Source organism: Oryza sativa, chromosome 10, assembly GCF_034140825.1.
Source record: "Oryza sativa Japonica Group chromosome 10, ASM3414082v1".
Classification (NCBI taxonomy): domain Eukaryota; kingdom Viridiplantae; phylum Streptophyta; class Magnoliopsida; order Poales; family Poaceae; genus Oryza; species Oryza sativa.
Genome location: NC_089044.1, coordinates 17,605,040 through 17,676,045, shown reverse-complemented (window position 1 = coordinate 17,676,045; position 71,006 = coordinate 17,605,040). Strand labels below are relative to the sequence as shown.

General features: G+C 42.8%; 5 protein-coding genes and 2 pseudogenes across 6 annotated transcripts in view; 4 read left to right on the top strand and 3 right to left on the bottom strand.

Annotated features, from left to right (window-relative positions):
• Positions 1–1,912, top strand: part of LOC4348819 (uncharacterized) — a 3,448-nt gene extending 1,536 nt beyond the window's left edge. The window contains exon 3 of the mRNA XM_015757477.3: positions 493–1,912. Coding sequence (XP_015612963.1) covers positions 493–1,561 — 1,069 coding nt within the window. The 3' untranslated portion in view covers positions 1,562–1,912. The remainder of the gene's footprint in view (positions 1–492) is intronic.
• Positions 1,913–14,469: 12,557 nt separating this feature from the next.
• LOC112936690 (uncharacterized) lies at positions 14,470–16,154 on the bottom strand (annotated as a pseudogene).
• A 1,994-nt stretch (positions 16,155–18,148) lies between these two features.
• LOC9268431 (psbP-like protein 1, chloroplastic) lies at positions 18,149–27,888 on the top strand. The gene is made up of 9 exons (XM_015758694.3): positions 18,149–18,466; positions 19,704–19,834; positions 25,811–25,905; positions 26,044–26,126; positions 26,213–26,335; positions 26,435–26,506; positions 27,216–27,312; positions 27,499–27,593; positions 27,668–27,888. Exons 1-9 carry the CDS (start codon positions 18,164–18,166, stop codon positions 27,719–27,721), a joined length of 1,053 nt encoding a protein of 350 aa, XP_015614180.1. The 5' UTR covers positions 18,149–18,163; the 3' UTR covers positions 27,722–27,888.
• Positions 27,889–32,672: 4,784 nt separating this feature from the next.
• Positions 32,673–47,719, top strand: LOC4348816 (uncharacterized). Of its 2 annotated transcripts, XM_015758689.2 has the most exons (13): positions 32,673–32,994; positions 33,677–33,807; positions 34,241–34,290; positions 35,042–35,313; positions 37,643–37,789; positions 39,525–39,655; positions 45,642–45,736; positions 45,875–45,957; positions 46,044–46,166; positions 46,266–46,337; positions 47,047–47,143; positions 47,330–47,424; positions 47,499–47,719. In XM_015758689.2, exons 1-13 carry the CDS (start codon positions 32,731–32,733, stop codon positions 47,550–47,552), a joined length of 1,614 nt encoding a protein of 537 aa, XP_015614175.1. In that variant the 5' UTR covers positions 32,673–32,730; the 3' UTR covers positions 47,553–47,719. The 2 variants fall into 2 exon arrangements, with proteins under 2 accessions (XP_015614175.1, XP_015614177.1); XM_015758691.3 differs by lacking the exon at positions 37,643–37,789.
• A 4,770-nt stretch (positions 47,720–52,489) lies between these two features.
• LOC136351096 (tetratricopeptide repeat domain-containing protein PYG7, chloroplastic) lies at positions 52,490–58,566 on the top strand. Its single transcript, XM_015758692.3, has 6 exons — positions 52,490–52,811; positions 53,494–53,624; positions 54,058–54,107; positions 54,859–55,130; positions 57,466–57,612; positions 57,995–58,566. Exons 1-6 carry the CDS (start codon positions 52,548–52,550, stop codon positions 58,274–58,276), a joined length of 1,146 nt encoding a protein of 381 aa, XP_015614178.1. The 5' UTR covers positions 52,490–52,547; the 3' UTR covers positions 58,277–58,566.
• Positions 58,567–61,777: 3,211 nt separating this feature from the next.
• Positions 61,778–64,541, bottom strand: LOC136353557 (uncharacterized; annotated as a pseudogene).
• A 1,506-nt stretch (positions 64,542–66,047) lies between these two features.
• The window catches only part of LOC4348813 (uncharacterized), a 5,089-nt gene continuing 130 nt past the window's right edge, over positions 66,048–71,006 (bottom strand). The window contains exons 1-7 of the mRNA XM_026020676.2: positions 71,004–71,006; positions 68,198–68,412; positions 67,727–68,106; positions 67,372–67,644; positions 66,909–67,240; positions 66,645–66,823; positions 66,048–66,503 (exon numbers count right to left, since the gene is read on the bottom strand). The exon at positions 71,004–71,006 is cut by the window's right edge and continues 130 nt beyond it. Coding sequence (XP_025876461.1) covers positions 67,180–67,240; positions 67,372–67,644; positions 67,727–68,106; positions 68,198–68,407 — 924 coding nt within the window. The 5' untranslated portion in view covers positions 68,408–68,412; positions 71,004–71,006 and the 3' untranslated portion in view covers positions 66,048–66,503; positions 66,645–66,823; positions 66,909–67,179. The remainder of the gene's footprint in view (positions 66,504–66,644; positions 66,824–66,908; positions 67,241–67,371; positions 67,645–67,726; positions 68,107–68,197; positions 68,413–71,003) is intronic.

Below are 71,006 nucleotides of genomic sequence, written 5' to 3'. Positions count from 1 at the left end.
AGGAACAGAGCAGTAGTGGAACCTTCCTGGGTTTGCTGCTGGCTCAACATGATGCAATTGAATAGGACTGAAATAGTGTGATAATGACTGATGACTGGCATTGTTGGGTAGACCCTCAACAACCATTTTATTCAACTTGTACCTATTGTGTGCCCTCAGCCACTAATTTTATTTGAATTTGCACTGCAAACGGTTTGTCCAAGCAGAAGCTACCTTTACTGGTTTCCTCCCATTTTGATGTTACTACATGTTACCACCAACTCTTGTGGTTTATCTTTCAAGTGTGTAATATTACTCTTCTTTTAATATGGTTATTTCTTTGCTATAGAACTATAGCTATGCTTTATGTAATTATATAGACTGTCATCCATCATGTAACTTTTTTTATGCTAAATGACAATCTGTGTACGTTATGGTATTACTGATCTGATAAATGATTTTTAGATAAGTAATGTTGGAAGTAATATTTTTGGTTCTAAATAATCTATACAGGATGTTCTTGGAAGATCAATGGAACGAAGATGATGTTGTACTTGAGAAATGTACAACGAAAACCAAGATGAATCTATTCTTCATATCTCAGTCCGGTTGTCAATCGCTAACATATCAAATCAGTATTTCAAATGGGAAGTTGGTATGCCGTGATAAAATGCTGGAGCCAACATGCTGTGCAGAAACATTTGTATCTGAGGATGCTCTATATGGTTCTTCTTCTTCTCCTACATGGCGCTATATATATATGGGAAGAAAGCGACTATATTGCATTCCATCATTACCAGAGAGTCAGATGCAAGTGATTTATCTGCGGGGGAAGTTTAATCGTCCCTTTAAGACAGATCGGCCTAAGGTGTGTTTTTCAGCAGTTTTTCCAGTTGGCAATCAGTTGGTTGGTTTAACTGATACCCTGCAGTCTGTGTATTTACTAAAACGCGGCAGTTCAGTATGGACTCATTGCAAGACAACTTCAAGAGATGCAGATCTGACTGAGAAAATTAATATATCTGGGTTTGTTGTGCTTAAGAGATGTTTTATGGTATCAGATGCTGGGAGTTTTGACTGCTTCTTGCTTGACTTGGATAGTTTGGAATGGACTATTGTGAAGTCATTCCAATCGTATCGTCGTGGCACGTTATTGGGAAGGTCTATATACATTGGTGGCTTCATATACACGCTATTTACAGGAGGTATTCTTGCTTTTGAATTGATCAAGAATAATGGTTCATACTACCTTGATGTTCCTGTTTTCTTGAGGACATGGAGTAAGCTTATCAGGGACAAGAACACGATTTGCTTTACTTCAGTTAGCGAGGGCAAGAGTTCTAGCGGCATTGTGTTCTGCCTTGCTCATGGATACCCCTGCTATGGCCTGCCTAAGATTAAGAATCTGCATAATGTGAAGATCACCATGATGCAAGTCACGACTCGTGAAACAGTGAGAGGAACTAGAGAACCTGTGAAGCCGCCTCGGTATGTGGATGTGTGCACTAACTCTTTTGTGCTACGAGGATGGATGCTTGCTATGTTTTTGCTGTATGAACAGTTTGGATGTGATCATTGTTGATCAGGGATGGATGCATACACACTCAGAATGTTTCTGCTACATGAGCCGTTGAGTCTGTTGGTGTTTGAAGGAAGTAGTAGCACTCCTAGTTGTTGGGGGCTTAACTCTTGGTGCATTTTTCTATGAACAATATGTTATATCTGGAGGATGGTAGGGGATCTTTACGGTTTTAGGCCATTCTGTATGGAAATTAATTATTTTAAAAGGTGTTGTGATAAGCTGGTGTTTAGGCTGCCCCTCTTAATTATTTCTGCTGTATGAAAATCCATATATATATACTGCTAGGGAGTATGTACTCCTGCTCTCATCCACCGTCAATCAAAACGAGCACCAATCGATCCATTCCCACTATCCAGCCCGTTCTGATTCTGTGGCTAGAAAAGAAATTCTCGTAATTATGAATCATCCCGTACTATTCGCAGCTGATCACAAAACTGAAGGATTCACGTAACTTACTTGCTCTAATCGTCGGTGGCTGGATCTGCTCAGCCAATGTTCCCAGTCGGCCGGCCACGGAGGCGGCCCGCGTATCCCACCAATCGGCATTCCGCTCGCTCAATGGCTGCTCCGACTCCAGGTTGTGATTCGGCGCTGCCGGCGCCTGCCGCTCTCCCGGATAGACATGTAACTCGACGGAGAAATCAAACTCATCGAACCAGTCAGACGAGTGCTGTCAAGAATTGCAGATCATAGATGATGATGCTGGCAAGTCCTTCTGCAGTGCCCTTTCAAGTTTCTTTGATTTTTCTTGCTGATCGAACATTCCCTTTTGTTTTCTATTAGATGATCGTCCAGGCGATCTCGCGGTCGTCCCGAGACGGAGTCGTCGGCAACCTCAGTTGTTCTCAGCCAGCGTCATCGTCAAACGGACGTTGGTAGGCCAGACTGGGCCGGGATGGTGTTGTTTCATCGTTGGGAAAAAGTACACCCAAGGTCCCTCAACTAGTCATTGAGTTACAAAATCATCCCCCAACCACAAAACTAGATACATGACATCCCTCAACTTATAAAACCGTTCACTTCACGTTCTTTGGTGTTTTTGACTCCGGTTTTTGTCCGATGTGGCGGCTGAATTTGGCGTAGGACACATGTGGGCCCCACATGTCAGGGTGTCCACGTCAGCAGTTCTCTCTTTCCCCACTTCTCTCCCTTCCTCCTCCTCTCTCTCTCTCTCTTTCCCTTCTGCTGCTGCTGCGGAGGCGGCGCTGCGGCCGTGGCCGGCCGGTGGTGACGTTGGAGAAGGAGGCGGCTCGCAGACCGGGGGCGGAGGCGACGGCGCAGGGCGGCCCAAGGGGCACCTCTTCAACCGGCCGCCGCCGCTGCAGGGGATCCGCTGGTGATGCACACGGCCTTGCGTGGATGCCCTCCGTGGCGGGCTGGCGGCGTCGCGCGAGACGGACGGGTGCGCCGCGAGGAGGGAGGGGACGAGGCCGATGAGGCGGCGGCGGAGGAGAAGCGGGCCCAGGAGCGCGATGAGGCCTACCAGCGGGCGCTGGACGGCGCCACGCCCGTGTCGCCGGAGTCGCTCGCCGCGATGCTCGACCAGGCGCTGCAGTCCGTGCGCCAGCCGCCGCCGCCGCCGCAGCAGCAGCAGAACTGCCAGAACACGCTGCGACACGGCGGCATGGTTCGCCGGATGCGCACGGGATTCTGACGCCGATCGATTCACCGTCGGGATGAGGCACGAGCGATGCTACGCCAACTAGTTTTGGTTTTGTATGTTACTGTCCCAAATTTTTTCGGTCTTTGGTAGGCTGTGTCAATCTATTGTATTGCGAGAGCTGATTTCATCAGATCTCCTATAGTTGAGTTGGTTGTATGAATTTCATTTGGTTGTAAGCAAATATGCAAGCATTGTTCAGGTTCAATAATTCAAATCTATGTCAAGCGCTTCCAAACCTTGTTCATTTCGAATATTGACCATGTTCAGGTTCAACAAAATGGCCATGTCGAGTGTTCGTCGTGAAAAAACTTTGAAACCAGGAAACTAGCAGTTTAAATACAGTAATCTAATACAAAGAACAACAGATACAATTCACACCAGCTCCTGTGAAACAACGCCGCATCCATATCTACGATAGCTCATCAACTAATCAATTTGGAAGGAACAATGATCCTTCAATTTTGTATCACTTGAGAAGAGACTCCATGGCTTCGAAGAAGAGAGCCACCATCTCCACCCTCAGCTCCCGTGGTTCCGCCGCCGGCCACGGCCGCAGCGCCGCCTCCGCGAGCACCATCCGCGGCGGGGCTAGGGGGCTCGTGCTCCTCTCTCTAGTGTCCCATGAACTCGAAGCGGCGGCGGAGGAGAAGCCGGAGGCGAGGCGGGGAGGAGTTCCGGCAACATCACCGACGCCACCGAGCGCACGCGAAGAGGGAGGAGGCGGGGAGGCCGACCGAAGAGCGTGTGGTACCTGCGCGCCGCTCCTCCCCCGCCGCCCGCGCGCCGCCCCTTCCCCGCCGCTCCTCCGCCGCCCGCGCGCCGCTCCTTCCTCCGCCGCCCGCGGGCCGCTCCTTCCTCGCACTGCTGAGAAGAGAGAGAGATGAGGAAGTGAGATAGAGGGGAAAAGAGAGAGAGAGAGGAGGTTGACCTGGCCACCTTGACATATAGGTCCCACGTGGGTCACACGCTGACTTAGCCGCTACGTTGGATAAAACCGGGATCAAAACCACCGAAGTAACTAAAGTGAACGGTTTTATTAGTTGAGAGACGTCTGGTATCTGATTTTGTGGTTGGGGGACGATTTTGTAACTCGATAATAAGTTGAGGGACCTTCGGTGTACTTATTCCTTCATCGTTGTTCCGTAGAATAAGTTCATCCGAGGTCCCTTAACTTGTCAACGAATCTGATTTTCGTCGCTCAACCGAAAAACCAGACATAACGAGTCCCTCAACTATTAAAACCGGTGCAGATTAGGTTCCTCGGCGGTTTTTAGAGCGGTTTTGGCTGACGTGGCGCCTACGTGGCTAATTTGACTCCGTCTTCATCTGACGTAGCATTGACGTGGCGCTTACGTGTCAATTCGATACGGAAAAAATAATAAACCCGTGGGACCCATATGTCAATCTCACACAAAAAAATAATAATAAATGGTGGGACCCACCTGAGCACCACATGTCAGTCCAACTCATCCCTCCTCTTCTTCCTCCTCTCTCCGACTCTCCCCATATCCCCTCTCTTCTCTCTCCTCTCCTCTCTCAAGGCGACGGAGAGACAGTGGCACGTGGCGGCCAAGAAAGGCAAGGAGGCGGCCACCCCGGCAGCGACCTCGAACGCCGTCAAGGGCGCAGCCACTCCGGCATCGACCTCGGCCGTCGGCAAGCAGGCGGCCACACCGGCGACCTCCGTGGCCGGCAAGAAAACGACCACACCGGTAACCTCCGTGGCCAGCAAGGCAGTTGCCAGTGCGTTGGCTGGGCACACGAGAGCCCAACCCACGGAGGAGCATCAGTGCATCACCAGCAATCCTGCTAGTTCTTGCCTATTCATGTTGCCTCCGGCCTCGGTGCTAGACGGTTGCATCGCCGCCGCCAAGCCGAACGTTGCAGTGGTGGTTTCGTGTGCTGTCGTTAAACTTTCAGAATCGCTTGCTGTATATAGATGAAACTGATTGATGACCATCTCAACAATCTCGAGACCTCGCAGGATGCCAGGATCCAAAACTGGAATGTTCATTATATTTTTTTAACACAGTAATATCATAAGCAAACACAATCAAATTTTTTTTGTCGTGATTCATGAAAAGAAATCAAGGCTCGGTTCTTCAATTTCTGAACTTGAAGCGATAGTGCTAGGTTACTAGGGGCTCAGCGACGGAACTCAAGTGCAACCGGAGTGTCGCATGGAGGACTTCGCTGCAGTGGCGTTCAGGTTCATGTGGTAAACTGCAGTGGTGCCGTTGCCCGGCATAGTGGCCGGACCACCGGATGGACAGAAAAGCGCCGCCATGAAGCACATCCACCAGAGCGCGGCGGCATCCATGCGGCCGCACATCCACCAGCGTGAACCCCGAACGTCGGCGGGCGAGGACTCCGCGACGGCCGCGGACAGTGCCGCCTCGACCTCGGCAAGGCGCGCGGGGTGCCGGGGACGGCGGCCTCGCGGGCATCGAGCGCCGCGAGGGATTCGGAGGTGGAGGCGTTAGCGACGACTAGGGCCACCTCTCTCGCCGTCCCTTCCTCTTCCGCCCACAGCCACCGGAGCCGTGCCTACGCCGCGGCGCGCCGCTCCCTCCTCTGTCCTCTCCCGCCGCCCGCCACGCGCCGCGGCCTCTCCATCGCGAGAGAGGAGAGGGGAGAGAGATGAACAGACGAAGAGAGGGGAGAGAGGAGGAAGAAGAGCAGGCTGAGAATGATATGTGGGGGCCATATGGGCCCCACAATTTTTTTTTATTAATTTGTGAGTGAAACTGACATGTGGGTCCCACGAGGTTTATTATTTTCACATATCAAATTGCCACGTAAGCGCCACATCAGATGGAGACAAAGTCAAATTAGCCACGTAGGCGCCACGTCAGTCAAAACCGCCATCCAAACCGCCAGAGGACCTCATCTGTACTGGTTTTGACAGGGACCAGTTCTATCTGGTTTTGCGGTTGAAGGACAAAAATCGGATTCGGGCCTTGCATTGTCCTCCCGTCTGCGTTGCTCCCGTCCCGGGGGCGACCCGGACGGCGAAAAACTCTCCTCCGCCGCCCCCTTCCCACCTCGCTGCCGCCCGAGCGGCTCGCTGGCAAAGCCGGTCGGCCGCAAGGACGGCAACGGCGGGGAGCTCTCTCCCCACAAGGAAACCCAGCGGCGGGGGCACCGGGGGTTGCTCGGCATTGACGGGGAGCGGGAGGCGTGTAGCGCCCGTTCCGTCGTGGCGCCTAGCGGGAAAACTATCTCTTAAAAACCCTAATTACGAAATCTGTTTCTTTGCTTGTTGTCTAGTGTCCGTGCCATCTCAGATCTCAAATCCCCGATCTATCGTCAAGTTCAATCCCGAATCCAAATCCTTCCCAAATCAAATCCCTCCGCAAAAGTCTATTTTGCCTCCCTCGGGTTCGATGGGCCGAATTCCTCTCGGCCTATCTCTCCCTCCCTCCCCATCTCTCTCTCTCTCCCCCGCTCTGCTCGTGCGCTGCGCGCGCGTGCGCGTGAGCCGCGCCGAGCCGAGCCGAGCGCCCTCCGCCCTCACTGCCGCTTCCCGCCGACGCCGCCCAAATCGCCGCGCCGCCCGTTGCTTCCCGCGCGCGCACGCCGTGGTGGCCGACCACCTGGTCGCCGCCGCCGTCAGCCTCTGCCGCGCCTGTCCGCGCCTGCCGTCCGTGTCGCCGCTCCGTTCCAAACCGCCCCGCCGTCATCGCCGTCGTCATCGACTCGGCCCCTCCTCTCCCCGCGCGTGCTTCCAAGGAAAGGAGGCAGGGCTCCTCCTCATCGCCCTCTCTCCCTCCTTCTTTTCCCAAAGAGGCAAGGGGCAAGCCCCCCCTTTCTCCCTTCCTTTTTCCTTTTCTCTTCCCCGCCAGCGTCATCCGCCTCTGTCGCCGTTTTGGCCGCGAGCGCCGAGCGCCAGCTCGCGCCTTGACCGCCCAAGGTCGGTTTCCAAACCGACATTGCCGCCCTATAAACCCAGGCGCCCTCCCTTTCTTTTTCCCTCCCAATCTTCCCCGTTTTTCGCCCGCGCCATTGCCGTCCCTCTGTCTCTCTCACCGACCGCCGCCGTCGCGTGTGCTGGAGGAGCCGGTGCGCGCTAGGACGCGGAAGGGGACTCCGAGCACTCGTCTTCTTTCTCTTCCCCGGCCCGAGGCCGGAGAGATCACTCCCGTGCCGTCGGCCCCTCGTCACTGCGCTCCATCACCCCGCACGGTAGTGCCTCCCTCCGTTCTCCCTCCTCATTCCATCTCCTCCCCTTAGACTCGGGTAGTAGCACGAGTAGCCTCCCCGTAGCTAGCTGGCGCCGCCCCGACCGTTGCAGCCTCTCGCTGTGTGCTCGCCGCCGTCGCCGCCCGTGCTCCGTAGCGTCCGCTCGTCGCTGGCCTCGCTCGGCGTAGCTCCGCCCAATCCGACGCTAGCAACGGATTCCCGGAGTCGCGTAGATGCTCTAGCTCGCCCGAATCGGTCTCCCGTCGCACCGTCGCCGTTTCCCCCTTCTCTCGCCGCCGGTTGCCGCCGCCGCAATCTGCCGCCGTCGAGCATCCCCCGGCGAATCCGAGCCATTGGCTCGTCTCCCCTCGTCCCGTGCAACCTCCCGGTGTGCTCGCTTTCGCCTGTATCGTCGTGGTTCGCTCTACCGCTCGCCGCCGCCGTCAGCCGTCCGTTCCGGCCGACGTCGTCGTCTACCTCCCGCCGGCCCGCGTGGCAGCCACGTAGGCGCCACGTCGGCACCACCTCGGCCGCGACCGGGTCAAGCTGACCCCGGTCCGCCGCTCCCTCCGGCCCTGCCCGAGCGCGCGGTCCACCGTGAGCCGTGAGGCTGCGCGTGGGCCCGCTGCATCCGCGTCCTCCGCGAACCGCGCGCATGCGCCGCGCCTCCCCTCCCCAAACCCTAGCACGCCCCGCGTGCACCTCGCTCACGGTGAGCCGAGCCGCCGACAATTGGGTCCCACCCGGGACCACGCAAGGTGGACCCGGCCCATCGGCTTCCTCTCTCCTCCCGCCCGCGCGCGTGCCTTAGGCCGCCTTCTCGGGCCGGCCGGCCCGTTAGGTTCGGCCGAGCCGCCCCTTTCTCTCGGGCCGCGCCCTAGCCGCCCGAGGAAAGTCTAATTTCCCTCCCTCCTTCTTTTCTTTTCTTTTCTATTTCAAAAAGGATTTAAATAAATCCTTTTCCTTTAGACCAAAAATCCAATAATCTTAGAAATTCAATATCTTCCCAACCGTAAGTCCGTTTGACTCCGTTCAACTTCCAAAACTCCTCAAATCTCGAGATCTATCTAATGGCATGCCTAGAGGTCAATAATAGGGCTTTATTTTCGCCGTTTGTTGAGTTGTCCCGTTTCGCGTGTAGTTTTGGAGCCCGAAGACCCGCAGTGCAAGGATTTCGAGGATCAAGCTCAAGATCTCGAGCAAGGCAAGTCACCTTTGATCATCTTGCACCTATAATTTAAATCTAAGTATTTCTTTTCCGCAAATATTGCATGAATAGGATTTACACAAGTAATTCGGCCGCGGCTTGCGAGATAGCCTGCCGGCCCCCAATCCTAATTGCTGCAATTACCCTCCTTGAATTATTGAACACTTAAACCTCCTTTGTTAACTGTTGTGTTTCGATGTACGGGCCTTCGGGTACGCGCATCAGGAACACCCCCCCTAAAAATATAAAATATCCAACCATGGGTAAAACTTGGGTTTTACAAAAGACTTGGAAAACCCGACACCTGGGTCGGTACTTGCGAACTAAATGAATTTCCAAAATCGAGGACCGGGGAACGTACCAGGTGTACAGTCTCCCGCTCTTGCACTTAAGGATCGTTTCCTTGGAATTACATCCGAACATAAGACAAGTGCGGCCACATGGGTGGAATGGGACACCCCTGGCTGAGTAACTAGCTAATCGGGGGAGCCATGATGCCAAGAGACATGTGGATTCAACAGGGTGGTGTCGGGGAGAACCCCCGGGTTTCCTGGCACAGTATGGTCTGGGACCTAATCTGGTGTTGGTCTGGGACCCCTCTCGTTGGCATATGGTGAACCTGTGTCGGCTTTGGAAATGCCTTGTCGTGAAAGCCTTAAGGTCTCTAGTCGTGGCCGTTCTGCACGGGCTGGATGATCCGGGTTAGTAATGTCGTGTGGGTAAAGTGTACCCCCTCTGCAGAGGTTATTAAACTGTTCGAACAGCCGTGCCCATGGTCATGGGCGGATGTGAGGTGATTCCTAGCGTAGTTTTGTTTGACTACTGCTTTGTGAAATTTGCTGACGTGGTTTGGGTTCGATGTTTGGAAAATCTGCGGCTGATGGGATCAGCCAGGCCCGGGTGGCTGTTTGAAAGCTGTTGGCCGGGTGCCAACCTTGAACAATTCAAAAGACTGATACCTTGCACATACTCCGACCGGACGAGACGCACTGTCCCATCCGTGTTGTTTGAGAAGCACTCACTTAGTTGTTTCAGAAAAGAGTTTAAATAAAACCTATTGCAAAAAAAACAACAGCCTTCCCGTTGAAGCCTGCATTAAACATTTATTTCTCATGGCTTGCTGAGTACTCCTGTACTCACCCTTGCTCTATATAAATAATCCTCCCCAGTTGCTGAAGAAGATGAAGTGGATCCCGCTGACGAGGAGTTCTTCCAGGAGCAAGTCGGCTACGATGAGTTTTAGGGTTTCGGCCTAGTTCCCAAGTCGCGCCTGTGATGTTTGGTCTAAGTCTTGGCTTCCGCTTCCCTTTTGTAATGCAGTTGTGAGCTCGGGATCTGTCCGCAGCCCAACATGACTGTACTCCTACTCTATAATAAAGAGACCTCTGTTGCTGTGATATTCTGTCTTCCTGTGATACCAGCACTGTTTCCTGGGACTGGTATCGATTAACAGGTTAATTTGGAGCGTCACGGGCTAGTCCCGCTCGGGGCTAGTTCGGGGCGTGACAAGGCGGCGGTCGGCTAGTCGGCGCGGCGGATCCGGCGGTCGGCGCGGTCGATCCACCCCCCAGACGGCGGTTCTGGCCTCCCCGACGGCGGTGGCGGTGACTACGGTCGGTGGAGGCACGGGCGGCGCGACGACCCATCGAGGCGGCGGCGGCGCACCCCGGCGAGGGCGGCCAAAGATCCGGCCCCCACATGGCGGGATCCGGCCTCCTCGGGCCGGATCTGGCCAAGACGCTACCGAGCCGGCGGCAATGGGTGCGGAGTGGCGGCCGGCAGCAGTGGGGGACGGTCAGCGACGGTGGGAGGCCGTGCAGCACGGCGAGGTACGGCCAGCGATGGCGACGGCGGGCGGACGGCGATGTCCAGAGTGGAGAGGCGCGCCCGGCGGCCGGCGCGCTGCTGAGGCGCGACTGGCATCGGCAGTGCAGTGGATCCACACCCCAGGCGGCAGATCTAGCCTCCCCGACTGCGGCGGCGGCGATGGCGGTTGGTGGAGGCGCGGGCGGTCGGTGGAAGGCGGCGGCGCGTGCCCTGGTGAGGGCAGCAGAGGCGGGACTGGCTGCTTCGGCACGGTCTGTGGCAACAGGGGGCCCTATGGTGAGGCGGCGGCGACGGTGAAGCCGTGAGGTGGGTGTTGCAGACCTGCGACGGGCTCCGTTCTAGACATTTGTCCTCTTGCGGTGGTTGGCTGGCCACCACAAGATGGCCACGTTGGGCGGGCTTGTGCGCGGGGGGGGGGGGGGGCGGGGGGGAGAGGGGACTTCTCTCTCACCCTCTCCCTCGCCAACCCAACTGCGTGGATAGAATGGAAGCTTGCTGGATGTCGAGCGCTTGCTTGATGGTCGGCCGGCGACGAGGTGCTGGCGCGGTGGCCATGCATCGAAGGTGTGCGGTTTGGTGGTGGCCACGGTTTTGCAAGCAATCTCGATGCGGGAAAAGTTTGCGGGCGAAAGGCCAGCCCTCTGGGCCAACAACGGCGACGCTTATGGGCGCCGCTCTCCCCTTGAGGCGTTGTTTGAGTAAACTTTCCTGCCGATGGAGGTCTTCAGGTGAAAACCACGTCCTGGCTCCCCAGGACGGGCGGCGGCGGCACTCGGTGTCGTACTCTTCTTGAAGGCGTCGTTTAGAAGTACCTCTCTTTCGGATCGTGTTCTGATTGTTTGTTCCTCAATGGAGGGTTCGGTCGTAGATGCGTGGTGTGGCTGTTGTTTTTTTCTTTTCCTGGCTATAGCCTCCAGGGCTATGGACTTGTAATTTTTTTTCTACTCTATCAATACGAAACGTCGCACTGCCTTGTGCGTGTTGTTTAAAAAAAATCGGATTCGTTGACAAGTTAAGGGACCTCATATGAACTTATTCCTTATCCTTGTTCCGTTGGCTCGATTCCAGCAGTCGGTGATGAATGTTGCATGCCATGCCGTTCCTCATTCTTTTCTGCTAGATCGAGTTCCCATTTCTGCTACTAAATGGCAGTATATATATGGCACATGATTATTCATCTTCGTGCTGCCAAACCGATGATACCTTGATCGAGTACTCAGTATGATTACATACTGCTTGTTCTTCTACAGTATGCACTGCTCTTTTTTTGGGTTATATACTGCCAATTTTTATCTATGATATGTAAAGTCAGTTGCATATACTAAGTACAAGACTATGGGCCTGTTCACTTTGATGCCATTTTCAATCTTACCAAATTTTGGTAAAGTTGCCAAAGAAGTGGCTACATTTAGTTTGCTACCAAATTTTGGTAACTATATAAGAAATCTTGCAAAAAATTTGGCAAGTTACCAAAATTTTGGCAACTATGCTGCAAGGTTTTTTACCAAAAAATTTGGCAAGTTACCAAAATTTTATCAAAATCCTGTAAGATTTTTTTGGCATTAAAGTGAACAGGCCCCATATATACTGCCTCTTTTGGAGAAAAATATATGTATTAAAAGTACTTAAAAATAGTACTCCTATATACTGCTGCATTGAGAAATGTAGTATATACGACTAAAAATGACTATGAACATGGATTAATTTGTAGTATGTACCGATAGAAAAGTATGAACCTAGATTTGTGGTATGTAATGGCAAAAAGAAAAGTTGTACCCTTACATTCTAAGTCGAAATCAGTATATCTTACTTCCTCCGTTTAATAATGTAAGTCATTATAGTACTATCCACATTCATATAGATGTTAATGAATCTAAACATATGTCTATGTTTAGATTCATTAACATCTATATGCATATAGATAATGTTAAAATAAATTACATTATGGAATGGATGGAGTAGTTCATCAATCAGTACATACTGATTACTCGAAGAAATCAGTATAGCTCAGCTCTTGAAGAAATATCAGTATATATCCACTCAGACAAAAATCAGTATATACTCATTCCAAGATAAGTTAGTATACACTCGTTTTAAAAAATATCAGTATATACTAATTCTAAGATAAGTCAGTATATACTCATTTGGTAGTTCCAACAGTATATTGCGTCAGAGGGATGTCCGTCAGCGCTCATCCGTTCGTTCACATCCGACGGAGCCAAGCGCACACAGCGGACAGGCTCGGCCCACCACAAAAAAAATTCGGCCCACATCTTCCCATCGACGCCACTACGGAGCCGCAGCCGGCCGTGCCGCCGGGTGGCGAGACAAGTGGGGCAGGGGAGACCTTTGCTGCCGTCGCCGCCACACGGCCACAGCTCACGCCTCCCCGACGAAGCCCCTTCCATCGCCGTCCTCTTCCTTGTCCCCGACCCCGCCTCAGCGTCCTCCCTCGTGCGGGAGCCTCCGCTGCGCTCCGGCGTGGAGGTCACGGTCCGCATCGACGAAAATGACTCCCATGACTCCTTCGAGGTCAACTTGTCATGGAAGAATTAAACCTAGACACCTAGGTGCTGTCATACAAGATGCAACAGGAAATAAGCAATTTGACCAGAGAAAACAGTGCATTATTGTGAGATTTTTTTTGAGAGCATCCTTGTTGACAGCAAGAGAGCATTTTTGTAGAATTGAGATGATAAGTTGATGTGAATTGGGATTGAGTCAATATTGAATGAGATCTTCAAATGTAATTTTGATTCTGTGATCATTGCCTTGTCTTTAACTATTCCTAGTTAGTGTTAGAAAACGGTAGGCAAACAAACGATAAAAGAACAATATATCAATCACAGAAGACACAAGATTTAATGTGAAAAACTCTCTCAAAGCAGGAGAGAAAAAATCACGGGCGGCAGCCAGCAAAATATCTTGAATGCAAATGAATTTGGATCACAACTCAACAAACTCTACCTTGCGACGAATTCCTTCTTATAGCATGAATCAATCATTCACCCTGAACACAACAAAGACAAAAAACACTTTCGATCCAAATAGCCTCTTGGGCTATACCCCTGTACTAACTAAGCTTGAGCAATGCTCAATCTTAGCAACAGGAACAGGCTTTGTCATCATATCAGCAGGATTATCACGAGTACTTATCTTGCATACCTTTAGCTTACCTTACGCGACTATATCGTGAATATAATAATACTTGATATCAATGTGTTTTGTCCTCTCTTGAAACATCTGATCTTTAGTAAGGTATATGGCACTTTTGCTTCAGCGATGTCAACCGGCGATGACTTCATCAAAGGTGCGCCCTCCAGGAAAGGATTTCTTAACACTGGCCTCAGCTATGGCAACAGGCGCCGGCACATGATGCCATGTCTAAGGTAGTGTTTGGTTTGGGGACAAAGTGGGATGGGTTAGGTCCATCCCTGTTTTTTTGGAATGGGATGATCCTGTTTTTTGTTTGGTTACAGGGATGGAACGAACCCTGTTTTTTGTTTGGTTTGAGGGATATAATGGGATGGAATAATCCTATACATTGTTTGGATGGAGGGATGAAGGTGGGATACTTGATAGGGTTACCTATTGATATTAATTAGTGAGGTTACCCCAAGAACACCATACAGTGCAAAATAATACTTGTCATGAACACCACACTATTTGAAAATGACCACTGTGAATTCCGTTTGTTCACAAACAATATAGCTCCATAAGTAATTAAATTTTTTTTATAAAACTTCATGTATGTCCATACTAATTGCTGCAGTAGCAGAAGGTTCATAGTGCACATATAATACAAGCCACACATAATAAGGTTCATATTTTAGTCTTACATATATTAGCAACTGAAGGTCTTACACATAATAGCACATTTAATTCTTGCACATGATAGCAATTTGAAGTCTTACTCGTACTAGTAAGTTCTCTGCCTACATATTGGCAGTTTAAAGTCTTACATAATAGGTAAATAAGCCAATCAACAACACATAACACCAAAAGAACTATCCAACTCATCCAAGAAGCCTATGTTGATCCAGGGAACTTTTCACTAATGAACATAGCAAACCAATGCATCTTGTTTTCAAATGGAAGTCCATTGAAAGCTCTAGCAATGTGAGGGTTAGCAACCAAATGAGCATAGTAAAATGATCTATGGACCTCCTCAAAACCAGGAAGGGTTTTCAATGTGTCAAATAAACCTTCTAGAAGCTTATTATCCGGCTCGGCGACCTTTAGTATAGCAGAGGCAAGCTTGTCACCAACACTAGTGAATGCACCAATCAGCCCGTCATCTTCATTCTCTTGTGTTTTTGCTTTCTTTGGCTTACTTGCAGATGATGCCTCCGCACGATCATCAGTAGTGGCAGGACCATCATTTTCTTCATCATGTGCTGTCCCCTCCCAACCAGCCAGGACATAAGTAAACCGAAGATCAAAATCTACGGCCGCCATTACATTTTGAGTGGCATGGGACTTCTTACCACGAAAAGAAGATTCCATATTCTTACGAACAGAGGCTCTAATATGTGTGCCATCAATAGCTCCAATACAATCCTATTTTGTGTTCAACAACATTAAAAACTAGGGACAATATATCAATGCTCACATAAATATAAAATGAGATAGGGATGAATCTCACACCTTAAAGTAAGGATCCCATCTAGGATTCCCTGCTATTTTAGTTGGAGTGTCCAATGAGGGGGGTCTGATAAGTTCATCTCGTAGCTCACCAATTGCATGAAGGACTTTGTTGAAATAACGACTTACTGTTTCTCCAGACCTATCATAATTAGTGCGGACTAACCTATTTCTAAGGTTATGCCCCACCGTATGCAGAAACATAGCAACTTGTTCCTCAATACACATGTGGATGGTATCTTCAAGTAAACCACGATCCCTAAACAGCTTACAAAAATGAAAAAAAACTTCCCCTTCTAAGTCTAAGCATATCGATACAAGTTGTATCATTCCTCCAAATTTTCGTTTCTAGATACTCAATTCTCATCCTATCCCTTTCAACCATTGGGCCATATCTAATACCTTCTCTCCTTGAACCTCTCGTTCTTTTTCTAGACCGAATAATCATGGCCATCATTGATAACAATAAATTTGTAGCAGCAATACAAACTAAAAGCTTGGTCCTCTTATCCATCTACAATACAACAACAAAAATAACACATGACCATCATCTACTGTCAATAAGTTTACCCAAAAAAAAATAACATTGTTGAACTAATTATACTACAACATTCTTGAACAACAGACATGCACAGATCTGTAAACGAAATCCCCATTCAGTGTAGGGATGGAGAGGATGAGGATTTTTTTACTTTGAACAATGGAAACCGAGCTCTGCAGTTTCTAGGTAGGGATGGAGAGGATGAGGCCTTCTCGCGCCGCCGGCTAGCCCCAGCTCGCGCAGCCGCCTCGCCCTCCTCGCGCCGCCGGCTCGCCTCAGCTCGCGTCGCCGCCTTGCCCTCCTCGCGTCGCCACCTCGCCCTCCTCGCGCCGCCGCCTGGCCCTCCTCGCGCCGCCGCGTCGCCCTCCTCGCGCCGCCGCGTCGCCCTGCTCGCGCTCCGCCGCGCTGCCCTGGTCGCGCGCCGCTGTGTCGCCTCAGGCCACGCCGCCGCCTCGCCCTGCTCGTGAGGCGCCGCCTCGCCCCCAGCTCGCGCCGCCGCCTTGTGCGCTTCCGCCGCCGCCACTAACCCTAACCCTAGAGGTTATCGTGAGGAGGAGAAAAGAGCGAACGGAAAAAAAAGGGAGCGGTGAAAATATGCAGTGGGACGCGAGTGATTACTGCGCGAGCACGGGCGAGGAAGTGGGATGGTGCGGTCCGCCAAATTTTCCCGGATGGAGCGGTACCGAATATTGAAGGAATATTCCCTTTTGGAATCATCCCATCCCTTCTAGCCTCTCAACCAAACACATCTAAAAATGGGATGATCCCATCCCATCCCGGGATATCCCTCCAACCAAACACAACCTAAGTTATTCAAGGCCCAAACCTTAGATTTTCTTGATATAATGTATCAGATTTTCCCTTAATTTTGAAGTTTCATGTCCCAATTTAATTCATTGGACGAATATAGCGTTGAAAGTTTTGTATGAGTTCTGAAGCTTCTCAATTTTAGTCAAGTCCCATAGGAACAAAGCAAATAATTTCAGACTCCATGTACTAGCTGATGTGCAGCACTGGTACCATTTAGTGCTCATGTGCAGTTTCATAAGGGGTAAAATTTCTCTTAATTCTTGCAAGTACTCCTCTGACTACAATTCCCAGCGAATAAACAATAGTTTGGAACTCCACACGCTGATGTGTAGCACTGGTAGCACAATTACCATGTTTAGTTTCAGAAAAGGGTAAATGTATCTTAATTATTGCAATAACTCCTTTAACTTTAATTGTTTTAGATTTTATGAATTTTGTATTTTGGATTTGCTATAAGAATTAGTTGTTTTATTGGTAAATGTCATTTGGAAAAAGATGTTGCTGAACTTCTCTTGCAATCTAAGACTGCTTTGATATTGCAATGGTTTGAGTAATAGAATGTTAAGTACATAATAGAATTATGTAAAGTTAAGTACATAATTCCAAAGTTGTCCATTCAAAAGAGTTCCTAATATAGGTGGTCTGCAATACCTGCACATATACATCAAGTTAAAATTTCTGATTATCACTATATTTTAGTTAGTCAAGTTTCCTCATGCTGATGTGACCCATCGGACTTTGGCGTCACATTTATCTCTCTTGGGATGTATCGCTCATTTTTCTCATTATGAAGCTTTAGATGTTATTGACTCCTCTAAGTGAACTGAATTGTACCATATCTCTCAGTTTGCCTTACATAACTGTGTATTGGCACAGTTTTGTTATCATGTACCAGAAGACTGATGAATTTTTTTTATATTCTGCAACATCTTCATAAGTTTTGTGTCACCTCAATTACGTCCAAGAATTTGCAGACATGCATATATGTAAAAGAAAATTCAACACAAGCTACAGATGCAAAGTGTATCTTAAAAGAGAGAGAAAGTGGATACTCTCTCCGTGATACATGCTAATACAATTAATTTGGACTGTATATCTAGATTCATTGTAGTAGAATGTGTCACGTCCACTCAAAATTCTTTATATTATGAGACGGAGGGAGTATATTGCAACATCTATAACACCATCTACTTTAGAGATAGCCTAAAGCTTGAATCATTTTTTTATTATTTAATTTTTTTGTTAAGTAATTCTAATAACAAATCCTCTAAACTTATTTTTCAAAACTAAGTCTTTTTTACCAAGCTAAATAAAATATTGGGACGGTTTGTTTTTAAAATTACTTAATAGAAGGTTTAAACAACGAAAAAATTTCGAGTTTGGACAGGGTATTTGTATCATACTCTTTTCACACCCTTAGATGTGGAGTACATATTTTCTATATAAAAAAGAAGAAAGATATGAAGAACATATTAAAATGTGTTTAAAATCATCATAAGTAAAAAAGACAAAAAGGGAGATATCATTGTAAAGTGCTCAATAGTAGGGCTTCTTTCAAACCCCAATTTTTTTTTTCAAAAAAATGAAATTAATTTAATTCCAATAAAATCCCCCTAAATTCCAACCACACGCGCTTTGATTTTCTCGTCAAAACTCAAAAGCCGAGATCCTTATCCAAAAACCCCTCTTTTGCTCCCATTTCCGGAGAACCCCGGCCACGAGCCCACGATGGCCACCCCCTCCACCTCCGCCTCCACCTCCGCCTCCTCCGTTTTTCCCCTCACCGGCGCCGCACGCTGCCCCCGCGCCACCACCACCTCCTCCTCCTCCTCCAGCACGCGCGCGTTCTCTCTCGCCGAGCGGCGCCGGCGGTCCGAGGGTGGGGCAGGCGACCGCTCGGCAGTCGCGGGGGTGGTGGAGAAGGGCCCGCGCCTGGCCTACCTGCAGCAGTACGAGGAGCGCGCGCGAGCTGCAGGTTTCACCGGTGTCGCGGGCACCGTCTACGACATGGTCGCCGCTATGCTTTCACCCGTATGTGCACTCCCCTCTCGAATTTTCAATGCACATTGCGACTAGAGTAGTCGGTATGTTCGATGAAATGTGGAATGTGAGTGTCCACTTTCTGTGCCTGTGCTGGGTGATGCGGAATCGAACTTTTGGCAATTATTGGCCAAGTTTATGGGACGAGCCCACAAATTGGGTGCCCAAAATTTTTTTTTCTTCAAAAATCTGGCGTTGTTTCGCTAAGTACATCGAAATTATTTCAGGAAATAGATCGAAAATGTTTTATTCTTTTAAATAGCTGGAAGACAACAAACCACCTCATGAAACATTTTACTACAACGTATGAAACAACGGTTTCCAAAAATTGGACGCTGTTTCTTATAAGAACAATGTGTTTCAATAAATAGTGAAAGAATGTTTCAATTCTTAAAAGAAGTGAAACACGATAAGATCGCTAGATGAAACAATTTAGTTCAATGTATGCAACAAACGATTTGAAGCCATTACAACACTTAATCCCCGTGTACATCAACAACCCACGTGTCCATTAAGATGAAATTATTGAACTATATCAAAAATCCACTGCAACTTTTGATCCATACATAATGAAACATCATGAATGCACTAGCTGAAATATTATTAGTGTAACGAAAAATGAAACGATATCCTTATAGGGTGTTTCCGTTATATCCGGGCGTCTGTTACAACGGGCGTGCGTTGTGGGGACACGTGGTGGGGGCGTGGGCGGCGGCTGCGCGAGGCGCTCGACACGCGTGCGCACGTCGAGCGCTCGAGCGCCGGCATTTCCGAACTTTGTCTTACCGACCTTTCATCCCATGATAGTTTACTTTTGTTGGTTTTGGTCTGTGAAAATATTCAAATCTTAGGATCACCTTGGGTGTGCATTTCCTCTAGTGAATACCCCTAACCATTTTTTTAATCAAATGCTAAATGGACAAATTTAAAAGAAATGACAGAATAGTTACAGGTACTATTAAGCAACCTGACATGTGGATGTGTGTTAGTTTTGGAATCTCATCTGTAAGTTAAGTGTGGTCATGTCCTTTATTTTGGTGATGGATCTAAGATTATGGTAGGACCGATATGTTCTAACTTTGTAGCAAGTGCTTAATTACTATTTCTGCAGAACTTTCTTGCTCTCATGGATAATCGGTATAGTTGATAAATAAATGTAAAGATATTTATTCTATGAGATACATTCACAGGGTTTATAAAATGTTAATGATATATTTATTTAATACAGATGCAATCTCTTAGAAGGGAGTTAAGTTCTGGGGTGCACCCTTTACACGGAAACTTTGTGGCTTTAGTGCATGTTTTTGCCAAGAATGATCTTGCTACCAGGTGCATGGAGATTCTTGCTACTATGGAGAGGTATAAGCATAATATTCGCAAGGTTTGGTTAGTTCTTGTAGATTCTTGCTTTTATTTTTTCTGTGAAGAAAAAATAGCAAACTTACATGTTCTGATTCAGGATAATTGCCTGTATTCAGGTTAGCTTCTATAGAGGTATTTGGAAGATTCTGTGGTTTGGTATTTCAATCTTTGTTTTATAAGATTTCCCCATGGAGAACTTTAATTACTATGACTGCTGATATATTCTGGATTTAAATAACTAGGAAGGTAGCCCGCCCATTCGCATGGGCACTTATCGTGGGTTACGTTTGATAAATTTATAATAGTAAAAGGTAGCCCGCCCATTCACACGTGCACTTATCGTAGGTACGTTTGATAAATTTATAATAGTAAAATATCAACTGTATGGCAACTTCCATTCTTTAAAATAATGTTTCTTCACAAATTTTCTTCATCTGTATTGCTTAGATAATTTTCGTTAGCTTTATACAATATAGTCTTTAATTCATCTCTGTGACGATTATTTGTTAAGGAAATATTTCTAACAAATTATGTGTAAATTAAAAATAAGGTGATTTTCCTTTTTTTTAATTGAATGTTTAGGGACTCTTTTTTTAACAAATATTATACATACATACATATATGTCAGCAATTAAAAAAAACGCCCTGGCTGGACGAAGGATGGATCAACGCCGGCGCCTAAGAATCACTATGAATCGATCTTGTAGAGAAAGTGGAATGGATGCCTCTCACAATGGGTGGAGGTGAATTCTCATATATATATATATAGTTGAGTTACACTTAATTGTTCATAAGACCAAGAGTCACACTTAATGCTAGTGGTGAGTTACACCAAAAGCTATAAGTTAGATAAGACCAAAGGTCTAGAAGATAAACAACCTAAGGACTAATAAATAATCCTAATACCCGCCCGCAGTCGCAGCGGGAGGATCACAAACGCAAAGACTGGACTGAAAATCCGCATCGGAGTATGCCGTCAGGGTCTGAATCGTGTCGAAGCCGATGTGGAGGCCAGTGGAGAGATTTCCCTTAACGTACCGGAGGATACGCTTGACCAAGTCTTCCGCTGATCATGCATGAAGAGGCAGACCTGCTGAACGACGTATGCCAAATCCGGTCGAGTCAACGTGAGGTACTGTAGAACACCAGCGATGCTCCTGTACTCCGAAGGGTGGGCGACGGGCATGCCGTCTATGGCGGAGAGCTTGGCACGAGTGTCGACTGGTGTCGAGGTAGAGTGGCACTCGGCCATGCCGGTCCGCTGAAGAAGATCCACAACGTACTGGCGTTGCGAGAGTAAGAGGCCGGCAGAGGAGCGCGTCACGGAGATGCCGAGGAAGAAGTGGAGGTCACCAAGGTCTGTCATGGCGAACTCGGAGTGGAGGCGTGCTGTAAGCTGCTGAAGTAGTGATGTGGTCGAAGCAGTGAGGATGATATCGTTGATGTACAGCAAAAGATAGGTAATACGATCTCCATCTTTGTATACAAAGAGAGATGTATCGGACGCCCAAGGCATAAATCCCATCTATCGAATGTACGTGGCAAACCGTTGGTACCACGCACGGGGAGCCTGCTTTAGTCCATATAGGGACTTCTGCAATAGACAGACAACATCAGGGGCAGCAAGGTCAACAAACCCGGAGGATTGCTGACATTACACGGTCTTCTTTAGGTGACCATGAACAAATGCGTTCTTCACGTCCAGTTGATAAATTGGCCAAGCACGGGATGCAACGATGCTGAGAACAACCCGTATTGTGGCCGGCTTGACAACCGGGCTAAATGTCTCGTCGTAGTCGATGCCATGCTGCTGCGAGTAACCACGGACCACCCAACGGGCCTTGTGACGGGCAAGAGAGCCGTCAGAGTGGAACTTGTGTGTGAATATCCACTTGCCTGTAACAATGTTGGCCCCAGGGGGGCGAGGAACAAGACGCCAAGTGCCGTTGTCGACCAACGCCTTGTACTCGTCAGCCATGGCAGTGCGCTAGTTGGGATCAGCCAACGCATTTCGATAGTTGACGGGAACAGGAGAGGCAGTAGCGTGGGTAGCCGTGTAGGTCACCCGGTCAACCGGCCGTAGGGAGCCAGTCTGGGAGCGCGTCACCATGGAATGCGGTTGAGGAGCAACAGCCGTGGCAACCACATCGGTTGAAGATGATGACGATACCGTCATGGTGGCCTGATGGGTGTAGACATGGCGGAAGGGTGAGACGATGGTGCCGGCTCGGGTGGCACTAGTCGACGGGGTAGCGCCGGTTGAGGAAGCGCCGATCAAGGGTGCCCTAGCCAATCGTGTGCCGCTTGCCGTGGTGACGGTGTCGTTCGGCAAGCGTCGGCCGAAGAGGGGAAGGTACGGTTGCTCAACCTCCATGGAGGGAGCCACCGTAAGGTGTCGCGGTTGCTCAACCTCCGAGGAGAGAGCCACCATGAGAGGTCGCGGTTGCTCAACCTCTGATGAGGGAGCGAGCGCTGGAGGGAGTCCCTGCAGCAAAAAGTCAAAAGACAAGGCAACAGGGGGAGTCGCCGCGAAGGGAAATTGTGATCTGTCAAACACGACGTGGCATGAAATGATGATGCGGCGAGTGGAGAGATCCAGACATCGGTATCCCTTGTAGGAGGTCGAGTACCCAAGAAAAACACAACTCGCTACTCTCTCTCTCTCTCTCCTCCCGATCTCCCTCCACCTCCTAGACCGGGGCCCTCCTCTCCTCCTGATCTACCTCCTACATCCCCTATATCGGCGCCCTCCTCTTCCTTTCCCTTCCTTTTTTTCTCTCTCGTTTTTCTCTTCTCTCATATCAGAGCTCCTCTCTTTCCTCTCACATTTTTTTCGCTCTCAAGAAAACCATCTTAACCTAGAAAAATTTAAAATAAATTGGTGAATTCAAAACTAGAACCCATAATCTCATGGCTCATAGCTAGCTCTCCTAATCAAATCACCCTATGACACTATGATTAGAGATCATTGTTTGTTTACTCTGTATGTCTGCTCAAATTTTGTGAGAATAAATCAGTTATATTATTGTAGGATGTTACTATATCAATCACACCTTGTTACAATGATTCGGTCGTAACATTATCATAGAATGACAGCAACAAGATACGTTACTGCAAAAATTGTAGGTCGTTATTGCACTTTCTGCAGTAACACATGATGAAAATTGCAGTAGCAGAGAGCGTGTAACAGTAACAGTGGTGCTACAAATAGAAATGCTTGTGTAGAGCTCAAACCATTTAAATTTCAATCTTTAGAGAGCAATATCTCTCACATCATATCTTGTTTTTCTAATCCATTTGCACCATGACGTTATTTAAAAAGTGCTTAACAAAACTAGATCCATCATGACTATTTTGTAACGTCATTACTGCGAAAGTAGTCGTGTTACTACACATTGACTGTCGTGTTACTACGCCGTTCCAGCAAGACGAGAACTAAAAAATGTGTAAATCTCAATCTTTAGAGCACAATATCTCTCACGTTATATATTGTTTTTCTAATCTGTCGTCACCGTAATGTTCGTAAAATAGCACTTAACAAAACTAGATTCATCATGGCTATTTTTTGATGTTGTTACTGCAACAAAGTAGTCGTTTTACTGCATGATGGTCGTCCTGTTACTGCGCAATTCTTACGAGACGAGGACGTAAAGAGGTGTGTGTGTGGGGGGGAGTTAGTGGGCGGGTTTGACCGAGGTCTGACCGGCGGGAGCAGGCTTTGACCGAGGTGGGAGGTGGGTTTTGGGCTTTAGCAAGGGTGCGGAAGGTGGGGGTTGGCCCATGAGAGAAGGGGGGGGGTGTAGAATAGGATATAACTATTCTACACCCCCCCTCCCATGGATCAACCCCACCTCCCACCTTGGTCCAAGGGCGGTTAAAGCGTCCTCCCATCGGTCAGACCCCGGTCAAACCCGCCTACTCACTTCCCCACATCCACCTCTTTGTTGTCTTTGTATCGCAGGTATTGCGCAGTAATCGAAAAATCATCGTGTAGTAACATGACTATTGTCTTGCAATAACGTCGTTATAATGTCATTAAAATATAGTGATGATGGATCTAGTTTTGTAGAGCTCTTTTTTTAAAGCACTATGGTGAAAATGGTTCAAAAATATAATATGTGATGTGAAATATTATTGTTTAAAGATTAGAATTCTAAAAGTTCACTTGTACTTAGCTTGCTACTATGTACTCCTTCCGTATTCCGTATTTTAATGTATGACGCTCCGTAGTTACAATCGGGCTAGTGGGATGCATGACATAGATCCATCAAGAAAATATAATGATGAGTACTTGATGCATATAGTATGTCGTTATATTGTTCAATTGTGGCAAAAAATTAATTAGCAAAATAAAATGGCCAAAAGTCTTGCCAAGGATTAATGGGTATTTTTAAATAGCAAAGTAAAAAACCTAAATGTATAGCCAAAATTCTTGCCATGGATTAATGGGTATTTGCACCGTAGCAAGATCATTGGTTGAAAATATTTTTGGTGATTTGTTTTCATATCTATGTGCCATTTATGATTCCTACACCTCAAATAGATACTAAATAGTTTTGAAAAGAAACTCGAAATGGTTTGAGAATGTTCTTTTTTATCCAAAATACTACTAGGCGCCGCCCAGTAGTTTTAATTTATTAAAGCAAAAGCAAAATTACAAAAGAATACATGAAGAGTCCACAGTCCCAGATATTACAAAGTTTGTAACCAGGAAGAAACCGAATTTAAAAGAGCACCATTCATCCTACAAAAATGCAGGAGAATTTCTTCCTTAAAAGACCTAAGCCAGTTTTGGACCAAAGGAGAGATATTTCTGAAGATAAGAGCATTCCTCTGCTTCCAGATATGCCAACAGGCGATGGAGATGACCTCAAAAAACCCTGAAATGGTTTGAGAATGTTAATCTCACACATATTAAAATTTGAATCATACCTACTTGAAAGAAAATCACAACTAAGTTAGTTCATTTTTACGTTTATAGATTCAAATTAGCGTGTTTATTTGCCAAGTGATATAATGTGAAATTATTTTAACATGTTTATAGCCTATTAATGTGAAATTATGTCACATTTTTTATGAAAATTCATATTGCATGCAAAACATAGTAAATAAATTATTCTTTTATGTTGAATTTGTTCACGGTTGAATTTATAATTTTCTTTAGCTTTGATGCTATCGATCCAATTTAATTTTATAAAATTATTTACAATGATATAATATTTGTTACGAAGTTTTTATAATGCTTTTTTATTATTTGGTTCGGTGAAAAGGACAAGGTCTATGTCTGACCACATATTTTTGTACATGGTAAAATATGAGCAATATTGATCTTAAATTATCGGTTTATTATAAATAACAATATAATTACAATAAATTAAAAACTGAAAATATTGCTTAGACATTATGGTTATTTAACTCATTATATTTTCCATTGAATTTTTTAGGCAATATTTACATTCAATTGCTAGCTATTTAAATAGGAAGATGTGAGAAGGGGCGAGACAGAGGGGAGATGTGCGTACAGTCATGTACGTATGTGACTGTGGGGTATGTACTTACGGGGACGTAGGGGGAGGGAGGTGGAGGTAGATGGGATTTGTTTTTCCTTTTAAGGATTTTTTCTAATGGCTAAAAATAAAAATTAATGATAGGTCCACCAAATTAATTGAAATTTGACGGTTAGGTGTTTTGTTTGCCACGTGGCATCACATGAGCGTTTGTAGGGGTGCCACGTGGCGGCTTAGGAGCGTTTGTAGCAAGTTTAATAGACTTTTAGTATATAATAGATAGATATAATGAAACTATAAGCCTGCTTAGGTACCATACACGTGTAGGCATGTTCTTGGACTTGCATGGGTGTTTTCATAAACATGATTCATTCATCTATCTTTTCAAATCCAATTGTAACTTTTTCACCGTTTTCAATTTCAAACCCAATCTTATTTGGGATTTGTTTCCTTATTGCTAAGGAAGGCAAAGCATCAAGAGAGAACTAGAGAGCTCTAGGCGGAGGATGTTGCTAGCTGCAGGGGCTGCTGTGTTTCTTTCTTGGCCTAATCTGGCAGCAAGTGAGTTGTCCTTCCATATTAATATATTAGTGTAGAGTGGTACAAGTGTGATAATACTTGACTGTAGTAGCACTCAGACTTGTGAATGGTTTGTTTGGTCAATACCATGTGCCTGAGTGCCATTCTGATGTGGTATAGACGCAGCAGAGGCTAAGAAAGGGTTCTTACCTGTAACCGACAAGAAGGATGGATACTCCTTCCTCTACCCATTTGGATGGCAGGTAATAAACCATCATTGCTAAAGGTTCGCATGATGTAAGGTTGCATTTCGATTCCTTCATTTCATTGTGAGTTTGTACTTATCCAGGAAGTGGTTGTTCAAGGGCAAGATAAGGTTTACAAAGATGTCATAGAGCCTTTGGAAAGTGTGAGCGTCAACACAATTCCAACCAGCAAGCAAGACATCCGTGAACTTGGTCCTCCAGATCAGGTTTATTTTTTTTTCTTCTTTTCGTCAAACATTTGGTCATGTCTCTGCAGTTGTATGGTGAGAAGGTGCAAAATCTTATCCACCATGATTTGTATTTAGGTTGCTGAAGCTCTTATACGAAAGGTTCTTGCCGCACCTACGCAAAAGACAAAGTTAATTGAAGCAAAAGAGGTGCCTTTTTTATCCAATTGTTCGTGCAAGATGTCACGCAATAATGCAATTCAGAATTTCTAATCCACCTCATTCATGTTGAATTGTCCAACTTATGTATTTCTAGTAAGTAGAGCCAACAGGCTATCAGCCACCATTTATTGAAATTGCCATGTGAAGTAGTACTAATGTGGAGTAAAAGTGATCATATCTACATTTATCATAAAACACAAATACACAGAATATGAGAATGCCATAAATGTATTTTTGTTTGACACCCCTTTATTATCTCTTATGTTATTTCCAGTTGAAATGAAACTGCATCTGCCTACTTTTGCAGCAATCTATTTTATCATCCCGTAGCATTGCAGGTTATTTTATTTGTATGTATATATACCGGACCTTAATCTAAGATCAAAAAGGTTATTTCTTATCCCTAAATGATATGCATTTGCTGCATTGTGTTGTCCTTTTTTGTTGTTTTTGAAGTGATCTTTTTATTCCATATTCTAAAAGTTGTAACACTTCGCTAGTATACATATCACCTAGAGAAAAATAAACACATTGTAATGTCAAACCTTCATAAAAAATTGCAGGCTATCTAGTACTTCTCTCTGGGTTATAGGAATCAAATGACAACTTGTTGACTATTCTCCATGTTCCCTTTTGCAAAGGGAAATATCTATTACTCCTTGATTATTAAACTCATAAGATCTGTCTCATTGCACAGAATGACGTTGACGGAAGAACTTACTACACTTTTGAGTTCACAGCTCAAGCTCCAAATTTCACCAGGCATGCGCTTGGTGCAATTGCCATTGCAAATGGTATTGACTCCTACCAGACATCTTTTTTCTCTCAGCAAGATGTTCTGCTAAAAGTATTGTCTGCTGTTGACATATTTCCATCGGCTTATTTTGTTTCTACTCTTGCATCCATAAAGACTGCGTAATGCTGTGCTAGTCACTGTTATCTATTGTATTTTCATTGTGGATTTGATTTGGACTTTGCAGGCAAATTTTACACGTTGACAACTGGAGCAAATGAAAGGAGATGGGAGAAAATCAAGGATAGGCTACATACAGTCGTCGATTCCTTCAAAATCGAGGCAAGAGTATGAGGGAGGTGGCGAGGTGTGACATATATCGTGCTGATTTTTCCTGTTGGTTTTCTTCGTTTCAGGTGCTCCAACTGGTGTGGTTCAATGGTAAATGTCGGAAACATGGATTTTACTGATCTGTTTTGTTTTGAGATGTGTGACACGACTTCAATTTGTACGTATATACATCTTCCCAATGTCGATCCTGATCCTTCTATTTGTATGTACTGGTGAGGTTAAGAAAATATGTAAATGATCCTTTGAATCGCAATGTTGATTATAAGGGCCATCTGTGAGAGTAAAATCTATACTGGGTTTTTTTTTTCTTTAACCACGAGCCAAATATCTGGATTTTATTGGCTCAAATAATGATATCGTGATATTTGATGTAGTAGTATAAAGTAATATATGATCCATTTATGTCTTCAAGCTGAGAAACCAATCCTATCTTTTAGGTAGGATTTAGTTCCAAATTTAAGTGGATACTAATTGAATGGGATGCGCTAAAATGCATCCCTCACATATAGTAGTAAATTTTTTACTACGTGTTATATATTCTCAAATACCTGATAGTAGTATTAAAAATTTTGCTCATAGGTTTAAAAGGGGGATTTGTGATGATCACGGTCAACAAAAAAATTACTAACATTGGGTGTGTTTCTTCTATATCTACGCTATGGTTTACCAACTACAGTCCTACAAACCTTATTCGTTAAATCCGACAACCCAAATCAATCGCATCGAATGGTCAAATGGCCTCCACGTCCCCGGACCCATTCCATCCTGAACAATTCCTTTCCATCTAGGGACAATTATCGCTACCCACGTCAGTCCCACACGGCCATACTCCCATCCTTCTCATCGCCGCCCCCTCTGCCCTCCATGCTTGCTCGCCCTAGTGCCGTCACCGATTCACCGTCACCTCCTTCCTGCCATGCCGCCCGCCCTACCTAGCCTGAAGCCGCCATCATCCTCCAGGAAAGTCTCCACCGGGTTGCCTTTGTCGGGATCCTCTCCACCCGTGACCACGCCTGCGTGTGGCGCCGTCTTAGGCCTCTCGCAATGCATCTAGCTGGCGCGTTACCTCGCTGATGTAGAGGAGAAAAAGAGGTGGGTCTCGTCCCCTAGCAAGGTTTGTGTCTCCCAGTTAGGTGCCGAGTTCCTCACGCCCGAAAAGGAAAATGGAAGCGGTCCCCGCTGCTACTCTCAAATCTTCCCCATTCTTCTCTTCTTCCCCGCCAACCCGCCACCATGCCAACATCCGAGTGGGCTTGGAGCTCGCCGGCGACACTACCAAGTGCCGACGAGGAAGGGGAGAAACCGAAGAATAGGAAATAATGGCAGAGGGCAGGTCGGGTCACGGCGATGGCGAGGGAGGAGAGGGCGGAGAGGAAAGAGCGAGGAGAGGACTAGCAGCTTGCCAGATCCGTGGTGCCAAGCTCGCCGCCGAGCTCGTTGTCATCTCCCGCTCCGGTTCGCCGAGCTCGTCGCCATCCCATGCTTCCGTGCCGCCGAGTTCGTCGCCGTCCTCCGCTCCCGCGCCGTGGAGACAAGACCGAGGACACAGTCGCCGCGTCCCCAGCCTCCACGGCACCGTCGCCGGAATCGTCGTCGAGACACCACCTTGGCCTCCTCGATCCGTCGCTGCATCGCTGCGTCCCCAGCCTCCACGGCACCGTCGCCGGATTCATCGTCGAGACACCGCCTCGGCATTCTCAATCCGCCGCCGCGGCGCCGCGTCCCCAGCCTCCTTGCCCACCGCCGCTAGCCGGGAGAGGAGGGGCACCATGGATCTGTCGTCGTCCCCCCTCCACCGCTTGCGCGCCGCCGAACTCGTCGTTGAGCTCTCGCGCCGCCGCCGTCGCCCTCTGAGGAGAGGCCGGTGAACTCTCGTGCCTCCGCCGTCGCCCTCGTCGCTGGCCGGGAGAGGAGGTACCCCGGCGAGCTCTCGCGCCGCCCTCTGAGCCGCCGGTTGGGAGGAGGTCGGGAAGCTGCCGGCCTGCGTTGTGCAGTTGTGGTGGCCTGGGGACGGAGAGATTTAGGGATAAGGAGAAATTTTATACTACTTTCTAGATTTTAGGGTGTTTAGTCTAAATTTTATATGTTATGTAGTTTGAAAACATGTGAGAACTAAAATAAAAGATGACAAGGGCTGACATGAAAAACTAAGATAACTCTTGAAGCAACTTTGCACTGTGGGAGAGGTGTGAGCTTAGCCTGAGGTTCCTCCTTTTGAGTAGCTTGCACTGTGAATGCCCTTAGGGCGCTCACAATGCATACAGTTGTCATTCGGGCTATCCACGTCAAGACTCCACCACGCTCTCTGTGGTGTCCACCTCGAACAGTGCTACATAGCAGCAGAAATAGGGAGAGGCTAAGAACTCGATGGACAATTCGGTGATGACACATTTGATTACCTGATGGTATTTCTTAACGATATTACTAGAAATATGAATTCCAGCAATAGCACAGAAATAGCCTTGGTATATTTATGGTCACAGAAGTAATCTGCAAGCGCACGGATATACCATTTTAGCATTTCACCCGGAAGTATTCCAAGGTATCGTATTTATTTAATCTCAAGGGAAGATTTATAAGAGAGAACTATGCTAACAATTTATATACTTTACGTCTAAGCTGGGGTTAAATCATATATATGGGTAGAGTGACACGAAACAGAAGAACATTGATTCTCTCATTCATAAATCCTAGGCTATGTGGAAGAAGAAATAGAAAAGCAATCAATTTCTATACTTCTAATATACACTCAATTCTAATCTACATCTACTAGTATACAATTGTGCGGCCCCCTAACAGTGCATTTCTGGTGTTTCGAGAGACCACCCCGGGTTGCTGACTTTCTTACGACAACCTGTCATGGCCGTCCACCCGGGGCTAAATACGGAGAAGTACACTCCCCAGGGAATTGTCTTCGGAATACATATTAACATGAAGGAATACCCGTACTGAGCTATCACCATCAGTGGCTCACCTCTACTATCCCGCAGCATATATGTCCAAATAATGATATTTAATAATCTAAACACCACGCCCACATTATTAAATACTACTCTATATCCCCATGGATGACATAGAGCAACCGAATAATCGGACATTAAACCCACACCACTGCACCTCTCTCTGGTAGGCTAACCACACAATTATAACGACATAGATATAAAGTAAAACCGATACTCAGAAAAAGTAAAGTACCGAGAATATATAAAGAAAATATTCTGTTATTTTCGAAAGTCTTACAAAAGAGGAAATAAAAACTACTAGAGCCATACCCGAATTCCCCCCGAAGACTCGAGGACTCCGAAAGCTATTATATACTACTCCACTTAGCACAAGAGCACTAAACTAAAGTTGAGAGAGAGATCAAGTCTTGCTTGAGTGTGTGTTGAAGTGAATGAAGTGACCCCTTTATATAGCCTCCTAATGACGGTTATAGCGGTTGGAATTATCGGAAATGCCCCGCAACCGTCATTGGGAGTGCATCTGGAGCGTCCACGTGGAGGCCGAGTTGAGCCATCGCTGCCAGGGTTCAGCATGGTTCGACCGAACCTAGGCCAGCCCAGGCCTCCAGCTTTGGTTAGGGGGCTGACAGGTGGGTCCTCATTGCGGTTGTGGCAATTATAACGGTTTTCATGACGTTTACACCTAACATGTGGGCCCCTCTATCCTTAAGCTTGCTTAGGAGTGAAGTTTCCCTTCATTACTTCTTTATTTATTCATTAATCTCTGCAAACAAATAATACTTCAAATACAAGTGGAAATATATTATTCTAAAATAAATATGCATTATAAGCATAACTAGTTCTCCTTTATTTTAGTTATATTGACTGTCAAAATTGGTCTATAACGACCGTCAACAGTACCGACACCTTTGAGGTTTTTGAAGTGCAAAAAAAAGTTGGCACAGTGCATAGATCGTTTTAGCCCATTTACATATTGTAATAGAGTAATTCCCATCGAGGTTCGAGTCTCCATTGCCATCCCTGCCGGCACACAAAACGATGTACTCCCTCCGTCTCAGAATATAAGAAGTTTTAGGGTTGGACACGGTTATTAAGAAAGTAGGTAGAAGTGAGTGGTGGAGGTTGTGATTGGATGAGTAGTGGAGGTAGGTGGGAAAAGTGAATGGTGAAGAGTTGTGATTGGTTGGGAAGATAATGTTGGTGAAAAGGTTGTTATATTTTGCGACAAATTCTGAGGGCTAAAAGTTGTTATATTTTGGGACGGAGAGAGTATGTATTAACGCATGATTAATTAAGTATTAGCTAATTTTTTGAAAAATGGATTAATGTAATTTTTTAAAGCAACTTTCGTGTATAATTTTTTTGAAAAAAAAACACATTGTTTAACCGTTTGAGTAGTGTGCCCGCCGAAAACGAGAGAGATGAGTTGGGAAAGTGAGGAAAAGAACTCAGCCTAATTGATTGCAAAAATCTATTCCCCACTTCCCTATCATTATTTTCCCCATGATTTCCCCTTTCAGTTTTAATTAGCTGAATTTAATTAACAATCACCGATGATGGCCGGTCGACTAGTTTGATTCGTTCCGATTTCGAGAAAAATGGAAGATGAGATCGAGTGGACAAAAACTCTCAAGCTAACTTTGGAAGATTGAAAAAGATTCGGCCGAATTTGATAGGGAGGATTGGCTCCAGCATTGTACGAGAACTACCTTTGGATGTTGAAGACAACAATAAACTTCCAGATGTTGAAGACGGTAATAGACTGTGCGAGTTGAACATGCAACTCTACTTACGTGCTGAGCTGAATAGAGACAAACCGAGCAAAGAAAGAGAGGTAGTGGACTAGGTTGAGACTAAAAAGAATAAAGGTTTTGGCCAAAAAAAATATTTTTTATTAACTTTTGTAATTATAAAGTATAGTAACTTTTTTAATTATAAAGTATATAGCGATCCTAATGTATTAGTTTATTACTCAACTCCTAATACTACATGTGATATCATTGAAAAAATCTTTACGCAACCTACGGTATCGTTAGTTCGTTACTAGTTCCTCTAAAATATTCGAAACCCACACTTTTGAGAATGGGGCGTTTTATCCTCAAAAGCCGAGCTATCCTTATCCCAAAACCCCTCTCGCTCCCATTTCCGGTGTGACTCTGGCCACGATGGCCACCCCCTCCACCTCCGCCTCCGGCCCCGCCCCCGCCCCAGCGCCGGCCTCCTCCGCCTTTCCCCTCACCGCCGCCGCGCGTTTCCTCCGCGTCTCTGCCTTCTCCAGCACGCGCGCTTTCGCCCTCGCTGAGCGGCGCCGCACTCCGCGGTGCCGGCTATCCGAGGTGGGAGGCGGCGACCGCTCGGTAGCCGCTGGCCGCTCACCCGGCCCCCGTTCCTTCCACGGTCTCGTTCTCTCCGGCAATGCAGAAGGAGCCGTATGTGCAATCCCCCTCTTGAATTTTTCTTTCATTGATTCTTCACTAGTTCACCTCATCACGTTGTGCGCATTGTCCGATTAACGAAGTCCGCGTGTTTGATGAAACGTGAAATGCGAGTGTCCACTCGGTGTGTGTGTTTGCTGGGTGATGCGGGATTGAGCGTTTTGGTAATTGTTGGTCTAATTTATCTTCCCGAGCTGTGATCCCATGATAGATAATCTATTTCTGTTAGTTTTGGTGCGTGTAAATGTTCAACACCTTGGGTGTGCATCTCCTCTAGTGAATGCCCCTAAACATTTTTTAGTCAAATGCTAAATGGGCATATTTAAAAGAAATGACAGAACTTACGTCAAAAAAATATTTTCTTACGTCCAAAAAAAGAAATGACAGAACTGTTACAGATATTAAACAACCTGTCATGTGGATGCGTGTTAGTTCTGGAATCACATCTGCAGTAAGTTAAGTGTGTTTGGTCATGTCCTTTATTTTGGTGATGGATCTAAGATTATGGTAGGCCCAATATGTAACTTTGTAGCAAGTGCTTAATTACTATTTCTGCAGAACTTTCTTTCCTCTCATGTATAATCAGTATAATTGAGAAGCTAATGTAAAGATATTTATTCTACGAGATACATTCACAGGGTTTATGAAATGTTAATGTTATATTTATTTAATACAGATGCAATCTCTTAGAAGAGAGCTAAGTTCTGGGATGCACCCTTTACGCGAAAACTTTGTGGCTTTAGTCCATGTTTTTGCCAAGAATGATCTTACTACCAAGGGCATGGAGATTCTTGCAGCTATGGAGAGGTATAAGTATGGTATTTGCAAGGTTTGGCTAGATCTTGTGTTTTTTTTTTCCCTGCGAAGAAAAAAATAGCAAACCTACATGTTCTGATTCAGGATAATTACCTGTCTTTGGGTTAGCTTCCGAAGGTATTTGTGAGATTTTGTGGTTTGGTAGTTCAATCTTTGTTTTATAAGATTTCCCCATGGACAACTTTAATTATTATGGCTTCTGATTTATTCTGCATTTGAATAGTATAGTGAAACTGTAAGCCTGCTTAGGTACTTAACATGTGTAGGCATGTTCTTGAACTTGTTGAACTTGTATGGGTGTTTTCACAAACATAAAGTTGATCATTTCATTAACCTATCTTTCAAATCCAATTGTACCTTTTCCACTGTGTTCCAATTTCAAACCAAATCTTATTGGAGATTTGTTTCCTTATTGCTAAGGAAGGCAGAGCATCAAAAGTGAAGCGGATACTTTTCGTCCAGCAAAAATACAAGGTTAGTTCCTTCTATAAGATGTCCGTGTTCCCACGTAATTGTGCCAGTATAACGCCCTTACTATTTGGATTTTGGCATAACGGTGTATTTAAATAATATAATTTTCTTGTTTCACTGAGAATGTGGTTTCATAGTTAAAGTGTAGAGATTAAGCACTGCACATATAAGCAGTCCTCGTTCTTAAGGTTGATAATATTCAACACGTGGATAATGGAGTTCTTTATCATACTACTTGGTTGTAGTTTGTGGCTTATCTGCTTTAGCTTAGGTTTCTTTCCTTTTGGTTTTGGTGTTGTTGCGCCATAGTTCAGTGCTTGCTATGTGACTTCCTCTTTCTCTTGTGTAATCTTTTAAAAGTACTCACGGATCATATATACTCGCTAGAATTATATGAGAAATAAAAGGTAGAAGTTGGAAAATGATGCTTATGTAGTTAACTAAAAATATAAACTTGTGTATAGTCCTAGGCTTCTTGGTGTTAAATTATCTTGTTAAATAAAATGTTATGAGCTGTGTTTGAAAATTACTATCTTCCATATATAAAACAAAAGGCAAAATTGGTTAGGCTACTATCTACTTCAATAAAATTACCTTGTGAGCATGTTTATAAGTTTCTATAAGTGAAACTTGGGGGCCTCTTCTCCCTCCTGTTTTCTAAAAAAAAAAGAACTCTATAAATATCTAGTCGCCATCCAGTTGGATACAATTTTGTTTTGCTGATTTATGTCTGTACAATGTGCCTTTTCACCAGAAGCTTTTGGCATGAGGAGATGCAGCAAATCGCTGCTGCAACTTGGTACACTTCCATGTTGCACTATGGCATGGTTAAGTTTTGCACAAACAGCACAGGCTAGTGAAGGAACAAATATAAACATGGTTTATGAGGTTGGGGAGCTATTTGAGCTTGGAATTCAGTTGTCTTATCTTCTCATACTACTTGGTCTTCTTGGAGCTGGTACATTTTTTGTCATTCGTCAAGTTCTTGTCCGTAGAGAGCTTGATCTTTCTGCCAAAGAGTTGCAGGTAAATGTGCTGCCAACACTACTTCCAACTGTAGTACCACCAGGTCAATTTTATATTAAAAACCTATCAGAATAACAGTGAGCTCTGAATGTGCAATAGTTAAGTTTTTTGTACATAATGAGCAATGGAAGAAATCAACTAGTATTGATAATCTTGTGCAGCAGACATAGAGTGTAAATCCTCATATCAGGGTAACACAAGGTCATTGTAGGGAAAGATCCTCCTATAATTGATGCTACTAGTTGCCAACCCGTGCCTTGCATGGGTTATTATTATTTATAGTATATATAAAGAGTCCAATGAATTCCAAACTTATAGCGTATAGAATGAAGAGTACATGCCATAAACAATTTGTAATTATCAGTTTTGAAATTTGAAAATTAAAAATAAAGTTTCTGTTCAAAATTCCAAATAGATACAACTATATATTTATTAATTGTGACTTTTGGAAAAACTGATTCTAAATAATCCATGGCATCTCCTATGGCATTTATTTTACAGAAATTATGAATATAATATACGGTCAGTCAGTATGATAGGAACATGTTTTGTTGGAAGTTATATGTAAAAAAGTTATATTATAGTTCCAAAAAATAAAAACTAATACACACACACGCGCGCGCACACACACACCCTAGTTAATGTTTCTTATGTAATTTTCTATTTTTTGTTTAATAATTTGCAAATTTGGAATTAATAAGTATATAGTTGCACTTATTAATTTTTGTGTTGGAGTCTTAATTTAGAATTTATTTCTTGATAAGTATTGAGTTGTACTTGGCTTGGAGCATCTTTTATAGACTTTCCATGATTTATATTTTCCGATTCATAATTAGCAAGTACTGAGTTGTATATAGCTTGGTTTGGAGTGTAAGTTATATGATTTTCATTATTTAATAAATAATATTAAAATTAGGAATTAATCACTGCATATTTTTCTCATGGTGCAGTTTCAATATATTGTTTTGATTAATTCAATATTTCAAACCTAGTAATTAATAAGCATCAACTTGTACTCTATTCGCCGTCAAAGCTTAATGTAAAAAAAATGAAATAAAGAATACTCCTCAGGATTTCCGAAGGTATGCTTTATTTAACATAAATTCTCAATATGATCTATAGGCTGCATTTATTTTATTAGCAATCTATTGTTTAAGAGAAAACATGGGTGTAATGATAAAAATCCAATGACATGAATATCAACAATAAGCCACGGTTTACATATATGCATATAGATAAACAAACAGGATATATGGAAAATTAATTATTAGTTGCTAGTTTGTATATAGAAAAATATAGATCTGTATATGTTCTGTTCAAAATTAATATTAAATAACTCTATTTTTATAGTGACCATGGAAATTTGTTATGTTAATCGACCTAATTAACTGAACAGCACACTTATGATAAAACAAATCATTCGCTCGACATATATGATCCATTATGTCAATCAAAATAAAAAATCAGCTGTATCTCTTGAATAGGCCCCATAGAACATACATAATACATCAAATTAAGAATTCAATACCTTTATATATTGCATATCGATGCGGGCATGCAGCGACATAGATGAATCTTGTTCGGTGTATCGTACTCAACTGTCGGACATGGCCATATGGTGTCTTGTAAATTTCCTTTTCCACGTACTAACAGGAAACCATTACCAACCAAGGGTCATCACCTGGATGCTGTCGCATGCGATTATTCTGCTTAATCAATCCATTAATATTTAACATGATCAGGCATTAGTCGTAACTACATGCACATCTGCTTGTTTTCTCCGCAGCCTGTACCGAAAGGATTGGACGATGGCATGAGAAATCTACATATGTGCACTTAAATACCAAATAGTCATTGATCTGGATGAGGGCAAACCTGGAGCATCTCAAATCGCTTTCTTGAGTTCCATCTTTTTTCGTGCCTCATCTCACAGATAGAATCTTTCTATAGATGCATCTGATCGATCTCCCGTTACTATCTGCCCGCCTATTAGATGGGCCTTACCATGGCCCACGATACTAACTAAGTTCAGATATATTTTACGATCTACAGTTATTATAGCACGATCTATTTAATAAACGGTTAGATTTTTCTGATTAACGTGAGAGCTTGTAGAAAGTGCCCAATTAGTATAGGTATAGATAGATAGACTTGTTCATAGGAGTTACTGAAACAGTTTTTCTTTGTAGATATGAATTTATAGTTGATGCTGCTTGTTTCATAATGGATATTACTGCCATGTCCTATGTGGTGACCTCTTAATTGAAAATTTTGATCTCTGACCTGTGATCTGTCAGATGGACTGAAACCTACCATAAATCTTTGCTAGGAACAAGTGAGAAGTGGTGATGCAAGTGCTACTGAGTATTTTGAGCTTGGAGCAGTCATGCTACGGAGAAAATTTTACCCTGCTGCTATCAAATATCTACAGCAAGCAATCCAAAAATGGGATAGAGATGAGCAAGATCTTGCACAGGTCAGATATCCTCAACATACAATATCCTGAAATTTTTTTTTTCAAAAAAATGAAATTAATTTAATTCCAATAAAATCCCCCTAAATTCCAACCACACGCGCTTTGATTTTCTCGTCAAAACTCAAAAGCCGAGATCCTTATCCAAAAACCCCTCTTTTGCTCCCATTTCCGGAGAACCCCGGCCACGAGCCCACGATGGCCACCCCCTCCACCTCCGCCTCCACCTCCGCCTCCTCCGTTTTTCCCCTCACCGGCGCCGCACGCTACCCCCGCGCCACCACCACCTCCTCCTCCTCCTCCAGCACGCGCGCGTTCTCTCTCGCCGAGCGGCGCCGGCGGTCCGAGGGTGGGGCAGGCGACCGCTCGGCAGTCGCGGGGGTGGTGGAGAAGGGCCCGCGCCTGGCCTACCTGCAGCAGTACGAGGAGCGCGCGCGAGCTGCAGGTTTCACCGGTGTCGCGGGCACCGTCTACGACATGGTCGCCGCTATGCTTTCACCCGTATGTGCACTCCCCTCTCGAATTTTCAATACACATTGCGACTAGAGTAGTCGGTATGTTCGATGAAATGTGGAATGTGAGTGTCCACTTTCTGTGCCTGTGCTGGGTGATGCGGAATCGAACTTTTGGCAATTATTGGCCAAGTTTATGGGACGAGCCCACAAATTGGGTGCCCAAAATTTTTTTTTCTTCAAAAATCTGGCGTTGTTTCGCTAAGTACATCGAAATTATTTCAGGAAGTAGATCGAAAATGTTTTATTCTTTTAAATAGCTGGAAGACAACAAACCACCTCATGAAACATTTTACTACAACGTATGAAACAACGGTTTCCAAAAATTGGACGCTGTTTCTTATAAGAACAATGTGTTTCAATAAATAGTGAAAGAATGTTTCAATTCTTAAAAGAAGTGAAACACGATAAGATCGCTAGATGAAACAATTTAGTTCAATGTATGCAACAAACGATTTGAAGCCATTACAACACTTAATCCCCGTGTACATCAACAACCCACGTGTCCATTAAGATGAAATTATTGAACTATATCAAAAATCCACTGCAACTTTTGATCCATACATAGTGAAACATCATGAATGCACTAGCTGAAATATTATTAGTGTAACAAAAAATGAAACGATCTCCTTATAGGGTGTTTCCGTTATATCCGGGCGTCTGTTACAACGGGCGTGCGTTGTGGGGACACGTGGTGGGGGCGTGGGCGGCGGCTGCGCGAGGCGCTCGACACGCGTGCGCACGTCGAGCGCTCGAGCGCCGGCATTTCCGAACTTTGTCTTACCGACCTTTCATCCCATGATAGTTTACTTTTGTTGGTTTTGGTCTGTGAAAATATTCAAATCTTAGGATCACCTTGGGTGTGCATTTCCTCTAGTGAATACCCCTAACCATTTTTTTAATCAAATGCTAAATGGACAAATTTAAAAGAAATGACAGAATAGTTACAGGTACTATTAAGCAACCTGACATGTGGATGTGTGTTAGTTTTGGAATCTCATCTGTAAGTTAAGTGTGGTCATGTCCTTTATTTTGGTGATGGATCTAAGATTATGGTAGGACCGATATGTTCTAACTTTGTAGCAAGTGCTTAATTACTATTTCTGCAGAACTTTCTTGCTCTCATGGATAATCGGTATAGTTGATAAATAAATGTAAAGATATTTATTCTATGAGATACATTCACAGGGTTTATAAAATGTTAATGATATATTTATTTAATACAGATGCAATCTCTTAGAAGGGAGTTAAGTTCTGGGGTGCACCCTTTACACGGAAACTTTGTGGCTTTAGTGCATGTTTTTGCCAAGAATGATCTTGCTACCAGGTGCATGGAGATTCTTGCTACTATGGAGAGGTATAAGCATAATATTCGCAAGGTTTGGTTAGTTCTTGTAGATTCTTGCTTTTATTTTTTCTGTGAAGAAAAAATAGCAAACTTACATGTTCTGATTCAGGATAATTGCCTGTATTCAGGTTAGCTTCTATAGAGGTATTTGGAAGATTCTGTGGTTTGGTATTTCAATCTTTGTTTTATAAGATTTCCCCATGGAGAACTTTAATTACTATGACTGCTGATATATTCTGGATTTAAATAACTAGGAAGGTAGCCCGCCCATTCGCATGGGCACTTATCGTGGGTTACGTTTGATAAATTTATAATAGTAAAAGGTAGCCCGCCCATTCACACGTGCACTTATCGTAGGTACGTTTGATAAATTTATAATAGTAAAATATCAACTGTATGGCAACTTCCATTCTTTAAAATAATGTTTCTTCACAAATTTTCTTCATCTGTATTGCTTAGATAATTTTCGTTAGCTTTATACAATATAGTCTTTAATTCATCTCTGTGACGATTATTTGTTAAGGAAATATTTCTAACAAATTATGTGTAAATTAAAAATAAGGTGATTTTCCTTTTTTTTAATTGAATGTTTAGGGACTCTTTTTTTAACAAATATTATACATACATACATATATGTCAGCAATTAAAAAAAACGCCCTGGCTGGACGAAGGATGGATCAACGCCGGCGCCTAAGAATCACTATGAATCGATCTTGTAGAGAAAGTGGAATGGATGCCTCTCACAATGGGTGGAGGTGAATTCTCATATATATATATATATATATATATATATATATATATATAGTTGAGTTACACTTAATTGTTCATAAGACCAAGAGTCACACTTAATGCTAGTGGTGAGTTACACCAAAAGCTATAAGTTAGATAAGACCAAAGGTCTAGAAGATAAACAACCTAAGGACTAATAAATAATCCTAATACCCGCCCGCAGTCGCAGCGGGAGGATCACAAACGCAAAGACTGGACTGAAAATCCGCATCGGAGTATGCCGTCAGGGTCTGAATCGTGTCGGAGCCGATGTGGAGGCCAGTGGAGAGATTTCCCTTAACGTACCGGAGGATACGCTTGACCAAGTCTTCCGCGGATCATGCATGAAGAGGCAGACCTGCTGAACGACGTATGCCAAATCCGGTCGAGTCAACGTGAGGTACTGTAGAACACCAGCGATGCTCCTGTACTCCGAAGGGTGGGCGACGGGCATGCCGTCTATGGCGGAGAGCTTGGCACGAGTGTCGACTGGTGTCGAGGTAGAGTGGCACTCGGCCATGCCGGTCCGCTGAAGAAGATCCACAACGTACTGGCGTTGCGAGAGTAAGAGGCCGGCAGAGGAGCGCGTCACGGAGATGCCGAGGAAGAAGTGGTCACCAAGGTCTGTCATGGCGAACTCGGAGTGGAGGCGTGCTGTAAGCTGCTGAAGTAGTGATGTGGTCGAAGCAGTGAGGATGATATCGTTGATGTACAGCAAAAGATAGGTAATACGATCTCCATCTTTGTATACAAAGAGAGATGTATCGGACGCCCAAGGCATAAATCCCATCTATCGAATGTACGTGGCAAACCGTTGGTACCACGCACGGGGAGCCTGCTTTAGTCCATATAGGGACTTCTGCAATAGACAGACAACATCAGGGGCAGCAAGGTCAACAAACCCGGAGGATTGCTGACATTACACGGTCTTCTTTAGGTGACCATGAACAAATGCGTTCTTCACGTCCAGTTGATAAATTGGCCAAGCACGGGATGCAACGATGCTGAGAACAACCCGTATTGTGGCCGGCTTGACAACCGGGCTAAATGTCTCGTCGTAGTCGATGCCATGCTGCTGCGAGTAACCACGGACCACCCAACGGGCCTTGTGACGGGCAAGAGAGCCGTCAGAGTGGAACTTGTGTGTGAATATCCACTTGCCTGTAACAATGTTGGCCCCAGGGGGGCGAGGAACAAGACGCCAAGTGCCGTTGTCGACCAACGCCTTGTACTCGTCAGCCATGGCAGTGCGCTAGTTGGGATCAGCCAACGCATTGCGATAGTTGACCGAAACAGGAGAGGCAGTAGCGTGGGTAGCCGTGTAGGTCACCCGGTCAACCGGCCGTAGGGAGCCAGTCTGGGAGCGCGTCACCATGGAATGCGGTTGAGGAGCAACAGCCGTGGCAACCACATCGGTTGAAGATGATGACGATACCGTCATGGTGGCCTGATGGGTGTAGACATGGCGGAAGGGTGAGACGATGGTGCCGGCTCAGGTGGCACTAGTCGACGGGGCAGCGCCGGTTGAGGAAGCGCCGATCAAGGGTGCCCTAGCCAATCGTGTGCCGCTTGCCGTGGTGACGGTGTCGTTCGGCAAGCGTCGGCCGAAGAGGGGAAGGTACGGTTGCTCAACCTCCATGGAGGGAGCCACCGTAAGGTGTCGCGGTTGCTCAACCTCCGAGGAGAGAGCCACCATGAGAGGTCGCGGTTGCTCAACCTCTGATGAGGGAGCGAGCGCTGGAGGGAGTCCCTGCAGCAAAAAGTCAAAAGACAAGGCAACAGGGGGAGTCGCCGCGAAGGGAAATTGTGATCTGTCAAACACGACGTGGCATGAAATGATGATGCGGCGAGTGGAGAGATCCAGACATCGGTATCCCTTGTAGGAGGTCGAGTACCCAAGAAAAACACAACTCGCTACTCTCTCTCTCTCTCTCCTCCCGATCTCCCTCCACCTCCTAGACCGGGGCCCTCCTCTCCTCCTGATCTACCTCCTACATCCCCTATATCGGCGCCCTCCTCTTCCTTTCCCTTCCTTTTTTTCTCTCTCGTTTTTCTCTTCTCTCATATCAGAGCTCCTCTCTTTCCTCTCACATTTTTTTCGCTCTCAAGAAAACCATCTTAACCTAGAAAAATTTAAAATAAATTGGTGAATTCAAAACTAGAACCCATAATCTCATGGCTCATAGCTAGCTCTCCTAATCAAATCACCCTATGACACTGATTAGAGATCATTGTTTGTTTACTCTGTATGTCTGCTCAAATTTTGTGAGAATAAATCAGTTATATTATTGTAGGATGTTACTATATCAATCACACCTTGTTACAATGATTCGGTCGTAACATTATCATAGAATGACAGCAACAAGATACGTTACTGCAAAAATTGTAGGTCGTTATTGCACTTTCTGCAGTAACACATGATGAAAATTGCAGTAGCAGAGAGCGTGTAACAGTAACAGTGGTGCTACAAATAGAAATGCTTGTGTAGAGCTCAAACCATTTAAATTTCAATCTTTAGAGAGCAATATCTCTCACATCATATCTTGTTTTTCTAATCCATTTGCACCATGACGTTATTTAAAAAGTGCTTAACAAAACTAGATCCATCATGACTATTTTGTAACGTCATTACTGCGAAAGTAGTCGTGTTACTACACATTGACTGTCATGTTACTACGCCGTTCCAGCAAGACGAGAACTAAAAAATGTGTAAATCTCAATCTTTAGAGCACAATATCTCTCACGTTATATATTGTTTTTCTAATCTGTCGTCACCGTAATGTTCGTAAAATAGCACTTAACAAAACTAGATTCATCATGGCTATTTTTTGATGTTGTTACTGCAACAAAGTAGTCGTTTTACTGCATGATGGTCGTCCTGTTACTGCGCAATTCTTACGAGACGAGGACGTAAAGAGGTGTGTGTGTGGGGGGGAGTTAGTGGGCGGGTTTGACCGAGGTCTGACCGGCGGGAGCAGGCTTTGACCGAGGTGGGAGGTGGGTTTTGGGCTTTAGCAAGGGTGCGGAAGGTGGGGGTTGGCCCATGAGAGAAGGGGGGGGTGTAGAATAGGATATAACTATTCTACACCCCCCTCCCATGGATCAACCCCACCTCCCACCTTGGTCCAAGGGCGGTTAAAGCGTCCTCCCATCGGTCAGACCCCGGTCAAACCCGCCTACTCACTTCCCCACATCCACCTCTTTGTTGTCTTTGTATCGCAGGTATTGCGCAGTAATCGAAAAATCATCGTGTAGTAACATGACTATTGTCTTGCAATAACGTCGTTATAATGTCATTAAAATATAGTGATGATGGATCTAGTTTTGTAGAGCTCTTTTTTTAAAGCACTATGGTGAAAATGGTTCAAAAATATAATATGTGATGTGAAATATTATTGTTTAAAGATTAGAATTCTAAAAGTTCACTTGTACTTAGCTTGCTACTATGTACTCCTTCCGTGTTTTAATGTATGACGCTCCGTAGTTACAATCGGGCTAGTGGGATGCATGACATAGATCCATCAAGAAAATATAATGATGAGTACTTGATGCATATAGTATGTCGTTATATTGTTCAATTGTGGCAAAAAATTAATTAGCAAAATAAAATGGCCAAAAGTCTTGCCAAGGATTAATGGGTATTTTTAAATAGCAAAGTAAAAAACCTAAATGTATAGCCAAAATTCTTGCCATGGATTAATGGGTATTTGCACCGTAGCAAGATCATTGGTTGAAAATATTTTTGGTGATTTGTTTTCATATCTATGTGCCATTTATGATTCCTACACCTCAAATAGATACTAAATAGTTTTGAAAAGAAACTCGAAATGGTTTGAGAATGTTCTTTTTTATCCAAAATACTACTAGGCGCCGCCCAGTAGTTTTAATTTATTAAAGCAAAAGCAAAATTACAAAAGAATACATGAAGAGTCCACAGTCCCAGATATTACAAAGTTTGTAACCAGGAAGAAACCGAATTTAAAAGAGCACCATTCATCCTACAAAAATGCAGGAGAATTTCTTCCTTAAAAGACCTAAGCCAGTTTTGGACCAAAGGAGAGATATTTCTGAAGATAAGAGCATTCCTCTGCTTCCAGATATGCCAACAGGCGATGGAGATGACCTCAAAAAACCCTGAAATGGTTTGAGAATGTTAATCTCACACATATTAAAATTTGAATCATACCTACTTGAAAGAAAATCACAACTAAGTTAGTTCATTTTTACGTTTATAGATTCAAATTAGCGTGTTTATTTGCCAAGTGATATAATGTGAAATTATTTTAACATGTTTATAGCCTATTAATGTGAAATTATGTCACATTTTTTATGAAAATTCATATTGCATGCAAAACATAGTAAATAAATTATTCTTTTATGTTGAATTTGTTCACGGTTGAATTTATAATTTTCTTTAGCTTTGATGCTATCGATCCAATTTAATTTTATAAAATTATTTACAATGATATAATATTTGTTACGAAGTTTTTATAATGCTTTTTTATTATTTGGTTCGGTGAAAAGGACAAGGTCTATGTCTGACCACATATTTTTGTACATGGTAAAATATGAGCAATATTGATCTTAAATTATCGGTTTATTATAAATAACAATATAATTACAATAAATTAAAAACTGAAAATATTGCTTAGACATTATGGTTATTTAACTCATTATATTTTCCATTGAATTTTTTAGGCAATATTTACATTCAATTGCTAGCTATTTAAATAGGAAGATGTGAGAAGGGGCGAGACAGAGGGGAGATGTGCGTACAGTCATGTACGTATGTGACTGTGGGGTATGTACTTACGGGGACGTAGGGGGAGGGAGGTGGAGGTAGATGGGATTTGTTTTTCCTTTTAAGGATTTTTTCTAATGGCTAAAAATAAAAATTAATGATAGGTCCACCAAATTAATTGAAATTTGACGGTTAGGTGTTTTGTTTGCCACGTGGCATCACATGAGCGTTTGTAGGGGTGCCACGTGGCGGCTTAGGAGCGTTTGTAGCAAGTTTAATAGACTTTTAGTATATAATAGATAGATATAATGAAACTATAAGCCTGCTTAGGTACCATACACGTGTAGGCATGTTCTTGGACTTGCATGGGTGTTTTCATAAACATGATTCATTCATCTATCTTTTCAAATCCAATTGTAACTTTTTCACCGTTTTCAATTTCAAACCCAATCTTATTTGGGATTTGTTTCCTTATTGCTAAGGAAGGCAAAGCATCAAGAGAGAACTAGAGAGCTCTAGGCGGAGGATGTTGCTAGCTGCAGGGGCTGCTGTGTTTCTTTCTTGGCCTAATCTGGCAGCAAGTGAGTTGTCCTTCCATATTAATATATTAGTGTAGAGTGGTACAAGTGTGATAATACTTGACTGTAGTAGCACTCAGACTTGTGAATGGTTTGTTTGGTCAATACCATGTGCCTGAGTGCCATTCTGATGTGGTATAGACGCAGCAGAGGCTAAGAAAGGGTTCTTACCTGTAACCGACAAGAAGGATGGATACTCCTTCCTCTACCCATTTGGATGGCAGGTAATAAACCATCATTGCTAAAGGTTCGCATGATGTAAGGTTGCATTTCGATTCCTTCATTTCATTGTGAGTTTGTACTTATCCAGGAAGTGGTTGTTCAAGGGCAAGATAAGGTTTACAAAGATGTCATAGAGCCTTTGGAAAGTGTGAGCGTCAACACAATTCCAACCAGCAAGCAAGACATCCGTGAACTTGGTCCTCCAGATCAGGTTTATTTTTTTTTCTTCTTTTCGTCAAACATTTGGTCATGTCTCTGCAGTTGTATGGTGAGAAGGTGCAAAATCTTATCCACCATGATTTGTATTTAGGTTGCTGAAGCTCTTATACGAAAGGTTCTTGCCGCACCTACGCAAAAGACAAAGTTAATTGAAGCAAAAGAGGTGCCTTTTTTATCCAATTGTTCGTGCAAGATGTCACGCAATAATGCAATTCAGAATTTCTAATCCACCTCATTCATGTTGAATTGTCCAACTTATGTATTTCTAGTAAGTAGAGCCAACAGGCTATCAGCCACCATTTATTGAAATTGCCATGTGAAGTAGTACTAATGTGGAGTAAAAGTGATCATATCTACATTTATCATAAAACACAAATACACAGAATATGAGAATGCCATAAATGTATTTTTGTTTGACACCCCTTTATTATCTCTTATGTTATTTCCAGTTGAAATGAAACTGCATCTGCCTACTTTTGCAGCAATCTATTTTATCATCCCGTAGCATTGCAGGTTATTTTATTTGTATGTATATATACCGGACCTTAATCTAAGATCAAAAAGGTTATTTCTTATCCCTAAATGATATGCATTTGCTGCATTGTGTTGTCCTTTTTTGTTGTTTTTGAAGTGATCTTTTTATTCCATATTCTAAAAGTTGTAACACTTCGCTAGTATACATATCACCTAGAGAAAAATAAACACATTGTAATGTCAAACCTTCATAAAAAATTGCAGGCTATCTAGTACTTCTCTCTGGGTTATAGGAATCAAATGACAACTTGTTGACTATTCTCCATGTTCCCTTTTGCAAAGGGAAATATCTATTACTCCTTGATTATTAAACTCATAAGATCTGTCTCATTGCACAGAATGACGTTGACGGAAGAACTTACTACACTTTTGAGTTCACAGCTCAAGCTCCAAATTTCACCAGGCATGCGCTTGGTGCAATTGCCATTGCAAATGGTATTGACTCCTACCAGACATCTTTTTTCTCTCAGCAAGATGTTCTGCTAAAAGTATTGTCTGCTGTTGACATATTTCCATCGGCTTATTTTGTTTCTACTCTTGCATCCATAAAGACTGCGTAATGCTGTGCTAGTCACTGTTATCTATTGTATTTTCATTGTGGATTTGATTTGGACTTTGCAGGCAAATTTTACACGTTGACAACTGGAGCAAATGAAAGGAGATGGGAGAAAATCAAGGATAGGCTACATACAGTCGTCGATTCCTTCAAAATCGAGGCAAGAGTATGAGGGAGGTGGCGAGGTGTGACATATATCGTGCTGATTTTTCCTGTTGGTTTTCTTCGTTTCAGGTGCTCCAACTGGTGTGGTTCAATGGTAAATGTCGGAAACATGGATTTTACTGATCTGTTTTGTTTTGAGATGTGTGACACGACTTCAATTTGTACGTATATACATCTTCCCAATGTCGATCCTGATCCTTCTATTTGTATGTACTGGTGAGGTTAAGAAAATATGTAAATGATCCTTTGAATCGCAATGTTGATTATAAGGGCCATCTGTGAGAGTAAAATCTATACTGGGTTTTTTTTTTCTTTAACCACGAGCCAAATATCTGGATTTTATTGGCTCAAATAATGATATCGTGATATTTGATGTAGTAGTATAAAGTAATATATGATCCATTTATGTCTTCAAGCTGAGAAACCAATCCTATCTTTTAGGTAGGATTTAGTTCCAAATTTAAGTGGATACTAATTGAATGGGATGCGCTAAAATGCATCCCTCACATATAGTAGTAAATTTTTTACTACGTGTTATATATTCTCAAATACCTGATAGTAGTATTAAAAATTTTGCCCATAGGTTTAAAAGGGGGATTTGTGATGATCACGGTCAACAAAAAAATTACTAACATTGGGTGTGTTTCTTCTATATCTACGCTATGGTTTACCAACTACAGTCCTACAAACCTTATTCGTTAAATCCGACAACCCAAATCAATCGCATCGAATGGTCAAATGGCCTCCACGTCCCCGGACCCATTCCATCCTGAACAATTCCTTTCCATCTAGGGACAATTATCGCTACCCACGTCAGTCCCACACGGCCATACTCCCATCCTTCTCATCGCCGCCCCCTCTGCCCTCCATGCTTGCTCGCCCTAGTGCCGTCACCGATTCACCGTCACCTCCTTCCTGCCATGCCGCCCGCCCTACCTAGCCTGAAGCCGCCATCATCCTCCAGGAAAGTCTCCACCGGGTTGCCTTTGTCGGGATCCTCTCCACCCGTGACCACGCCTGCGTGTGGCGCCGTCTTAGGCCTCTCGCAATGCATCTAGCTGGCGCGTTACCTCGCTGATGTAGAGGAGAAAAAGAGGTGGGTCTCGTCCCCTAGCAAGGTTTGTGTCTCCCAGTTAGGTGCCGAGTTCCTCACGCCCGAAAAGGAAAATGGAAGCGGTCCCCGCTGCTACTCTCAAATCTTCCCCATTCTTCTCTTCTTCCCCGCCAACCCGCCACCATGCCAACATCCGAGTGGGCTTGGAGCTCGCCGGCGACACTACCAAGTGCCGACGAGGAAGGGGAGAAACCGAAGAATAGGAAATAATGGCAGAGGGCAGGTCGGGTCACGGCGATGGCGAGGGAGGAAAGAGCGAGGAGAGGACTAGCAGCTTGCCAGATCCGTGGTGCCAAGCTCGCCGCCGAGCTCGTTGTCATCTCCCGCTCCGGTTCGCCGAGCTCGTCGCCATCCCATGCTTCCGTGCCGCCGAGTTCGTCGCCGTCCTCCGCTCCCGCGCCGTGGAGACAAGACCGAGGACACAGTCGCCGCGTCCCCAGCCTCCACGGCACCGTCGCCGGAATCGTCGTCGAGACACCACCTTGGCCTCCTCGATCCGTCGCTGCATCGCTGCGTCCCCAGCCTCCACGGCACCGTCGCCGGATTCGTCGTCGAGACACCGCCTCGGCATTCTCAATCCGCCGCCGCGGCGCCGCGTCCCCAGCCTCCTTGCCCACCGCCGCTAGCCGGGAGAGGAGGGGCACCATGGATCTGTCGTCGTCCCCCCTCCACCGCTTGCGCGCCGCCGAACTCGTCGTTGAGCTCTCGCGCCGCCGCCGTCGCCCTCTGAGGAGAGGCCGGTGAACTCTCGTGCCTCCGCCGTCGCCCTCGTCGCTGGCCGGGAGAGGAGGTACCCCGGCGAGCTCTCGCGCCGCCCTCTGAGCCGCCGGTTGGGAGGAGGTCGGGAAGCTGCCGGCCTGCGTTGTGCAGTTGTGGTGGCCTGGGGACGGAGAGATTTAGGGATAAGGAGAAATTTTATACTACTTTCTAGATTTTAGGGTGTTTAGTCTAAATTTTATATGTTATGTAGTTTGAAAACATGTGAGAACTAAAATAAAAGATGACAAGGGCTGACATGAAAAACTAAGATAACTCTTGAAGCAACTTTGCACTGTGGGAGAGGTGTGAGCTTAGCCTGAGGTTCCTCCTTTTGAGTAGCTTGCACTGTGAATGCCCTTAGGGCGCTCACAATGCATACAGTTGTCATTCGGGCTATCCACGTCAAGACTCCACCACGCTCTCTGTGGTGTCCACCTCGAACAGTGCTACATAGCAGCAGAAATAGGGAGAGGCTAAGAACTCGATGGACAATTCGGTGATGACACATTTGATTACCTGATGGTATTTCTTAACGATATTACTAGAAATATGAATTCCAGCAATAGCACAGAAATAGCCTTGGTATATTTATGGTCACAGAAGTAATCTGCAAGCGCACGGATATACCATTTTAGCATTTCACCCGGAAGTATTCCAAGGTATCGTATTTATTTAATCTCAAGGGAAGATTTATAAGAGAGAACTATGCTAACAATTTATATACTTTACGTCTAAGCTGGGGTTAAATCATATATATGGGTAGAGTGACACGAAACAGAAGAACATTGATTCTCTCATTCATAAATCCTAGGCTATGTGGAAGAAGAAATAGAAAAGCAATCAATTTCTATACTTCTAATATACACTCAATTCTAATCTACATCTACTAGTATACAATTGTGCGGCCCCCTAACAGTGCATTTCTGGTGTTTCGAGAGACCACCCCGGGTTGCTGACTTTCTTACGACAACCTGTCATGGCCGTCCACCCGGGGCTAAATACGGAGAAGTACACTCCCCAGGGAATTGTCTTCGGAATACATATTAACATGAAGGAATACCCGTACTGAGCTATCACCATCAGTGGCTCACCTCTACTATCCCGCAGCATATATGTCCAAATAATGATATTTAATAATCTAAACACCACGCCCACATTATTAAATACTACTCTATATCCCCATGGATGACATAGAGCAACCGAATAATCGGACATTAAACCCACACCACTGCACCTCTCTCTGGTAGGCTAACCACACAATTATAACGACATAGATATAAAGTAAAACCGATACTCAGAAAAAGTAAAGTACCGAGAATATATAAAGAAAATATTCTGTTATTTTCGAAAGTCTTACAAAAGAGGAAATAAAAACTACTAGAGCCATACCCGAATTCCCCCCGAAGACTCGAGGACTCCGAAAGCTATTATATACTACTCCACTTAGCACAAGAGCACTAAACTAAAGTTGAGAGAGAGATCAAGTCTTGCTTGAGTGTGTGTTGAAGTGAATGAAGTGACCCCTTTATATAGCCTCCTAATGACGGTTATAGCGGTTGGAATTATCGGAAATGCCCCGCAACCGTCATTGGGAGTGCATCTGGAGCGTCCACGTGGAGGCCGAGTTGAGCCATCGCTGCCAGGGTTCAGCATGGTTCGACCGAACCTAGGCCAGCCCAGGCCTCCAGCTTTGGTTAGGGGGCTGACAGGTGGGTCCTCATTGCGGTTGTGGCAATTATAACGGTTTTCATGACGTTTACACCTAACATGTGGGCCCCTCTATCCTTAAGCTTGCTTAGGAGTGAAGTTTCCCTTCATTACTTCTTTATTTATTCATTAATCTCTGCAAACAAATAATACTTCAAATACAAGTGGAAATATATTATTCTAAAATAAATATGCATTATAAGCATAACTAGTTCTCCTTTATTTTAGTTATATTGACTGTCAAAATTGGTCTATAACGACCGTCAACAGTACCGACACCTTTGAGGTTTTTGAAGTGCAAAAAAAAGTTGGCACAGTGCATAGATCGTTTTAGCCCATTTACATATTGTAATAGAGTAATTCCCATCGAGGTTCGAGTCTCCATTGCCATCCCTGCCGGCACACAAAACGATGTACTCCCTCCGTCTCAGAATATAAGAAGTTTTAGGGTTGGACACGGTTATTAAGAAAGTAGGTAGAAGTGAGTGGTGGAGGTTGTGATTGGATGAGTAGTGGAGGTAGGTGGGAAAAGTGAATGGTGAAGAGTTGTGATTGGTTGGGAAGATAATGTTGGTGAAAAGGTTGTTATATTTTGCGACAAATTCTGAGGGCTAAAAGTTGTTATATTTTGGGACGGAGAGAGTATGTATTAACGCATGATTAATTAAGTATTAGCTAATTTTTTGAAAAATGGATTAATGTAATTTTTTAAAGCAACTTTCGTGTATAATTTTTTTGAAAAAAAAACACATTGTTTAACCGTTTGAGTAGTGTGCCCGCCGAAAACGAGAGAGATGAGTTGGGAAAGTGAGGAAAAGAACTCAGCCTAATTGATTGCAAAAATCTATTCCCCACTTCCCTATCATTATTTTCCCCATGATTTCCCCTTTCAGTTTTAATTAGCTGAATTTAATTAACAATCACCGATGATGGCCGGTCGACTAGTTTGATTCGTTCCGATTTCGAGAAAAATGGAAGATGAGATCGAGTGGACAAAAACTCTCAAGCTAACTTTGGAAGATTGAAAAAGATTCGGCCGAATTTGATAGGGAGGATTGGCTCCAGCATTGTACGAGAACTACCTTTGGATGTTGAAGACAACAATAAACTTCCAGATGTTGAAGACGGTAATAGACTGTGCGAGTTGAACATGCAACTCTACTTACGTGCTGAGCTGAATAGAGACAAACCGAGCAAAGAAAGAGAGGTAGTGGACTAGGTTGAGACTAAAAAGAATAAAGGTTTTGGCCAAAAAAAATATTTTTTATTAACTTTTGTAATTATAAAGTATAGTAACTTTTTTAATTATAAAGTATATAGCGATCCTAATGTATTAGTTTATTACTCAACTCCTAATACTACATGTGATATCATTGAAAAAATCTTTACGCAACCTACGGTATCGTTAGTTCGTTACTAGTTCCTCTAAAATATTCGAAACCCACACTTTTGAGAATGGGGCGTTTTATCCTCAAAAGCCGAGCTATCCTTATCCCAAAACCCCTCTCGCTCCCATTTCCGGTGTGACTCTGGCCACGATGGCCACCCCCTCCACCTCCGCCTCCGGCCCCGCCCCCGCCCCAGCGCCGGCCTCCTCCGCCTTTCCCCTCACCGCCGCCGCGCGTTTCCTCCGCGTCTCTGCCTTCTCCAGCACGCGCGCTTTCGCCCTCGCTGAGCGGCGCCGCACTCCGCGGTGCCGGCTATCCGAGGTGGGAGGCGGCGACCGCTCGGTAGCCGCTGGCCGCTCACCCGGCCCCCGTTCCTTCCACGGTCTCGTTCTCTCCGGCAATGCAGAAGGAGCCGTATGTGCAATCCCCCTCTTGAATTTTTCTTTCATTGATTCTTCACTAGTTCACCTCATCACGTTGTGCGCATTGTCCGATTAACGAAGTCCGCGTGTTTGATGAAACGTGAAATGCGAGTGTCCACTCGGTGTGTGTGTTTGCTGGGTGATGCGGGATTGAGCGTTTTGGTAATTGTTGGTCTAATTTATCTTCCCGAGCTGTGATCCCATGATAGATAATCTATTTCTGTTAGTTTTGGTGCGTGTAAATGTTCAACACCTTGGGTGTGCATCTCCTCTAGTGAATGCCCCTAAACATTTTTTAGTCAAATGCTAAATGGGCATATTTAAAAGAAATGACAGAACTTACGTCAAAAAAATATTTTCTTACGTCCAAAAAAAGAAATGACAGAACTGTTACAGATATTAAACAACCTGTCATGTGGATGCGTGTTAGTTCTGGAATCACATCTGCAGTAAGTTAAGTGTGTTTGGTCATGTCCTTTATTTTGGTGATGGATCTAAGATTATGGTAGGCCCAATATGTAACTTTGTAGCAAGTGCTTAATTACTATTTCTGCAGAACTTTCTTTCCTCTCATGTATAATCAGTATAATTGAGAAGCTAATGTAAAGATATTTATTCTACGAGATACATTCACAGGGTTTATGAAATGTTAATGTTATATTTATTTAATACAGATGCAATCTCTTAGAAGAGAGCTAAGTTCTGGGATGCACCCTTTACGCGAAAACTTTGTGGCTTTAGTCCATGTTTTTGCCAAGAATGATCTTACTACCAAGGGCATGGAGATTCTTGCAGCTATGGAGAGGTATAAGTATGGTATTTGCAAGGTTTGGCTAGATCTTGTGTTTTTTTTTTCCCTGCGAAGAAAAAAATAGCAAACCTACATGTTCTGATTCAGGATAATTACCTGTCTTTGGGTTAGCTTCCGAAGGTATTTGTGAGATTTTGTGGTTTGGTAGTTCAATCTTTGTTTTATAAGATTTCCCCATGGACAACTTTAATTATTATGGCTTCTGATTTATTCTGCATTTGAATAGTATAGTGAAACTGTAAGCCTGCTTAGGTACTTAACATGTGTAGGCATGTTCTTGAACTTGTTGAACTTGTATGGGTGTTTTCACAAACATAAAGTTGATCATTTCATTAACCTATCTTTCAAATCCAATTGTACCTTTTCCACTGTGTTCCAATTTCAAACCAAATCTTATTGGAGATTTGTTTCCTTATTGCTAAGGAAGGCAGAGCATCAAAAGTGAAGCGGATACTTTTCGTCCAGCAAAAATACAAGGTTAGTTCCTTCTATAAGATGTCCGTGTTCCCACGTAATTGTGCCAGTATAACGCCCTTACTATTTGGATTTTGGCATAACGGTGTATTTAAATAATATAATTTTCTTGTTTCACTGAGAATGTGGTTTCATAGTTAAAGTGTAGAGATTAAGCACTGCACATATAAGCAGTCCTCGTTCTTAAGGTTGATAATATTCAACACGTGGATAATGGAGTTCTTTATCATACTACTTGGTTGTAGTTTGTGGCTTATCTGCTTTAGCTTAGGTTTCTTTCCTTTTGGTTTTGGTGTTGTTGCGCCATAGTTCAGTGCTTGCTATGTGACTTCCTCTTTCTCTTGTGTAATCTTTTAAAAGTACTCACGGATCATATATACTCGCTAGAATTATATGAGAAATAAAAGGTAGAAGTTGGAAAATGATGCTTATGTAGTTAACTAAAAATATAAACTTGTGTATAGTCCTAGGCTTCTTGGTGTTAAATTATCTTGTTAAATAAAATGTTATGAGCTGTGTTTGAAAATTACTATCTTCCATATATAAAACAAAAGGCAAAATTGGTTAGGCTACTATCTACTTCAATAAAATTACCTTGTGAGCATGCTTATAAGTTTCTATAAGTGAAACTTGGGGGCCTCTTCTCCCTCCTGTTTTCTAAAAAAAAAAGAACTCTATAAATATCTAGTCGCCATCCAGTTGGATACAATTTTGTTTTGCTGATTTATGTCTGTACAATGTGCCTTTTCACCAGAAGCTTTTGGCATGAGGAGATGCAGCAAATCGCTGCTGCAACTTGGTACACTTCCATGTTGCACTATGGCATGGTTAAGTTTTGCACAAACAGCACAGGCTAGTGAAGGAACAAATATAAACATGGTTTATGAGGTTGGGGAGCTATTTGAGCTTGGAATTCAGTTGTCTTATCTTCTCATACTACTTGGTCTTCTTGGAGCTGGTACATTTTTTGTCATTCGTCAAGTTCTTGTCCGTAGAGAGCTTGATCTTTCTGCCAAAGAGTTGCAGGTAAATGTGCTGCCAACACTACTTCCAACTGTAGTACCACCAGGTCAATTTTATATTAAAAACCTATCAGAATAACAGTGAGCTCTGAATGTGCAATAGTTAAGTTTTTTGTACATAATGAGCAATGGAAGAAATCAACTAGTATTGATAATCTTGTGCAGCAGACATAGAGTGTAAATCCTCATATCAGGGTAACACAAGGTCATTGTAGGGAAAGATCCTCCTATAATTGATGCTACTAGTTGCCAACCCGTGCCTTGCATGGGTTATTATTATTTATAGTATATATAAAGAGTCCAATGAATTCCAAACTTATAGCGTATAGAATGAAGAGTACATGCCATAAACAATTTGTAATTATCAGTTTTGAAATTTGAAAATTAAAAATAAAGTTTCTGTTCAAAATTCCAAATAGATACAACTATATATTTATTAATTGTGACTTTTGGAAAAACTGATTCTAAATAATCCATGGCATCTCCTATGGCATTTATTTTACAGAAATTATGAATATAATATACGGTCAGTCAGTATGATAGGAACATGTTTTGTTGGAAGTTATATGTAAAAAAGTTATATTATAGTTCCAAAAAATAAAAACTAATACACACACACACGCGCGCGCGCACACACACACACCCTAGTTAATGTTTCTTATGTAATTTTCTATTTTTTGTTTAATAATTTGCAAATTTGGAATTAATAAGTATATAGTTGCACTTATTAATTTTTGTGTTGGAGTCTTAATTTAGAATTTATTTCTTGATAAGTATTGAGTTGTACTTGGCTTGGAGCATCTTTTATAGACTTTCCATGATTTATATTTTCCGATTCATAATTAGCAAGTACTGAGTTGTATATAGCTTGGTTTGGAGTGTAAGTTATATGATTTTCATTATTTAATAAATAATATTAAAATTAGGAATTAATCACTGCATATTTTTCTCATGGTGCAGTTTCAATATATTGTTTTGATTAATTCAATATTTCAAACCTAGTAATTAATAAGCATCAACTTGTACTCTATTCACCGTCAAAGCTTAATGTAAAAAAAATGAAATAAAGAATACTCCTCAGGATTTCCGAAGGTATGCTTTATTTAACATAAATTCTCAATATGATCTATAGGCTGCATTTATTTTATTAGCAATCTATTGTTTAAGAGAAAACATGGGTGTAATGATAAAAATCCAATGACATGAATATCAACAATAAGCCACGGTTTACATATATGCATATAGATAAACAAACAGGATATATGGAAAATTAATTATTAGTTGCTAGTTTGTATATAGAAAAATATAGATCTGTATATGTTCTGTTCAAAATTAATATTAAATAACTCTATTTTTATAGTGACCATGGAAATTTGTTATGTTAATCGACCTAATTAACTGAACAGCACACTTATGATAAAACAAATCATTCGCTCGACATATATGATCCATTATGTCAATCAAAATAAAAAATCAGCTGTATCTCTTGAATAGGCCCCATAGAACATACATAATACATCAAATTAAGAATTCAATACCTTTATATATTGCATATCGATGCGGGCATGCAGCGACATAGATGAATCTTGTTCGGTGTATCGTACTCAACTGTCGGACATGGCCATATGGTGTCTTGTAAATTTCCTTTTCCACGTACTAACAGGAAACCATTACCAACCAAGGGTCATCACCTGGATGCTGTCGCATGCGATTATTCTGCTTAATCAATCCATTAATATTTAACATGATCAGGCATTAGTCGTAACTACATGCACATCTGCTTGTTTTCTCCGCAGCCTGTACCGAAAGGATTGGACGATGGCATGAGAAATCTACATATGTGCACTTAAATACCAAATAGTCATTGATCTGGATGAGGGCAAACCTGGAGCATCTCAAATCGCTTTCTTGAGTTCCATCTTTTTTCGTGCCTCATCTCACAGATAGAATCTTTCTATAGATGCATCTGATCGATCTCCCGTTACTATCTGCCCGCCTATTAGATGGGCCTTACCATGGCCCACGATACTAACTAAGTTCAGATATATTTTACGATCTACAGTTATTATAGCACGATCTATTTAATAAACGGTTAGATTTTTCTGATTAACGTGAGAGCTTGTAGAAAGTGCCCAATTAGTATAGGTATAGATAGATAGACTTGTTCATAGGAGTTACTGAAACAGTTTTTCTTTGTAGATATGAATTTATAGTTGATGCTGCTTGTTTCATAATGGATATTACTGCCATGTCCTATGTGGTGACCTCTTAATTGAAAATTTTGATCTCTGACCTGTGATCTGTCAGATGGACTGAAACCTACCATAAATCTTTGCTAGGAACAAGTGAGAAGTGGTGATGCAAGTGCTACTGAGTATTTTGAGCTTGGAGCAGTCATGCTACGGAGAAAATTTTACCCTGCTGCTATCAAATATCTACAGCAAGCAATCCAAAAATGGGATAGGGATGAGCAAGATCTTGCACAGGTCAGATATCCTCAACATACAATATCCTGAAATCTAGCCAATAGAATTCTTACTGTCTTATCATGTTTCATATCTACAAATTGATGCTGTTGCAAAAAGATGGTGTGTTGGTATCATAATCATGTAGAATTTTCTGACCAAAGTTGAAGTGTCCTTCACCTCAGATGAGAATTGCTTTCATGCAGACTGCAGATTATCATTATCTGAAATGTGCTCTTCAATTGTGCTTGTGGACTCAAAATATTATCTTACTGTCTTATTATGTTCCGTAAGGCGTCATTTGGTGGGGCCAAAATCCTGGGCATGCACTAGACCATCCAAATGAGGCCTAATGTAGAATCCCGCCCATACTTCCTCTTGACTGTTTTACGTTGTCTGTCAGGTATACAATGCCCTGGGAGTCAGCTACAAGCGAGATAACAAACTTGACAAGTCGATCCAGCAATTTGAGAAGGCTGTTGAGCTTCAGCCAGGCTATGTGACAGCTTGGAACAACCTCGGGGACGCATATGAGCAAAAGAAAGATCTGAAGTCTGCGCTCAAGGCATTCGAGGAGGTACTCCTATTTGATCCAAACAACACGGTCGCCAGGCCACGCCGAGATGACCTAAAGCAGCGTGTGGGCATGTACAAGGGAGTCCCAGTGAAGTCAGAAAAACGATAGGTCCTGTGAGTATGTGTTAAGGGGGGCGCGCTTGTGTGTGTTAGTGTGGTGTGCATTTGTGCATAATTGTGCGCGCAACATGTAATTGGGGAAAAGTAGAAAAGCAGTAGGCTCAGATCTCAAATTTGTGCAAAATCTTTGTTTCCTCAATTTTGAACGGTAGTATATGTTTTAATTAGCAACGGCTAGCTGCGTAGGATAACTAAGGATGTACATGGTTGACAAGCCTAACATTATTACTACGTTCATTTATCAACAATCGCATGGATTTAAGAGTTTGCACAAGACAATTTACTAAGGTCCCTCTGGTAAGTACTGGTTTGTTGTCTTTATACCAGAAAAATGGAACTCCTTGGATTCTGACAGAAAAACATTTTAGCTTATTACCTCTGTCCCAACACCAACTGTTAAACAACTGTAGTGCATGTTCTTGCAGCATGGGCAATATATTTCTTCCTGATAATCTCTTTTTTTTTCTATTTAAGAACTAAGCCATCACAGCCGGGCATTATCCATTATATATAGAGATAGATCGATAGACTGACAGACATATATATAGTTATTTCTCATGAACGGACAACGTACGGCCTAATGCCCAACAGCAGATGAGCCGAGGATCTATGTCCAAAATTTAGCTACCACAATTTTGGCATAGTTGCCAAAATTTTGGAAACTTGCCAAAATTTGGTAGGTTTCTTATATAGTTACTAAAATTTGGCAGCAAACTAAATATAGCCACTTTTTTTTGGGTAACTTTACCAAAATTTGGTAAGGTTGAAAATGGCTTCAAAGTGAACAGGCCCATACTCCCTCCGTCCCAAAATAAGTGTAGTTTTGCACTATTCACGTTCAACGTTTGACCGTTCGTCTTATTTGAAAATCTTTTATGATTAGTATTTTTGTTGCTATTAGTTGATAAAACATGAATAGTACTTTATGTGTGACTAAATATTTTCAAATTTTCCCCAAATTTTTCAAATAAGACGGACAGTAAAACGTTGGGCACGGATATCCACAGCTACACTTATATTGGAACGGAGGTAGTAATTAAAAGTAAATTGCATCTTATGTGTGACTAAATATTTTCAAATTTTCTCCAAATTTTTCAAATAAGACGGACAGTAAAACGTTGGGCACGAATATCCACAGCTACACTTATATTGGAACGGAGGTAGTAATTAAAAGTAAATTGCATCTTAGGCTATTTTTTTTTCTTACCAATGTAGCAACTTGGATCAGGGTAAATCAAACTTTTCATTTTGAACCGGGTATCTTTACATCATACTATATGTTTCAATTTTGACTCTCTCCTTCTCTCCTCTATACAGCTCAAGCCAGGTCTCTTCTCAGCAGAAGCGGAGCACGCAAGCACAAACCATCACAGAGCAGCTAGCCGCCCACCGAGGCTGAGCTCGAGCCGTGGGCAGGCGCGGCACGTGCGGAGGTGGGCACTAGCGAAGGTCGAGTGGCTGTCTGCAACATGTTGGCTAATTCTTATCATTAGTCCAGCAACTGACAGCTAGCGTGTCTGTCGTTAGTATGTACTACTCCCTTTCATCTCTAAAATTAAACTTTTTTTTGGCGTCGACGGAGGGGGTATGCTACTCGTAGTAGGCCCAGCAGAAATACTTGTGTGTGTGTGCCCTCTCCTAATTTATAGGTTGAATTTGCTTGTTTAGTTAGGCCTCGTTTGGCTGCCCGTGTATATTATACATGTGTGAATAGTTCTACTCGTGTATTGAGTGAATCCACACCGCTCACCCAATACACAGCATGATTTAATATAAAGGGGGGCTGGTGGTTCGACCGGTGATGCCTAGGTTTGACTCCACAGCAAGTACGTAGCGCTAGCTAAGCTAGTGGTATGCATGAAGAGTTGGGCAGAGCTAGATTTACCTTTTAGGTCTCGTTTGTTAAGTAAAAAATTAATATAAAAAATACAGAAAAACCTAAGAAATAAAATACCAGAATAGAAAATCCAACATGTATATCCATATGTAATTCTAAAAATCCTGCTTTAAATTTTTTTAAAAAAACACAAGAGTAGAATTTCACATAGTAAATAGAGAAATTAACATGCATGCGCATGGATGAACATGTTACTGATCCATGAAATATTTATAGGTGATCTAGAATAATTGATTCAACACAAATCTTCCAGGTAGAAACAGCACACACCAGACATACACATCCAAGCATATATGACAATAATAAATAACTTTGATAGCTAAATCTACCATAGAGGTTTAATTTGAAGTCTACTAGGTGTTCCATCTATGAATAATTTCTTTGACATGAAACATCCAAGCAAAAGATAGACAACTCCAACAGCAGCATATCTCCCTACTTTCCATTGCATCTTTTTTCCATGCATCAGCTGAAACAGAGTACAAGGCAAAAGATTAATTGGCTCCATATCTGCCGTGGCAAACTGACTGCTAGCAACAGAGAGAAACTAGAGAAAAGAGCTAATAAGGAAGCTTGCAAATTCCTAGGACAAGAGCACCAAGGGTGTGTTTGAGGAGAAGGAGATTGGGATGATACGCAAAACGAGGTGAGCCATTAGCGCATGATTAATTGAGTATTAACTATTTTAAATTTCAAAAATGAATTAATATGACTTTTTAAAGCAACTTTCCTATAGAAAATTTTTGCAAAAAACACACCGTTTAGTAGTTTGGGAAGCGTGCGCGCGGAAAACGAGGTGCTTTCTCACCCTATATCACACAAACGAACGGAGCCTAAGGGACTAAGAAAAGTTGGAGCAAGATGAAATTAACTGTGCATTTTACAAGCTATATCTTGATAAATAAGTAGAAATGCTTATATTTTGGAACTGATGTAGTACATTTAAACAAATTCACTTTGTGCATCTTCAAATTTGAATAGATAAGCTCACTCCAAGTATCAGCGTTATCATTCATTCAGCAAATTCAAATCATGCTTTCAGAGCCCAGTACTGCTCACCCGGAGAGAGCAACAATAATATATTAGAATATATGTATATAAAAGTTTACACTCCCCAAAAAACAAAAGAGCATGAATAATATGTAAGGCATAATGAGCATCATTTTTAGCATAAATAATACATATCAGCGTTATCATTCATTCAGCAAATTCAAATCATGCTTTCAGAGCCCAGTACTGCTCACCCGGAGAGAGCAACAATAATATATTAGAATATATGTATATAAAAGTTTACACTCACCAAAAAACAAAAGAGCATGAATAATATGTAAGGCATAATGAGCATCATTTTTAGCATAAATAATACACCTGCATCTCAGGTGATGCTACAATGTGAAAACTACAAATGTATCATCTGCCAATCTGCTCAACATTTACCCCCAAAAAATAGTTTTGCTGAGCATCACTGAATTGAAGTTTTAGGTGATACAACAAACAAAATCCAACTGTTTAATATGACTAAAGTGTAGTACTAATTAATATATTCATCAGTTTCATAGAGGCAATAACAAGACAGAAGGAGCAGTACCACATTTACGCAGTTGTAATCTTCCTCCTTAACCACTTGAGTCGTGTAGAGTCTTTTGCAGTCATGAAAATGGCCCTGTTTTGTGGATCTTTGAAGACATCATAAGCCAGGACCTTCTCATCGTCCGACATATCTTCCACGCTGTCCACAACAGCAATGCATACTGGGATCGGGAACTCATCCTCATGCACATTACTTCTTGCCCTTTCCTGCTGCATAATTTCAGTCTCGGCTTGCTTCTCTTTAAATTCCAGAAATTTTCCCATCATCTCAACAACTTTCCCATCCTGGCGACGCCTTTGTGTTGCCTTTTCTGTTTTGTCACTTGTACCAGCATGTTTGTTTGTTGCACTTGCAACTCTTTTTCCCATTCTTGACCTTGTAGCGGCATCACTTGCAATTGGCTGTTCCACTATTCTCAGGTCGTCATCATCACTTTCAGCATTGTGTACATGAGAGTCAAAAGGGAAATTCTCATCTTCTCCCATATAATGTTGTGTGACAGTAGCTTGAGAAGTTTGAGAAGGCTGTGTGAGAGGAATATGAGAAGGTTGTGTGACAGGTACTTGAAAAGGCTGTGTGATAGGAACTTGGGAAGGGGCAATAGAGGTGAAGTTCATGGTTCCCTCGGCAGTATGTCCTACAACAGAAAGTGAAGTCAAGTAATGTTTAGGAGAACTGAATAGAACATGCTTGGTTGGTAGGAAAATAAAGATTCAACAATGGTGACATACCATCATATAGCTCTCCTAAAGCCTCAAACAATGGGAAAGATTTATTCCGGAATTTTTTTGGCCTTAGGATGAGACTGTTTATTGAATACCAGAAAGAAAAGTAATTAGCAAATGAAATTAAAGCAAGAACTATATTTAAGAATTTAACAAGAATTAACAGCACCGAGAGACAAGAAATCTCACAATAATAATGTTATTCCAAACAGCTTCATCTCCTTCAATCATGCACAGCTTATCATCTCAGGACACACCACTTTGTTTTCTCGCTTCTTTTAGAACTCTATATTCCCTCTTCAACTCTCTCTCTCTCTTTGTCTTGAATTTGAACCTTTGTAAAATTGACATAGGGGAACTTCTCATGGAAGGATTTGACTATTCAGTTCCATGCTTCTGTGGACCACCCATTCTGACTCCTATAGCAGTCGTTGTTGTGATCATGTAGTAGGTCAACCAAAGCTTTTTCAAGTCATGCATTCCAACTAGCTCTTGAACAATCAAGTACTGCTGGAATAGAGAAGCACACATAAGCTACAGATAATTACATGTTTTTAATCTATCAACCTACTGAACTTGAGAAGCCCATATGTGCATTTAACATGACAAGAAAAAGCCCATACCTTTTGGCGATGTCTTTTTCTTTTGATGTCTTGAAATCTTTGGAGATGGCTTTCTTTGGACAGCTGCAGCTTGGATTAAATTGAACTTTGGGGACCCTCTTCCAAACATTGTTGCTGCGAATACAAAAAAAAACCGTTATCAAATTTAAGCATGCAAAAACATCATGATGCAAATACAGAAGCAAAACATTTCATGAGACCAGTTAAGACTCACATTTATTAAGACGAGTTATGACTATAGTCATTCCACATATTTAGGGCTATCATATCTCTAACCGCGTTTCCATCATCTACTTGACTGTTAAGGGACATCACATCATTACTATATTCGTCGTCACCTTCAGGGACATCAATAAACTGTTCTGGAGATATGTTGCTTCCTTGGTGATTCAACCAACCCTCATCCCCATTAAGCATCCGTATAAGATTGTGGAACACCACTGTGGCAACTGGAATCTTCACTTGGTTTTCAATAGAATGATGCGTTCCAACTTTTAAAATAGGGAACCGTTTCTTAAGAACACCAATTGTTCTCTCTATGTGATTCCGCAATATGGCATGCCTATGATTGAACAACTCCTTATAATTTCTTGGTCGTTGCTGTCCACACCCAAATTCCTTCAGATGGTATCGAACACCACGGTACGGTGCAAGGAAGGATGGCGTGTTAGCATATCCACCATCAACGAGATAATATTTGCCTTGAGGCACATTGAATCCTTTAAGCATGGCTGACCTAAGAACCCTAGCATCAGTTGCAGATCCCTCCCATCCAGATGATATAAACGAAAAATTTAGATCAAAATCACAAACCAACATCACATTTTGACTTAGGGTACCCTTTCTATTCCTATATGGGGCCTGAAGGTCTTGAGAAATGGTGATAGGAACATGTGTTCCGTCGATAGCCCCCAAGCAATTTTGGAAGTAAGGAAAGAACTGTTGATCCGTGCTAATCTTCCAGTGAGTTTCAACTCCAGTAGGTTGCTTGATAAATCTATAGGTCAAAGATGGGATTACATTGAAAACCGCCATAATATGCCGGTGAATCGTTTCTCCACTATGATGGAATTCATGTTGTAGATCTTCATAGCTCACATTGTGAGATATCATGTAAAGAAAAAAAATCCAAGTTTCTCCTCTACCGTAATACCTCTCGTGTCACGTAGGAGATGTTCTGTTCGAAGATATGTCGCTATTGCTCTAAATATGTTAGGCTCCATGCGGAATGCAACAAGGCAATTCTTTTCATGTCCCTCTAAAATATTTCTGAGTTGTTCTTCACCGTACTGACTTAAAGTATGCCTTACTCTTTTCTCTATCCCTCCATTACTAGTTAAAAGATATAGGGCAGGCAACCAGAACATAATAATCTCCTCATCCTCCTCATCTCTTCTCTTCCTAATTAGCGAATTCATACCTTCTAACTAGAAGGAATACTGAATATTTAAGATGACCGTAGTTAGCAAAAGAAAAAAAAAGTTTTAGCACTCTAGTTTTTAGTTTCAACACTATATATGTTCATAAATAATTAAAGCTAATTATGCATGTGTATGAACTGAACACTCACTTTGTTTAATAGAAGTGCTATACTACTATGCTAGTATGCTCTTTTGTGCATTCAATGGTGTTAGTGTAAAATACTGTAATGTGTGCTGCTTGCTATACATTTGTATATCATGCAGTGGTGGTGGTATAGTCTCAGCAGTGTGTAGAGGAGAACTACTAGTTGTAGTTTATTTCTGCTCAAAATCTCTTTGCACTGACACAAGATCGAAGCTAGTGATTCCCTATTGTGTTTTGTTCCCTTCAGGATGGCTGTACTTTGCATATCTCCAAGCATTGACATACCTAGTCTCCAATATTTCTCTTGCAGATCGTCAAACCCTAGCAGGATGGCTGTACTTTCCGGATCTTGAAGGTCCTAGCAGCAAAACAAGTGGATGAAAGAAGATGGGCAAAGAAAATGAGATGAGATGAAGGAGGAGAGGACTTTTAACCTTGATCAAGCGAGTAGGCTGCCGAGGCGACGCCGACGATGAGGCGACAGACGACGGCGGCCGACGAGGAGGCGGTGGACGGCTCGGAGAAGGCAGCGGCGCCGGCGGCACAAGAGGATGGCGAGGACGTGGTGGACAGCTCGGAGAAGGCGGCAGCGGCGGCGGCGCCGGTGGCGCAGCAGGACAGCGAGGAGGCGGTGGACGGCTTGGAGAAAGCGGCGGCGGTGCAGGAGGAGTCGCGAGCTGTGGTGTGCACGCGAGAGAGTTCCAGGCCTCGGGTGAGGATTATTCTCTCACCCGTGGGTCGGCATGGATTGAGCCGCAATACACAGCAATACACGAACAACCAAATGCACATTTGGGCCGGATGTGGGAATTGATCCAGGCGTGGGCTGCATTCCACGGAAGGGCGGGTTTGGGGCCTGTTCCACATCGAAACACAAACAGCCAAACGAGGCCTTATATGGAGGAACCTAGAAGGAGATGAGTCCTACCCATATGCTCAACCTTGATTACGTATGACCCGAGCTTTTCCTCCATGTGCGTACCGTGAGAGCTATATATATGGAGAAAAGGGAGCTAGAAGAAGAAGAAGAAGAAGACAGAGACCCCAAATTGAAACAACACACAAACATACTCGGTCTAAAGTAAAAGGTTTGGTTTACACTCCGTCTAAATTGTAATAATGATAATAAAAGATGATCCAAGATGCAATTTACTGTGCATGCAGGAAGACGCAGTGTAGTGCGGATACTGTAGCGCCCAGATCAGATAATCAAATATATACCGATCGAGATGCATGCAAGATTAGAGGGCCACTATCAAGAATTCAATATTTGGATGTGTACATCCGGTCTAGTTGGATGCAGACGTCAGGTTTTACCTATTTTCTAGAAAAAGAAAAAGAAAAGAAAGATTTCAACATTGACACACAATAAGCTAATTAATAATTAAGGTCCAAGTTCAACTGAGACAGAAGCAGAGTACGTAGTGATACGTACTGCGACATAGAGTACAAATCAACCGACAAGCTAGGTTCAACTAAGATAGTACTAATTAATACTGCGACATACATATCAAGCTGCATAGTCTTCGTGACTGCATGCCGCATCAAATAGCTAGAACGACAAATAACAGCTGAGAGCGTGACTAGCTAGCTTATGCTTTACAACACACACAGCGTATAGCTTTGCATGCGTTGGCACTAGCTAGCACACTGAGACTACTACACCATCAGTCAGATGAGATGGTGTATTAACTTAATTTATTTAATGGTTGGTTCAACTTGCTTCGTCAAGGATCACAGGACGACGAACTTACATACGTACCGACTTCAAGTTGGCTGCTACCATCGATCTGTCCTCGGATCAGCAAGAGCACCTAACAAGAGTAGACAAAGTGTGTGTCGTTAATATTTTTTCCATATATATGGCTTGGGATCTGCAAGCAATTGTATTATTTTAGCTAGGTCGGTTTGAATCCAATCCAAAATTAATGGAGTAATCAAGACCCGTTGCTTACTAGTAGGAATCATCTGGAAGTTCAATGCCGTTCTCCTCCGCCTCACGGAAGAGTTTAGTCCACTCCGGGTTGTTAGACCAATACCGTGGGTTCACTGCTTGAACCGAGTAGGCCATGCTCATAAAGCCAGGAAACATCCCACATATCTTGTCAAATATTGCGTCAGCAGTCCAATGCAACTAGAAATTGGCAACGAAAATAAGAGTCAGGACATTATTTCTTGTGAGTTATATATAATATATAAAAGGTGCAACAATCACATACCATAGTCTTATTGTATTTTCTGTCACCAGCATGTTCAACCAGATGCCTTATGAAATAGATTATGTCAATGTAAACTCTGCGGGGAGGGGTGACACAGGCAACAGTGTCATAACACAAGTCACAGCCACAGGACTTCATGACATACTCTTCCAAGCTGGTATACCCAGCGTAATCAGGTATTTTACAGAGCAGTGCATTGGAAAAATTTGTCAACGATGCTCGATTCATTCCCTGGGCATTCTTATGAATACTTAAATAACATGCCAGTTTCTCAGCTGAATGGTCTTTCAAAATTGGGTGGTTCAATATTTGCTTGTTTCCACTCGCCGAACCTGCATGCATGATCAATGAGCACATTTATGCAAGCTAGAGAGAAGGAAAATTCACTAATTAAAAATGTAATCGATCGATTGATTGCACGGTGGAGAGAAAGATCGAGTTGCATACACGCGCACATGCATACCTGGTGTTATACATCGAATTAGACTTGATCAAGTAGTCAAATCCTTCCCACTCCACATTTCCATTCCCTGAAGCATTAATCCTGTCTTCCGTGCATAAAAGGTCAAAGAAGTCCACGACATCGTCACGAGTTGTGCTACCATCAGTTGAATACCTTGCCACATTAATCAATTTTAATTTTGAGTCCAAGTCAAGCACATAACTCTCTCGATTTGCTAATCCACCATGACTCACTTTTCTTGTGCATAAATATGATATGCTTTCAGTCATTTCCCTGCAAAATGAAACAGGTGGGTATGTTAAAAAAAAGACAGTATTGATGAACAAATTAGAGTTTTGGATGTATAAATAATCACCTGATTTTATCTCTCCAGTATGCTGAAATTGTAGTATCACTCTCATAAAATGGTGCAAGGGTACTTTCAAGCCAGTACTGGCAAAAAGGCTCATATCCAATAACCCATTTACCAAGTGTTTCACAGTAGGCAACTAGATAGATATCTGCAATGACATCGTTGTATCCATGAAACTTGATAGTGGTATCATAGATCTTTTGGGCCATAATCCTTCCAGTTTCATAATCTTCATCCATGACAACAAATGTTGCATCATGTTGAATGAACCCTTCTTCTCCACTTCGTGGTGACTCCATAAAAATTCTACCTTGAACAAACGAGCATCCATCCTGATCCTGATAGTCCAACTCATATGATTGGATATACCCGCCGAGAATTTCCTAGAACCAAAAACATTAATAAACTTGGTACATGCATGTGAATATCACTTGATGAGAAAACAGTTACTGGTAAGAGTGACAATTTCTGTACCGAATATACACCCTGAAGCGCCTGGCGTAACACTAGTGATGCCAAATTTCTTCTAAGACGTTCAGTGCGTGGAGTATTTGCCATGCGCAGCGTGCTAATTCTTTCAGTGATTTCTCCATCTAGTGGCATTCTTCCTTTTCCTCTTGTACCTCCACTTGCTTTTTTTCCTTTTCCTTTTCCGCTTCCACTTCCACTTCCTCTACTAGCCATGGCGCCTGCATGTGATGATGTTACCGTATCACAAGAATAATCCAAACATGGCACTTATAACATTTTTATGATCAATATAAAACATTATGTAGATTTGTGTTATAAGTGCCATGAACACCCAAAACTTAATACTGCGCCACTGCGTGATTCAGCATCAGTAAACTAACATGCACAACCTATATATGCACACTGGCTGTGTAATTTAGTTTCGTGTTGAGAACGAATCTAATTTGTTTTTTCTAAGCTATAGAAATGCCAGTATGCCAGTATCTTTTATATATGTAATATGCATCTTAGATCGCAAAACGAAGAAACGATATTTTCATTTAAGAACCTAGTAACAAAAATAAATAAATAAATAAATAAATAAATATATATATATATATAACACATGTTTGTTCTCCATTTTATCTCCTAAACACAAAAGAAGTTCTAGAATTAGAGTGTACACAACTTTTCAAACAAGTAAAAGACTAGCGATTGCAAAATATAGTTAGAAAATCAACATTGGCAAATACTATATATTTGATCGATCTCCATGCATGTAAAAAAGAGACAGCACAAAATTAAGTGATGATGATCAGCGCATAATTAACAGCTGTGCAATATCTGTCTAGTGTTTCAACAAGAATATATACTGTGCATTTTTTATTGTGAATGTGCAAAAAGATTAAATGTTAATATATTAGAAGAAAACTGTGCAATATATGCATGCAAAAGATCATGTGTGACTACTAATTGAGATTCCTAAACAAAGAACTTGATATATACTTTGAAGCAACGGTTAAGCCATGTTGTATTACATGCTTACCCCAACCGCTTAATTGCCTAGTTAGTTATTCATGCATCTTAAAAGTTACTCTACTACTAAATACTAAAGTTAATTACCTCATTATTTCTTATTTTTATTTATATCTAGGTGTTTGTTCTCTAAAACAATTTTACATGAATTGTTATGTAGTACTACTCTAGTATGCATTCATGAACGTGGTCAACCTATCTACTCCGTAGTATATATTGACATATATACACACATGCTCCCTCCAGGTCAAAAACGAGTTTTGGTTGATTATTCTATACTTAAATGTGACTATTCAATTTCATCATCATGTATTTGCTAAAAGTTGTAAAAGCATAGTACTGTACTGTACTTTTTACGACTGGTGACATTTTAACACAGACACACAACACATTTTTGGACAGTACTTTTATGTTCACTAACTATTTGCACTAATGTTTGACTGCATTACTCATTCTATTAATTGCTAGGGTGCCGTTATTAATCTATAGTAAAAAAATGTGCATATCATAGTTGTTAGTATATTATAAAACATTCCCCCCAAAAAATAGTGTTTCATAAGATTTGCATATATATACTGTGGGAAATACTACACTGATTTAACATGCACATTGAATGTATTAACTATGCTATTTGTAGAACTTCGAGGATTTAAAAGTGGAGGGCTGGGAGTATACCTCTGTTATATGGTAGTACTAGTAAATAAACTAAATTAGTCGCATGTCAAATAAGTATAGTAGTGAAACGCAGCTCAGCTTGAGGTTAATGGCGTTCTAAAAAAAAGCTACTAAAAACTAGTTTTTAGTGCGAGGTGATGTTTTTCCTTTTGACATCGGTGAAAATTGTTGATATAAATAGACGACAACTCCAGCGTTGTGTGGGAAAATGTATAAAGCAAAATCAATAAATTAAGGAATAAATAACTACAGCATGATAGGCGAGAATAAACAGGAACGGTACAGATTATTGGATGATATTGGATGAGTTCCTCGATAACGTGGCCTCACGCGTGGACACACATTTATAGGAGTAAATGTTTAGTAGGTTGTAAGTACTTAGTATACAGAAAGAAAGGATTAACTCAAAACCGGTGCTAATTAGGGAGGTTAATATGTTGTGCGTGTATAATGCAGACAATAGATATATAAGCACTTTCCCCGCAAGAAAATAGATATAAGCTCTTATATTCACGGCATAGTGGCGTGATGCGTCGAAGCTAGAGATAGCGGAACGTTTATTTGCCATATTTATCAGAAAAAAAATAGCGTATGATCGACCATATATATTTCATATTATTATCAATGTGATTAATAGATACATACACCCAGCTGCAGTACTTGCATGATATAAGGATATAGTAGTGGGGATAACTATTACTAGTACAAACATGCAAATGCAAGGGTAGTAGCTAAATGGCTGCAAATGCAAGGGTAGTAGCTAAATGGCTGTAAATTACAACGGGAATTAAAAAAACCACCGTACACTTTAAATACTTCAAAATTAAAATAAAATTTATTTCCATTATAAACTCTATAGTTCTTACTATCATCATTTTGCTTCACTTTAAAATAAAATTTCCTTATTTGATGCATGGTTTGGGTTAGGAAATAGGGATAAAAGAACTAGAAATCAACAGGAATCAGGGATAGTTCGAGAAAAAGGAGAGAGAGAAGAATGTGCAAAATACATGTATGGATCGAGCTCCATGAAAAAAAAAAGAAGAAGAAGAAGAAGAAGAAGGAGAAGAAGAGGAGGGATGCAGTAGTCAGTAGAGAATCCATCCAGAAAAGAGAATACCTT

Bases quoted from the DNA above. Each gene is read 5' to 3' on its own strand.
- LOC136351096 (XM_015758692.3), top strand. From the start codon at position 52,548: ATGGCCACCCCCTCCACCTCCGCCTCCGGCCCCGCCCCCGCCCCAGCG. The intron at 55,131-57,465 runs GTAAATGTGCTG...AATCTTTGCTAG, and splicing joins TTTCTGCCAAAGAGTTGCAG to GAACAAGTGAGAAGTGGTGA. The intron at 57,613-57,994 runs GTCAGATATCCT...GTTGTCTGTCAG, and splicing joins ATGAGCAAGATCTTGCACAG to GTATACAATGCCCTGGGAGT.
- LOC9268431 (XM_015758694.3), top strand. From the start codon at position 18,164: ATGGCCACCCCCTCCACCTCCGCCTCCACCTCCGCCTCCTCCGTTTTT. The intron at 18,467-19,703 runs GTATGTGCACTC...TATTTAATACAG, and splicing joins TCGCCGCTATGCTTTCACCC to ATGCAATCTCTTAGAAGGGA. The intron at 25,906-26,043 runs GTGAGTTGTCCT...GATGTGGTATAG, and splicing joins TTGGCCTAATCTGGCAGCAA to ACGCAGCAGAGGCTAAGAAA.
- LOC4348816 (XM_015758689.2), top strand. From the start codon at position 32,731: ATGGCCACCCCCTCCACCTCCGCCTCCGGCCCCGCCCCCGCCCCAGCG. The intron at 33,808-34,240 runs GTATAAGTATGG...TTGCTAAGGAAG, and splicing joins ATTCTTGCAGCTATGGAGAG to GCAGAGCATCAAAAGTGAAG. The intron at 39,656-45,641 runs GTATAAGCATAA...TTGCTAAGGAAG, and splicing joins ATTCTTGCTACTATGGAGAG to GCAAAGCATCAAGAGAGAAC.